At 35.7% G+C, this 72089-nt stretch overlaps 2 protein-coding genes across 2 annotated transcripts in view; both read left to right on the top strand.

Moving 5' to 3' along the window:
• LOC135732788 (carbonic anhydrase 4-like) overlaps window positions 1–6389 on the top strand; it is a 13533-nt gene extending 7144 nt beyond the window's left edge. Inside the window, exons 2-8 of the mRNA XM_065251100.2 lie at window positions 285–329; window positions 406–570; window positions 644–789; window positions 915–1007; window positions 1104–1170; window positions 2740–2903; window positions 3187–6389. Coding sequence (XP_065107172.1) covers window positions 285–329; window positions 406–570; window positions 644–789; window positions 915–1007; window positions 1104–1170; window positions 2740–2903; window positions 3187–3357 — 851 coding nt within the window. The 3' untranslated portion in view covers window positions 3358–6389. The remainder of the gene's footprint in view (window positions 1–284; window positions 330–405; window positions 571–643; window positions 790–914; window positions 1008–1103; window positions 1171–2739; window positions 2904–3186) is intronic.
• A 41946-nt stretch (window positions 6390–48335) lies between these two features.
• Window positions 48336–67784, top strand: LOC135732790 (carbonic anhydrase 4-like). The gene is made up of 8 exons (XM_065251102.1): window positions 48336–48413; window positions 49178–49222; window positions 49330–49494; window positions 50810–50961; window positions 51136–51228; window positions 51322–51388; window positions 64632–64795; window positions 65820–67784. The coding sequence occupies exons 1-8, from the start codon at window positions 48353–48355 to the stop codon at window positions 66000–66002; spliced, it is 930 nt and encodes a 309-aa protein (XP_065107174.1). The 5' UTR covers window positions 48336–48352; the 3' UTR covers window positions 66003–67784.
• Window positions 67785–72089: the final 4305 nt, after the last annotated feature.

The raw sequence follows: 72089 nt of genomic DNA, 5'->3' as shown, positions 1-72089 counted from the left end.
AAAAACTCTGTGTATGTTTTGAAGTGAAAATAGGATAAACTGTTTTTTGTGTGGGGGGGTATTTGTTTGAAAGCAGAGGGTCTGTACTTTTTTTTTTTTTGTTTTGTTTTGTCTTTGTTATGAAATATTATATTACAAGAAGCAGGGAGATCAAATCAATTCATGAATGAACTATTATAAGAATGCCTCTCTGGTCACCATACATAAAAGTAAAAAAAAAGTAGATTTAAATAAGAGCTCATATAAGTCAGTGTTAACCGTGACTCTTCTGTGCTTCTGTTCAGATTGGTGCTACCAGACACAAGTGAGTTGTGATGGACATTGTAAAGGTAAATCAAACGCTTGATGTGAAAACTCAAAGAGTCTTAACCAAGTCTTAAGTAAACATCTCCATGTTGCTTGAAGGTCCAGAGCTTTGGAAGGAAGAAAACCAAGAGTGTGGAAAAAACAGACAGTCACCGATCAACATCGTGACAAAGAAAACCAAACTTGACGAGCGTCTGACGCCTCTTAAATTTAACGGTTATGAGACCAAATTCGACAGCATCATAAAAAACAACGGTCACTCCGGTAAGACTACGGACTGAAGACCAGCAGAAACCAAAGTGTCTTACAGAAGTTAAAACTGTTCAGTCTGTTTCAGTTCAGGTGAATATACCCAACACACCTACAGTGTCTGGAGGAAACCTGGGAGAGACATATAAAGCCATTCAGTTTCATCTTCACTGGGGAAGAGACGGAGGACCCGGATCTGAACACACCATTGATGGAGAACAGTATCCTATGGAGGTACCAATAACACGTGACATAGATATAGAGAATAATGCATGAACCAGCAAGAGAAAAATTATATTCAATAAATGCAAGCAAATGCAGAAAATAATTGATGGTTTTTATTATAAATCAATTTTAAGCTGCATATCGTCCATATGAAACAAAGATACAACAAGATAGATGATGCACTGAAAGATCCATCTGGCATCGCAGTTCTGGGATTCTTCTACGAGGTCTGACGTTCACTTTTAAATGAATAAACATGAGATTTATTCAGACGTGAAGATTTTGAATACATTATGATTAAATGGTTATTTTTTTCCTGACAGGAGTCAAACAGCGCAAACAAAGGCTATGACCAGCTTATAGATGCCTTAAAGAAAATACAGAACAAGAGTAAGTGTTGTTATTACTCCAAACAACTTGCCTTTACTTATCACATGTACAAAATATTAACACCAGTTCAACTTGAATTAACATTTTAATATATATGAAATTTTACTTGAATCCTTCAATAAAGGCGTAAAGGCATAAGTAAATCGGGTAAAAACATACAAATTAGCCACCTTGTAAAATATGTACAAATTGCCATTGAGATTGTGTTAAAGTGTTTGTTATTGGAGCTGTAAGTCAAATTTTATTAGGTGAAACATCTTTTTATAACAAATCGATTTTGTGTTAACTTCACTGTAATTCCTTATTATTATACCCATCAATCGTTTCATGTACCCATGCGCTCAGTTGAATCTACCGATAGGTCTACGCAGCCCCGCGTAAAGTCAACACATAACCGACAGAACCGAGAGAAAATGAGCCTGCGCGGGTTTAATTAGACATTGCAGAGATGAGAGATAGAGGGAACAGGAGAACTTTAGTCTACATTAACCCCAAAAACATTATAGATGAAAATAAAGGTCTTTGACATTAGGTGCACAGTTAAGAAAAAATGGATAGAAGATTAAAAACGTGTAAAAGATACAAGTATGTACACTCACCTAAAGGATTATTAGGAACACCTGCTCAATTTCTCATTAATGCAATGGTGTAATGGTGTGGGGGATGTTTTCTTGGCACACTTTAAGCCCCTTAGTGCGAATTGGGCATCATTTAAATGCCACGGCCTACCTGAGCATTGTTTCTGACCATGTTCATCCCTTTATGACCACCATGTACCCATCCTCTGATGGCTACTTCCAGCAGGATAATGCACCATGTCACAAAGCTTGAATCATTTCAAATTGGTTTCTTGAACATGACAATGAGTTCACTGTACTAAAATAGAGCATCTTTGGGATGTGGTGGAACGGGAGCTTCGTGCCCTGGATGTGCATCCCACAAATCTCCATCAACTGCAAGATGCTATCCTATTAATATGGGCCAACATTTTTAAAGAATGCTTTCAGCACCTTGTTGAATCAATGTCACGTAGAATTAAGGGTCAAACACAGTATTAGTATGATGTTCCTAATAATCCTTTAGGTGAGTGTATATTGCCATGCCACTTATCTCATTACATTATGCTATCTGGATATAAATTATATGTATGCATATTATGCCTAGAATTACAGTAGTTAAAGGGGTTGCATATGATTATTTGGTTCATAACTACCTATTCTGAAAGTTTCATCAATTGTGCATAATGACATGTACAGCAACTGCATAGAGTTAAGTCTATTTAATATTTTTCAGTAATGCAGTTCTTTAGGGGAAAATGAGAATAATTGCATTGGAGGTTGATTTTAGGTGTGCCCTTAATTTTTTTGCTTGTGCTCCTAAACTTTTCAAGTCAGAGGCTACAGTGCACCATACAGGAAAAAACGTCTGGAGCCCTGAATGACTAGACTTTTCATTTTTTTTGGGGGGGGGGTCTTCAAATGTGGTAACCCTTAGGGCACTACACTGTGTTAAGTCTAATCCTGGCCTGACTACCAGCAGATTAACTTTTCTGTGTGTGTCGTTCTGCAGATGGAAACATGACTCTTCGAAAGATCTCGCTTAACCAGTTGATTCTGTCAGAGGAGAGAATGACTAATTATTACCGTTACAATGGATCTTTAACCACACCAGGCTGCAATGAAGTCGTTGTCTGGACTGTCTTTGAAAATCCCATTCCTCTCAGCAAAGAACAGGTATGACTGAATCACATTAGCTTAGTTTAGGATTTGTAGATTCTCTTAACATAGCTTTTCTTGTAATGGTTCGGCTATGATCTTAAAGAAAATAAATCATGGTTTTACTACAGTTAAAACCAAACAACCATGGTTACTGTAGTTACACCATGGTAACTACAAAATAACCATGGTCGACTGTTTGGGTACATTTGCGTGCACGTAAAAAAACTGAATATATTCTGTTCTTTTTGCTTTGAATATGATACAATGATTTCATAAAAAATCCTCTTTTTCCAAACAGCTTCAAGCATTTTCATCCCTGTACTTCCATGATGGGAAGAGAATGGTGCAAACATTTCGACCTGTACAGTCTCGTAATGGACGTGTAGTGTATCGGTCAAGTGGTCAGGTGTTCGTAGCCAGCGCTCTGCTTCTCTTTACCTCCATCACTACAGCGTTCAGTCTCATCTGAACTAAAGGCGACCCGATCCAAACGACCACAATGAGTTCTCATCAAAGCAACGGACCAACAAGAGAAAACCCAAACTACAGAATTACAGCACATCAAATGACAAATAACATAATATCTACAGGAAACTACTGTAGTTAGTTAGTTAGTGTAGAAATAAGTCTTGATCTGATGGTTGACTGCATGACTTGTGCTCTCAGTAGTGTTGGACTAAAATCTGTTAGCAGCTCTGTGAAGGGCTGGCAACAAAGAAATGCATGACCTTTCTGTATCATGACACACACACACACACACACACACACACACACACACACACACACACACACACACACACACACACAGGTTATATTTACAGCATGATGCTGGAAAGCTTTTGATCCAAGTTTCTGGATATGTCCCATATAAAAACACAAAGCAATACAACTACACACACAACCTCACAAACCTGAGCTCCATTACAACATACCAGTGGCTAGTGGCATAAACTTCTAATGTTGCATTCACACCAGACGTGGAAGAAGAGGCAAGCGTGAGGAATTTACATGTTTACATATAAAAGTCAGTGCAAAGACGCGAATTGGCATCCTGCGGCGCGGTACGCACAAATGGCATGGTGCGAATGGCCTAATGTTGCGTTCAGACCAGCCACGGTAGAGGCGTCAAACGCGAGTGATTTCAATGTTAAGTCAATGTAAAGACGCGTTGACGCACGTCTGGAGGTTTAGCGCGGCGCGATAGATGCGATTCCACCTCATTTGCACGTCTAGTTTGCGCGAATTGAGCGTTGCCGCAGAAAACACGCAAGTTTAAAAATTTTAACTTTGGCGGAAAAATGCACTGCGTTAACCGATCAGGGGCTTGCTCTACTAGTGACGTGATTACAGGAAGCGAGTGGAGTCGCAGAAGCCCATGGAAGGCCCTCCCATAACGCACATTTTAGCGTGAATGTCTCAATGACTAGAATTTCATGCACAGCTTTCACGCGCGAATGAAGCTAGTAACCTCAAAATGTTCAAGCGGCAAACTAAATGCGGTAGACACGAATTTGAACCCTCAAACGCGGATGATGTGAACATACGGTAATGTGCGGCACGGATGGTGCATTCTACGTGAATTGAGCATTGCAGCGGGAGACATTCAAGTTGAAAAATCTGAACTTTGGCGGATATTCGCGTTTCGTTAACTAATCAGGAGCTTGCTCTAGTAGGGACGTGATAACAGGGAGCGAGCGGAATTCCACGTGAATGTATCGAGTGACTAGATATTCACACGCGAATGTAGCAAGTAAACTCAAAATGTTCAAGCGTCCAACTATGTGCGAATAGCACGTTTTTGCTGCCGCTTCCGCGGCTGGTGTGAATGAACGGTAAGACTAGTCTTAAAGGGTGTGTACACTAAAGCGTTTAAACGTGGCTGAAAATGGCATGTGGACACAGACTGTAGACACTTTCCAGCTTTTTTCAGCTGAGCGCTTTGGTTGCTATGATACTTCTGATTTAGTTGTTGAACGATGCACCGGTTGGTTGTTGGGATATTAGTCCCACCCGTCCTCCGCTCTAAAAGGACGACCAAGTGAGAAGTGACATTGATGAGTTGAGCTTTTCACTAAAAGTTGAACATTTCTCAACTCTCTGCATTCAACGTGGAATAAACGTTGAGTGCTGGCGCTCAGCGCGGACAAAACCCATCAGCTTCTGTCAAATGGAAAAGCGACGCACTTCCATTGGAAACAATTGAAAACATAAGCCAGGTGTGCACATCCCCTTAAAATTTGTCATTAGTCAGTACTTTTTTCTTCAAGACTGATCATAACTGTTTTAAGTATGTTACATAGAAAGATAGGTCGAATTTAAATCCAAATAGTAAAACTGATAAGCCCTCACTAAGTGCTAGTCGGTCAGACCAGCCTGATCTCAAGAGAATTTGTACGTATTTTATGAGTTGGCTAATTCATATGTGAATCGTACAAAAAACATACCATTTTCATAAAAAACACTAACGAAACCCCACCTCTAACGTTTCAAATCTACTTGACTTTCAATACGATATGGATGATGATGCTTCATGATATTCTGTTCACCATCATTTTTGCCCCCTGCAACATGAGAGTGAGAAAATGACAACAAAATGTGACCTGTTCCCAGTCCAAGACTGTGTATAGCGAATCAAACTGAATCAAATTTCACCTAATAAATTTAATTGAGTAGGCTATATGGCACTTCTGAGTTTACAAGGCCATGAACTTGTTAAGATTCTTTGTAGATTGATGTTAAACAGTCTTAATAAAAGCTGCTGGACATGTTCATGACACACCTACACATGATACACTTAAAATCTGGATTCTCTATTTTGTTATATAAAAACATTTCAGGTCTTTTGTGAGGACACATTACTTGTGTTATGTTTTAGATTTTGTGGGTCTTATATAATAATATGGATTATATATTCCTATATAATAATATGGAAGCCCATTTCCACCATATAAGAAAAAAATCATGCTCTGGTAAATCATAGTTGAGATAAAAAGTAGAAATTATTCCTTTTTATCTGATAATTATGACTTTTAAAGTCAAACTTATGATTTTTCCCCTCATAATTATGATTTACCAGAACAAGATTTTTCTTGTATGTGGCGGAAATAAGCTTCCGTACTATATGCACTGAACAATGAACAAAATGACACTGTATTAGAATAGGAATGAAACTATTTTCTAAAAAAGGCAGATGTATTCTTATGACACATTATGTTAACTTCACTTTTTACACATGTATGTTTTGATGTTATTCCCATGGCTGCTGTTTTTAGTATTTGTGTTTTTTGTACATGAATGCATGGGAATGGATCTGATGTTTCTTTCAGACTTTACATTTAAATTAAAAGCAGAGCACTTCCATTGACTGCAGTATTGTACCTTTGCACATTAACAACATAACTGTGTCATGCATTTGATGTTATGATATTATGATTGCCAATTAAAATGTGAATGCTGATGATGAATTTCAGTATAGAAATAAACTACTGTATTTCCTTTTTACATCGCAGATCTGTTTTTTTTTAAACTGGGAAAGATTATTTTTCCCTCTCAGGTGCAAGTGAAGTTTCATTAACCACTGGTATCATAGTTGGATGCTTTAAGGTTTTAATATGCACACTTTAGTATTAATATGTACTGTACCTCTAAGGTACTAATGTGACCTATTAAGGTGCAAAGGTTTTCATTTTGAAAGAGTACCGTCTATGTTTCCATTACCTTTGAAATTGTTCAATTTAAAATAGCAAATAACAAGATTGATTCAGGAGTCAACTGGTCTGTATGTAGGTTTTTGGAATAGTTTATCGTTAAACAACAAAATTACACTTTAATCGCATAACATCTGGTAATGGAAACGCTGTCATTTTGCAAAAGTTTTTGTAAAAAAAAAATACTATAAAGTTTTGTGCAAATTTTTAATGGAAATACCTTTTTTTTTTAACAGTAAGCATATTTTGACTGAGTATAGTCTTATAGGGCTACACCAAAGAACAAATCATTAAACACATGAACATAAAAAGCCAAATATTTCAATGTAAGTAAAAAAATCTAGATGGATGGTCGTACCTGAGATTCTCTTATACAATCTGTTTGTAATGGTTTCTTATTGTCACAAGAAACTTTCAATGCAAAGAACGTTGTTATTGGATTTCAGGTGCACCCATTAACCTGGATTTAATACAGGCATTATAATCTGACAGTATGTGCAGACTGCACTCTGATACTTTGACATTCATCTACACAAACCCGGTGAGATGAGGTCAGAATAACCGACTGTGAATGTTAATCGTGTGTGTCAGTCTCACATTTCTACATAATAGTCTGATCCATCAGTCGACAGCAAATATAAAGATCTAATCCTTTTCTAATTGACTCATTTTGAGTGCTGCTATCTGTACACGTGTGTTTAACACCCTCTTCAGAAAATCTCTGAGCCGTTCAAATACACTGAATTAAAACCACGAGGAGGAGAAAATAATACATTAAAATGAATTTACGAGTTCGCCTCACTGACAATAAAGTGGGACTGCTAATATGCGTGAGTGGCGTGCTGTCCCGGGGCGAAGGTTCCGAGCTCCGGAAATTCCCCCCGACTTCGGAACGTTCGTCCCTTGACCGGGGAAGGAGCCGGTGCTGAGCTAAATGTACGTAGTGAGGCGAAGGGGTGGAGGTGGGTTTGCAATAATTCCGGAGAATGAGGGTAAGGAGTCTTGATTATTTATAGAGCTGCTACTAAGTTTGTTGTGTTTATTAGTGATTGATAAACAGCTGTGTTCATTGCTTAATGATCCAGAGCCAGCCGTGTTCATTGACTGATCAGCTCCTCCCAAACCTTGTTTATATAAAACATCATATGCCGGAAATTTTGTAAATACGATTTCCTACGTAAAAATTGAATCGTGATGTTGTGTTTACCTCTAAGAAGTTTGAAAATTATTTAGATACCCGAATTCCTGAGATGGATGAGCCTCAAACTTGAGAGAAATGGAGGATGGTGGAAAGATTTCTGCTGTGGTAGGTATGCTTTATTAGTTTTCATCCGCAACAGCTTCATTGCCTTGTCTTGCCATTAAAGTAGCAAATACTGTGTTTAAATAACATTTCCCAAAGCACATGCAAGTATGAACCTGGCGTCCTCCATTCTGTCTGACAATGAAGCACCTGAACACAACAAACTCGTAATGACGACTTCATAAGTGGGAATTATGAATTTCAATAGCATGTGAAAGCTATAAATGATCATCTTTAAAACCTACAGTGTAAATTCTTGAAATCTTTTTCAATATTACTGCAATATTGAAAGAGACGAACCAGGATTGCATTTAACTGGAAACATAAATGACCCTAATTGAAGTATTTTGGGTGTCAAAAATCCAAAGTGGCCATTAACCCAAAATATAAAGCCCAAATTAAGAAGGTAAACAAGATTCTGTTACACATGTCTACACTTAATAGTTTGCGCTGTGATGGTGAAGCTGAAATCTGTTTAAACAAACAGGACACTTCAAGGATTCCCATCAGAGGTTTCCTTATTTCCCAGGTTTCTCCTGAGGTAGATCATCATATCTCCAGAGACCTTCTGCTTTCTCAGTCCTCTAAACTGAAGTCAGAGCAGAATCTAAAGAGGTTTTGTCATGGATAAGACAAGAAGAACTTCAGAGGACAAAAGCTTGTAGTGAAACAGAGATGACCTTTTACACACACACACACACACACACACACACACACACACACACACACACACACGGTCCTCTGAGGTTTTTGGGATGCTGATGCTGAATGATGGACAGTAAACACATATAAAGTTGTGTTCATTTGTTAAAGTTCATCTCTCCTGTTATCTGTGACTCATTCAAACAAAGATGTCTATTATACATCCTTAGAAAAACAAAATACCTCAATTTGCATCAATTACAATTTGGAGGGTTTAGGGATGGGAAGGTGTTGATCTCCAGATAATTTTGAAAAAATATATGTTCGTCAAAGCTCAGAGATGTCCCAGATAGCAGACGGCTCCGGGACAGACCCGCACCCGAGCCAGTAGCTCCGGTACAGATCTGGCCAGTAGTCGTCTGCTGTCTGGGGTGTTTTAAATCAATCACTTAATTTAAAAAAATCTTGCACTGACGTATCTTAAATATATCAGTGCCATTGTTTTGTCTCAAAATGTATTTTTATTTTATTGCTTATTTTGATAGGGACCATGCATATTCATGAACATTGTTGTATAAAATACACCATGTAAATACGCCAGTATTAGTTACAAGAACTACTTTTCATCTGTAGTCCTTAGACAGGTAACATAAGACGATAAAGACTACAATCATACAACATTCATTCACTGTAAATGAAGAAGTAAAAATACACATCAGTAATGATTTATTTCTAAGGTATGTTTGTAAAATTTCAATGTCCTAAAATAACTAAGGCCTAGTTGTTGATTAATCTGAACCCTGTTTGGAAACCGCCCCATACTGTATGGTTTAAATTTAGTAAAGATTATTCCTTTATGCAGTTCTAAAAGTTAATCATTCAAGACAAATGAATGTTTTTTTCTCATTGTCATTGTTTGATTAACAGTAGAAACAGCATTCTTGCACTTTTGAGAGGAAGTGCACGGATCCAACAGGCTACTATCCAAAACATCTATTATGTTTCATTTCTCAACCGCTTACATTCAACAAGGAAACAATACATAAAATGACACAAAAACGTCATGCCACAGAGACAAAAAACTATTTATAGAAATTGACCTAAAAAAGACATTCTTGCTTAAGGCACAAAAAAGCTGAATTTTGTGCCATGGACACAAATAAATTAATCAAATTTTTCATGACTATACTATAACTTTACTTTCCGTGAGGTCATGTTGATCTGTTACGTTCTGCTCAAGCCGCGCTGGTTAAAGTTGATCAATAAGCTTGGTCATCTGCATTTTCTGGATCATATTCGGCAGTAAAGATGATATTAACTCGATCCTGTCAGCATTGCATTGTGAGCTAATCTTCAAAACATGGTAAGAAGCAGTGGCAGCGCCAGGGAGGAGCTAGGTGGTGCTGTAGCTCCCCCTATAATATCCATAGCACCCGCCCAGCACCCCCAAGAAATGTCTGTAATATTTTATATGTTTATATTTTAATGTCATGTTTGAATAGTCTTTTTCATGTTGTTAAAAAAGGAATTAAATAATAATTAAAAAATATATATATTTTAGGTGATCTTCTTTGGCCAATGGGCGCAGCGCCCGGTGAACGTTTGACCTTAACGCACGGCAGTTTGTTTTTGATAGCAAGTTTGGAAATTTAGCAAAGTAGGACTCTTAATTGCGACAACATCATTGATGCCTTCGCACTCAATCACAACAACAGACGTATTGTTTTGTTGTGAAGACATCTATGGTAAGTGCTTGATTTTCCCCTCTGTTGGCTATTACAAATTGAATTAATTTGGTGGTTAAAGCAGCAGAAATCTTGGCTCTTCATAGTTACATCTATAATGCTCCAACAATAGGAATACTGCTGATTCATCATTAGACTAGTGTTGGTAAGTTAACTGGCTGTGTGATTTTGTGATCTGAGCATAAGCGTGCACAGTTTCTGTTGGATTGTGTTGTTTGTTGCTCCATTGTATTCAGGGCTTGACTGTGACAGAATTGTGAAATATTATTTTCAGAGGTTTACATTGGTAGGCTTATGTATATTGTATCTATAGCCCTTGTGTTGAATACTTTCACATAGTAGCGGAAGTAGTATAGGCCAGTTAATGCGGGCGTGTATGTAGACTCTTTTACTGTTTGTACACAATTATGACATGTCAACGAATGCACGCGCATTTTGGCAACGGAAGTATGGCGAGAATCAGCATTGAAGCAACACAGACAGAGAAGGTTATTTTAAAAAGTTGACTTTATCAACATTTTCAACACAGCTACCAGATCCGTGTATTATAGTGGAGTGGATAGAAGACGTTAGCAGATGGCCAAATTTAAAGTTGCCAGATACATATATACGTATATTATATTAGTGCACCAACCAGATATTTTGATGCTGGGAAACCGTTTTAATAAACTTTCTGAGTTGCTAACACGTTAGAACTAATGGGCAATAACACCACTTCTGTTGCCAAAATGCACGCGCAGGCTATTTGGTCACGGGGGCTGTAAAAGCGTCCAAGGGTGGTCCAATGCGACATCCATAAAAAACGCCCCCAAAATTCAAAGCACCTTCTCTTAAGTGTTGAGCATCAGAAAATCTCTGGAGCCGCCATTGGTCAAAAGCATCACATTTCCGACTGACGTCAGAGGTATTCAGGCCAATCACAACATACTGATAAGCTGGCCAATGAGGGACATACTGTAGTGCTTTTCAGATCGATGAGCTTTGTACAAAATCAGAGTGTTCGAGGAAAGCAATGAAATGTACTGTATATGGAAAATAATGTGTTCTTGACCATAAACCACGCAAACACATAATAGCAAATACACAAAATAGAAATAATGTTTTAAGATGCAGGTTTCAAGCACGCACTTCGAGTGGGAGCACACACAACAATTTCAGACAGCAATTGAGTAAATCTGTTTTGTAATTTTTGTGCTTAAATGCTTAATTTGGGAATTCCAAAAGCATGTGAAATAGTCCTTTGTGATGACGCGGCACTGACTTTCCCATTTCACTTTTCTTATTCCCTCAAATGTAAGTAACAAACAAAAATACATGGCAGAAATGGAAGTGACGAGTTGAAAAGTGCAGTGAACGTCCCATATGTCACCCCGTGTGTTACCTGCAAGGTACGTAGTAAACTTCACAAGATTTTGAAACAGAGCCATAGTGTGCAAGGTCAAGTGAGTGACTGTGGCATTTGCTTGAGCTCCAGGTTTTGGAGATGTGCCTGATCTTCACATCAGCAGCACATAGAGAGATCAGAAACTTTAGATGCTCGGTGTTAAAACAGATTACATGAACAAATCTGATCGGTATGATAACACGCCGGCTGTCACGTCCAGAGTCAATGGAAAATGACTCTCTTGGACACACAGTTCAATGCCCTTGTGTTTGTTTGTGATGTCAGAGAGCTTTGGACATGTCAAAGGTCACATTTTTGAAACTAAGCTAACAGTAACATATTACTCATACTATTACACAAGATGAAACACCTACAGTACTGTGATATATTTTTGTAATGTGCAGTATATTGTGGTACACTGGTTACTCTATCATGCTCATATTTACTTTCTATTTCCAGCGTCAATTGACAGTGTCATACAAAATCAGATAAATGCATGCTACAGTCATCCCTAAACTGTATTTTATGTACCTTATTATTATCATCTATGCGTCTTATGAAACTACAGTTTAATTCATTTGTCACACCACAGGACTACAGTATACAGTATAAAAGAAAACAAGAAGATGAAACAACAGGATTTTTTATATGACCTTTAAGATATAAACTCCTTATATACATTCACATCAGTATGCGGTGAGCAACTATTTCATCTCATACAATATGAATAACTTAGTGGATAACTGGATTTGGGATAAAGTTAGTTGTCTATCAGTAAAACAAAAAGCAGAGAGTCAGAGACTCCTCTCCCTAACGTAGAGAGATACCGCGGTAAATGTAATCCAAATAATGGTGTTGTGATCAATGACCTGCAGACATCGCAGTACGTGTCATCAATGTCGATCTTATACTTTGACCTTCATCCTCTCAGGACAACATTATTTGCTTTTAGGTTGGTAAAATAAACTTCACAAAAGCTGAACTGGCACAGTCATTTCAATGTCCTCAATATTCATCCATAAAAAATTTTTACATAATAAATTTAATGAGTTGCATTTGTAGATGATAAAATGCTTGTGCTTCAATAGTTCATTGTAAAATGTGGAGTGACAAATCAATCAACAATGTCTCCATTAATATGAGATTATAAATTGACATAAAAAAATACATATGTACACATTATTTTAGATTTAGAGTATTTTACAGTATAACATATCACACATGGACTTAACATTTTGTCACAAGGGTTTTGCTTTTGCATTTGGTTTGTATCAGAATATTACTAGGCCAGCTGGTCCAGGATCAGTTTGTATAGGAATCTTTTACGCAGAGTGTATTTAGGGCACAAATGTGTGAAGTAAAGTAGCTCAACTGCAAACGTCTGGCATTCTGAATTACGCTGTGCTAGCAGAAGATCTCATATCAACGCTGTCCCATATCAATGAAATTTAATCAAGCTTTCAACACAATGCAAGGTGAGACCCTGCTGAAAAAAACTGTAGAAACCATCGAAGAATTTCTAATGGTTTCCATTAAAATACCATTAGCTTTTACCATTTAAACCACTAAAAATAATTCCTCTTTGTAGGTTTGTTTTGGGACATATTGCAGGACAAGATACATGTTTTTAAACTCAAGTTTAGATGTTTGCCCAAAGCTAACTTTGCCTCTCAATCACCATCTCTGTTTGAACAAAAAAAACTGCAGTGATTTGAAGAGAAATTGGAATTATTAGATTTTTTTTGTATGTTTATTTTGTCTCCGCTACTTTGTGCAGATGAATCTGATGTCTATTATAACTGCATCAGGGTGGATCGGTCATTTACCGAGCCCCTAAGGTGACACTGGAGTAAAAAAATCTAAAGTTAGTTTCATGTGCTCACGCAAAACCTTCATGTGCAGATTTTTTTTTAAAGTTTAGTTTCCCGTGCGCACAAGAAAGGCCCTGTCCCAAATGGCGCACTTTATGTGGACTTTCGGTCTCGTGGCCTTAAACTGCGCGTGCTCGCTTAGTCTACGAGTCCGTAGGGTGTCCCATCTGTCATTTTTACGCTTTGAAGTGTGCTCATCAGCGCCTCCTTTGCCCCCTTGATGCGGTCTTCAGCGAAGCACCCACCGCAGCAGGCTTTGCGAAAGAGCAATCAGACCAATCAGACGATGGAAGGGAGGAGTTCACACTGACGGACAATTTCTCTTCCTATTTCAGGCGTGTCTGTCCCAAAATACGACTCTGGTGCACCCACGTGGACTCGCATCAAGGGTCCCTAAAGTCTGCACTACATGATATCATCAAAGTGTGGACTCTGAAGAGGACCTCAAGTCCGGTGTGTGCCATTTGGGACAGGGCCAAACTAAACTTTATTTAATTTTTGATCCATGTCCCCTTAGGGGCTCCGTAGTCATTTATACATCTACATGACAAAAGTATCAGAAAAATGTAAATATTTCAACATAAACCACGTTGCTTATATTTGACCTGTTTAAAATTCATCTCTGCTCCTGCTGATATTAACTCTTACTTTAGCTTGGTCACGTTCCCTTTATGACTCGACACTTCAGTTTCAGCTTTCATTATTTTAACAACAGACGTCATAAAATGACATGTTTACATGATATTCCCCAGATGATCTTTGCTTAAAACAGATTAAACCTTACGTTTTGTAGTTTTAAATCACAGATATAAACAAGAAGAATAGTGATGCATGACAACACTCATAAAAATGACAGAGAGATCTATGATGTGAACGCCCATAGAGTGTCTCCAAAATAATTCACATTAACACTTTAGGCACGTACACACACACACACACACACACACACACACACACACACACACACACACACACACACACACACAGTAAAGGTGACCTGAAACACATGCTGTTCTGGTCTTTGACGTCTATGCCAAGACAGACTTATAAATAAACAACATCAATATACAGATCTGAAGTGTGCTTTATTATATTCCTAACAATACATGGTGAGGTTCAGCCGGTTTTAAATCAAACTGATATCTGGAATGAGCTTGAAGAATAACGGATATGCTGTAACACATTATATTATTAACAGGAAGCTGCTGTTTGTTGGCTGTTGTCCGACCCACATCGAAATAAAACTCACTTACAGCATCACAATGAACTTGATGAATACAAATAAACCACTGCAGAACTGCTGTCCTTAAGGGTTCATTCAGTACAATGTGTGTTGTTTGGTTTACAGGATTTGCTTGCACAAGTGTAAATATGACAAAACACTCGGACAGTGTGTGAAATAGTATTACAATAAAGTGCCCATAGTTACCAAACTATTCATTAATAGTGTTCAAATAGACATAACTTACCGCTACGTGTTGTTTCAGGTTGGAATTTTTGTACGCTGAGATGACACAGCACAGCATGCATTGCATTATGAAAAAAAAAATTTGACCTCTTGGATTGAAACTTAGAGCAAACTTGAGGCAACGCGTGATCTGCCTAAGAAAGCTTGCACAATGCACACGCCTTCCTCTGCTCCTTTCATCTACACGCTCTAAAGGTGATGCATATCCACCTTTTGTGCCGCACACAGCCTCTCCAACATATCGTGAGACTTTCGAACAAGCCATATAACTTTTATAAAATATATATATTCGTTAATTAGTACCATTTGACAGTAGCATAGTAAAGACACCGAATGTAGCGAAGTAAAATTATTTTAGATTAATGCGCCAGCATAACAATGTAACGCAACTCCCCTCCGCGACACTAGAGTGCGTCTGCGGCCCTGACACATTTGTCACCCTAGGCAACCGCCTACTTCGCCTATAGCAATCGCCGGCCCTGGGTACATTGATCGTCCTTGCTAAAATATAAACTGTATCCTCAAAACAAGATTCCTTTACTTATTAAAATGACAATAATATAAAAATTGGAGTTTTAAAGTTTGGAGTCCGTGTCTGGTAGCTCGGAGCTCATGGTAGTTTAAAGATGCAAAAGAGGGATGTTTGTTTTATACATTTTTGCAATATTACTTGAAACTGTCTTTACTAAATGATAAAAGACTATTTATTAGGTGCACTGAAAGTAATAATATTAATATACATCATCTGTGCACAAGATAGGGCCTTAAAAACATCAGCCAATTGCTCATGCGGTCATCGCATCAGCGATTGGCCCTCTGGCTTGTCAATCACTGCCATTACGATCCTTGTGAGAGACGTGCGTGCTCCAGTAACTTTACACAGGCGACGCATGCGCATTGCTTGATGTAATGCCCATCTATGGATTTCGCCAAAGCGCGCATTTTTTTACAATTTTTATATGCTACTGTCAGCAAGTGAATGCAATGCAGCAACAAAGCGGTTGTAGTAGCGAAAACGCATTGAAAGAGACAAAAGACGAGCGTTTGTTTAGCACTGAACGTGATACTGTCCATGCAAAACAGTGTCCTCTCTCATGAACATTTAGATCAGTTGATTTTTTTTTAAAGAAAAATAAATCACTGCAGCACTTGTTTGATCGTTAGATGTTGTATGACAGATCAAATTAAGTTAAGTTTAACAGCTTTATTTTTTATATTAATTTATTTTTCAATTTAAATAAAACTACCTCAGTGATTGTCACTATTGCACATTTTGGCACAAAATGCTGAAAGAATTTGACTGTTGCCATCAAGGGATTGATTTTGTGTGACATTTTACACATCATTATTTATTTTTCTTTATTTAAAAAAAGTATATTTTTGTTAGTTTGTTGTTGTAAATGTTCCAATTGGGACAGAGATTGTTAAATTAAATGTTCATGTTATATATTTTGGTTGCATATGTAAGTAAAAATGTAACTGCTTAACTAGGCACGTATATAAAAATAGTGATAAATGAATCGGATCATATCGCAGTCACATCGAGGAAGTGTTTGATGAGTCGGCAAAAATCGTATCGCTGTTGGAGAAATCAATTTTGTTCTGAATCATAAAAACTGTCCGCTTTACACCCCTACTTAAAACCCTACGAAATTTTTAGTCAGATCTGTTGGTTTCTTACTTTCAGTCACACATTTTCTTTTTCAATGCATTTCTAAAACTGCAGTTGTTAAGCCCCTCCTGAAAAAGAGCAACTTGGATAACACTGTATTGAAAACTACAGACCAATCTCAAATCTTCCTTAGGCAAGATCATTGAAAAAGGTGTTTTCAATCAGCTAAACAAATTCTTAATTTCTAATGGTTACTTTGACATTTTTCAATCTGGTTTCCGACCGCACCACAGTACAGAGACAGCGATCATAAAGATACTAAATGATATTCGCCTCAATACAGACACAGGCAAACTATCAGTGCTGGTGCTACTCGACCTCAGTGCTGCTTTTGACACTGTCGATCACAACATACTTCTTGACAGGCTGGAAAACTGGGTCGGGCTTTCTAGGATGGTCCTGAAATGGTTCAGGTCATACTTAGAAGGGAGAGGTTATTATGTAAGTATAGGTGGCCATACATCTGAGTGGACATACATGACATGACATGCGGAGTCCCGCAAGGCTCAATTCTAGCCCCACTCCTGTTCAACCTGTATATGCTCCCACTAAGCCAAATAATGAGAGAGAACCAAATTGCCTATCACAGTTATGACACTCAGATCTACTTAGCTCTATCGCCTAATGACTACAGCCCCATTGACTCCCTGTGCAAATGCATTGATGAAGTTAACAGTTGGATGTGCCAAAACTTTCTTCAGTTAAACAAAGAGAAAACTGAAGTCATTGCGTTTGAAAAACAAAGATGAAGTGCTCAAGGTGAATGCATACCTTGACGCTAGGGGTCAAACAACTAAAAATCAAGTCAGGTATCTTGGTGTGATTCTGGAGTCTGACCTTAGTTTCAGTAGTCATGTCAAAGCAATAACTAAATCAGCATATTATCATCTCAAAAATATTGCAAGAAATAGATGCTTTGTTTCCAGATAAGACTTAGAGAAACTTGTGCATGCTTTCATCACCAGCAGGGTGGATTATTGTAATGGCCTCCTCACTGGCCTTCCCAAAAAGACCATAAGACAGCTCCAGCTCATTCAGAACGCTGCTGCCAGGATTCTGAGCAGAACCAGAAAATATGAACATATCACACCAGTCCTCAGGTCTCTACACTGGCTACCAGTTACATTTAGGATTGATTTTAAAGTATTATTAATGGTTTATAAATCACTCAGTGGACTAGGACCTCAATACATTGCTGATATGCTCATTGAATATAAACCCATCAGATCACTCAGATCATTAGGATCACATCAGCTAGAAATACCAAGGGTTCACTCAAAGCAAGGAGAGTCAGCTTTTAGCTATTATGCCAGTCGCAGCTGGAACCAGCTTCCAGAAGAGATCAGATGTGCTCCAACAGTAGTCACATTCAAATCCAGACTCAAAACACATCTGTTTAGCTATGCATTTACTGAATGAGCACTATGCTGGGTCCGAACTGATTGCTCTGTATTTTATATGCACTATTTTAATTCTTTTTATGTCTCTTGATTTTATTCTTATTTTTAACTGTTTTATACTTTTATTCCTGTTTTATTCTTTTTCACATATTTTAACAGTTTTTTACTAAAATCACATTTATTTTATTTTAATTGATATTTTAAATTCATGTATCTTTGATTTTTGTTTTCTCATTTCTATGTCCCAACCGGGTTGGCGCACCCCCAATCCCCATTTTAAAAAAAATCCAAAAAAGCTTTGTTTTCTCACCATAAATACTCATGTTTAATCATGCGCAAATACCCAAGGGCCGGTTGCACTAGCCGGACGTTAAGAAGTTGGGTGTAATAGTCCTACGTCGGGCTTAGCTACGTCCAACATTGTGAAAAATATTTACGCCTATTGCACCATCTGAAACTACGCTCAGCGTAGATGATGCGCGCCCCTGTGTATGCGTTTAACCACTGTGATATTTAGACGCCATTCGAGTTTACTATGGTAAAAAACGTACACTTACTGCCGTCAGCTAATAGATGACATATGAGAGGTTTCCTCATGTTTACCAGTGCGTCACGTGCAGACCCATCAAACACATTAACGAAAGCCTTTACTGTTCGCACAAAAGGTGTATAATAGTTTGCAGATTCATTATAACAGCTCAAGTTTCAAACAAAATTAAATGAAAGCTTTTAATAAGTTCTCTACAGTAAGTATTTATGTATTTTATTATATAATTCATTGGCGGTCTCTTTACCATGCATGAAAACACATTGCTCGCGTATCCTGTGCCCATGTCTCGTCACATTTCATTATTTCTATTTTTGCCATAAAAAAGTCTCTCTCTCTTGGTCCCTCTCCTCCTTCGTGACTAACAACTTCATCATAAGACGTCCCACACTTGACAGTTTCCCTGATTTCAGTCAGTTAAGCATATTTATAATATATATATGGAATGAATGAAACGAGTTGGCACGCATATAGCGGCTGCAGTACATAACAGAAGAGCAGTGCGTTGAAAAAGACAGCCGCTGTCTTCTACGTTTCTATCAAAAACTAATTAATTATAGTTTTTTATTTAAAATAAAAGCGATTACAAAGGAAATGTTTACTGTTCATTTTTTAATTTATTTATTGTATGGAAAAATCCCACTTAAAGAAACAGACCGCCATTACATTTTTCCTCTCGCGCACCCCCTGGTGGCAGCTCGCGTACCCCTGGGGGTGCGCGTACCACACTTTGGGAATCCCTGATGTAAAGCACTTTGAATGACCTCTGTGTATGAAATGTGCTATACAAATAAACTTGCCTTGCCTTGCCTACTCATTAAAAGTCAGAGCTCTCAGGTCACTCTGTCCCTGTATGAATCTCGGTCGCTGTGATCTTAGAAACTATTCTGAAGAAAACAATCAATAGGAAATGGTTGAGTGCCAAACGCGTTTGACTGAACATCCTAGACAATAGAACCATGATTTTGAAAACAAGTCCTCCTCTCTAATGATGTCTAACAGACACAGAATAACAAGAATAATGACATCACATAATCATGAATAAAACGCTATAATAAGTTAACAAATCTACTGGATATTTCCTGATAAATTTACTAACTCATGGAAAGTTGGACCCAAACAATACGTTTGTCATTAGTTACACTTACAATTTTCTCATTACAAATCTTGGAATTACATTTATGTATCTGGCATTAAGGCAAAACACTTTAATCAGTCTGAATGTTAAATGGGAAACAAATCCAAAACCTTTGCATTGTCAATACAACTCTCAGCAAGCAATTTTGCATTTTAATCTAATAGCCATCGTAACAGAGACCAAGCATAGGCTAAAACAAGGCACAATATGGGCTTTTAGTGAAAATTTTATAGATGTCTATAGCCCCCCAAAAATAAAAGAAATAAAATGAAATAAATGAAAGCAAACTCTTTAAAATCAATGTTGACTTTGCTAAAAAGTGAAAGTTGGATCTACTTAAAAAATTACTTAATTTGGTAACAGTAATACTTAAAAATTCAAGTTTTATCAACTTAAATTTTCTCACTTCTACGTGAAAAAAATGTAAAGCTGGAAAAGCGTAAAAAAATTACTTCAAATGGTAACACTTTAAAAAAATGTTTCACTTAAAATGAGAAAATGTAAGTCGAAAAAAGTTCACCCACCTTTCACTTTTTACAGTGCATGATTATCGGAGATCTCACATGTTATTTTGGACCAATTTTAAGTTTATTTTGGCTAGACGTGGGTTACTCATAGTTGGACTATATTGATCTATAGTAGATGCTGAAATGATGACTATTGCTTCCTGGGTGGTTTACCAAAAGTGAGCTACAGGAACATTAAAGCAGAAATTTACTGTACATGTTTCTAAACTCCTCTTTTTAACAAATAGTGACCAGGTCAGAATATAAATGTAACACTTACTATAATTAAACTCTTTCATGCTGCCGTATATTGCTCAAAATGAAGGGATGCAGTGATATAAACTGATATAAATTCAGGTCTATTTTTCTGTTGTATTTTACACAGAAGTCACATGTGCAGTGTTTGTAAATATTGCAATACTATTTGGAGTTTGGTCTCTATGATCACTGTATGTCCCGGAATGTAACATATACAGCAAAAGTCTTGTTTTAGCCAAGTTTTAATGTCCACCTTATTTTTATGAAGATACAAACAGGTCATGTCTACAAAAAAAACCCAACACAATTTTCATACGAATTCCTGTGAGATCAGGTTGGTCAAAACACAATTTTCAGACAAAAACGTCTTCTTCAAATAAAAGTCAGTATATAGTGTTGACCTCTTGGCACTAACACATCTTGAACTCTTTTGAGGAACCTGAGGTCCTGAAGTCATGAGATTATAATTAGTTATAATTTCATTTCATTTAGGTTTAAGAGATCCTGCTGTAGCCTGCTCTTGCTCAAGTGAAAGTGATCACACTAAATACTTCACAATTTAGCTTAAACTTTATACATTTTTTTAATACTGCATACAAATTTTCCATGTTTTCTGGTTGCATTCTAAAAATGAGATTGAGAAAAATTATACGTGATAATTGTACCATTGTAATAACAACACATCTATTGGTGGAATGGTGGACCAAGGGTTTTAAACAATACTGTATCTCAAGTGACCCTCAAGTATTTGAACTTCCTCTTCCAGCAAAATGTTTGGCATTCAATCAAAGTTTTTGTAATTTTACACAAGTTCTTTTGTCTTATGCACCTGCCTCTTAACATTCCCAGACCCACGCTCCGTTTACCATCGGCAGGATTTATGATCAGGATGAAAGCTGAATGAAGACGCTGGGACTCACAGTGCTGCAAGACGCCACACTAACACCAATACATCATTGAGTCTGTGATCCTCATACACACCCTGATATAAAAATATCAGTTTAGGAGAGACAACCCTTCACATATCAAACACACAGGGCTCCATTCTATACTCTATTGAGCTGTGTAAGTTTCACACGAAAACGTGTAAGTAGTATTTTTATAAAATTCTATCAACAATGTTAAGGTCACGGTTCGATTCAATTCTCAATTTTTACTTTTTGCAGTGCCATTTTTAGACTAGACTTTTATGAAATATAATATGTGACCTTGAACCCGGAGATGCCCTGCCATGTTAGTCGTGCTGCCAGTAGAAAAAATAATGGTACACGCATATACCTGATACAACGACACTTCCTGTCAGATGAACATTCCTGCGAGTACTTTGCACCTTAAAAACGTGCTTTTATTAATGTCGGATGAGATTGTGAGACTACAGTATACCCCAATAAGTCATGTTTAAAGGCTGTTTTCAGAACTCTTAAGCAACTGAAAAGAGTTGTTGTGAAACTTAAACGGATCTCAGTTCAGAGAAACAACTGGTCCTGTCACAGACGGCACTCTGATGTGCACGCGTGTTCTGATTGAGTTCGGCTGAAAGCAGGAGGCGCGTGCTGTTTTTTTTGTTTCCCATGTAAAGAGCAGCTTGCGTGGTGTCTCCTGCATCTGCCATGCTATCTTTTAACTGGCTGTAGCTAGCTAAGTTAGAGGAGGTTGACTCGCAGCACTCAACATGTGTGTTTTTTTCCGCTTGGCAGGCAGACCGGACATGACATGTGGGTGCGTAACAGCATCGACGATTCCATTTTAATACAAAGCTCGAGGTTGTGACTTAATTTTGATCAATTTCCATTTAAAATCAAAATCGTGACACCCTTAGTTAGGGGTGTCAACAATAATCGATTCGGCAATGCATCGCAATGCGCACATGCACGATTCAGCATCGATGCAGCAAATGCCATAATCGATTATGTCACTGTTTATTTTCTGGAGATGACCGTGATAGACGGGTAAATAAAAACGCACCCTTTTCCATGGAAAGTGGACATATGGGCACATTTCGGATTCTATGAAGTTAATGGGGAACAAGACTTACGCTGTGTGTAAAATTCTCATCTCGGGCAGGGCTCGCAAAATCGCTAGCCCGATGTCTCGTTTCTATTGTGAATTCCTGTAGGGCTACCAAAATGTATCTCCACCCTGCCTGTCGGGCTATCTTGGGGAGGAAATAATATTTTAATGTTTTTGCTTTGTCTCAGATTTAGTTAGGTAATTATAGTGTATGTATTTCGGTGTCCTCTTGTCAGTCATTGTGTCCTCACGTACCAAGTGAAACTGTCAGGAAATGAAGTGAAAGCATAAATAAACTCATCCTCTAATGTGCACGTCTGATATATGCGCGCGACCCGCTGCAGGCGCTTCTACCGGCTAGATTCTTCACGAGCACCTGCTTGCGCGAACTCAAGTCATTTAATAAAATAACGTCATTTCATTTTTACCTCATAGACTAACATTGTTTTATCGTATTTTTTTCTTTCTTCAGTTAGTAACTTAAATATGTGAAAAGGAAAATATGTTTGAGTGATTTACATCTAGGCTATTGAGAGTATGATGTTACAAGCTGATAGGTGACTAAACAGCAGTGGTAAGATATGTTTTCCTAAAGTGAATAGAATGTGTGTTTGTCATTTCGTTTTACCTCAGAGTCTAACATTAAGGGAACATAAAGGGAATTATGTTTATTCCTTTTTAATAAATATCTGCTTTATGTCTTCTATATTGTGTTAAAGTCACTGGTTGTTTATATATTTGATAAAATACCATGTTATCTAAATACAATGTGTGATGTGTTGAGGTATTTTTTTTTATAAAAAATAACCTGTGTTATAATACATTCATATAATATTTCAGTAATATAACAATTAAATTATTCTAACGTTAGGGGAACGTTAAAATAACCTAAAAATAACATTAGGGGAATGTTTATTTTCTTAAAGAAAACATTCCTGGCTAACCAAAAACCTTGGAAAATAGGGGAACGTTTTGGGAACCAAATTGTTAGCTGGGATGGGCAGGAATATTTGGCTTACATGGAAATCCAGGATTTATCAATATTCTACATTAAACAGTGAATTTTTTTTCTGGCTACTTATATTCATTTCGGGCTACCAAAAATTATGCTCGAAGGGCTACCAGGGATTTTAAAATTTTGCGAGCCCTGGTCAGCTTTCGTTTTTGTTGAGAATAGTTGCACTTGAGTTTACTACTTGACTTATTAAAAATTTGCCTTGTTGTGTACAGTAGAATTCTGATGCATCGCAATGCATCGTAGAATCGAATTGAATCGTTACCTGGTGAATCGTAATTGAATTGAATTGTGAGGGCAGTGCCAATGCACACCCCTACCCTTAGTACATACAGACATTGTTTGCCTGGTGGATGTGATACCAAAATTGTGTAAATACATATAAAAAACAACAAAAAGATCCAGCACACTTTAAAACTTGCAAAAGTATCAAAAAGTTTATTATTCATTAGTAACTACATTTATAAACATGAACTAACAATTAATAATATTCTTCACATTAATCTTAGTTCATGTGCAAAGCGTTCTTTTTCATTATAAAGCCTACTTAGAAAATGTAAGACTGTAATTGAGTCTTTTCTTGCTGATGAAAAATTAATGCAAAAGTTGGTTATTGTTATATATTAGGCTGCTGATGGATCAGTATAGAGGACAGGTGAGGTCATGATCTTTTAAAAATGCATCGTTTGATATTGAATCCAGATGGCACAGCAGACACAAGCTGAGAGAACAACACATCTCTCAAACATAAACGTTCATTTATGACAGACAACAAAGCAGGACGGAATGAGGAAATGTGAAAGTGTTTCCTGTTTCTGGAAACCTTTTGTTTCCATACTTTCCTAATCTCAATATAATGACATAAACTGACCACAGGTTACAAGGGCAAAAGTTTACACGAGTCAGAGGTGTGGAGAGTTTACACAGGGATATGAAAAGATTATGCAAGTTGATGCTTCACATTAATTAAGTTCAACACCAACTTCAATTTCTGATGCATCTTCAATTTAATGTTTACTGCATAGTTTACAGCCTATATTGTGTATACAGTGTACTTTTTAATACTTAAAGTTAGATAATCCATTGCATGCCAACCATTTATTATAGAGATGATTTTTATTACCAATGTGATTTCATGAGAATAAATGTGTGTTTTTACTTAAAGTGTGGTTGTACATTTACTTAGGTTTTCATACATGTACCTATTAACCGAACTATTACAGTAGGTTAAATTACAGACATAGATTTGTATGTATTCTTATGTTAAAATTACGGGTGGCATTGGCGTTTCTTCCTCATATTAATGACATGTTTTCAGTCATATTTTCTGACTATATATTTAATACAGTTTACTAATTAACCTAATGAAATATTCATGACTTTCAGAGAATTACACAATATTAAACAAGACTACACTTCAAATTAATAACATTTCAATCATTTTACTATATTTAGTTTGTTTTCCCTAACACACAAAAAAAGGTGATTTCTCTTATGCAACAATTACACCAAAACACAACATAAATTCACAAAAGATGTTATTTTATTCATCTGATTTAAAATTCATATGATTGTGAGGAACAGATCCAAATTCAGTCCTTTAGCAATCTTGATCCAATTCTCATCACTGACTGTTAACATTAAATCTTGCGCTTACAGTATTATGAATTTAATTTCAAATATTGCGCCTCAAGAAACTTTAGGACGTCAGGGATATCAAACCAACCCAGTCTCGCGGTAAGTCGTGTTATAGTAAAGAAGATTTTGATTAATTTATTTGTGTTTTGATGACTCAAATTTCTGCTGTTTTTCGTGTCTCTGGAGACGACTTTCGTCCTTCTCAGCATGAATTTCTATCAATGGCTTTTCGTGTCTGTGGCACGACTTTCTTTATCGTGTCATTTTACTTTTTGTTTTCTCATCGTTGTTTTCTATTTTTTGACCATTGTCGCTTGGGGTTTGGGTTAGAATTACTTTCTGCGACTTCCTAACCCAAACCCCAACTCTAACCCCAACTCCATTTCCTATACATTTCTATTGCATAAAATGGATGGGGTAGGGTAAGGGTGGTAACATTATCAAGAAATGGTTAAATAGAAATGATACAGCAATATTTATGGTATGAAGGATTTGTAAATGTTTTACGGTTTGCAGCTGTAAAATCGTAATAATGCTACGATTAAATATTGCAAATATGTCTATTGTATGCTTCAGTATCTATTTAAATGTAAAAAAATATGTTTTATGTTTTTGAAAGTTACGTATTTATACTACATATTAACAGTGGGACCAGGCTGTCATTACATATTAAAAAAAGCATTTTTATATCCATTTTCCAGTTTTTATGTTCACTTTTTAATTTACCAATAATTAAGAATCAGCAGGTGTCCAAATATTATTATATATAATAATATAAAAATACTAATATAATATAATGTAGAGCAGTCAATGTTACAGAACATACTGTACTGCTGAACCTATGACATTTTATTATATTGGTCACAAGAGAAAAATTTTTTTTTTCTCTGGCTGTTGATCTCATTTTAATCTTAAAGGTCTCAGGTGGTCTTAAGTGAGTTGGCTGATGTGAATCTTTGATCTGCTGTCAGGTTCGATCAATGTAAAATTCAATCAGATCTACATTTTTCTAAATAAAACCATACATTTTAACATATGTCTCAAATTGTGAATGTTACAGTATTTCAAGTTTACATAACACAAAAACCTCTGAGTCTTGCTGACCAATAGAATGACAGAGTTTACATTTCAAACGATAAAGATGTTTCCCTCACCACTGGTTTTCATTTTTTTCTGGTGTGTTGACAGCTGCAAGGGTCATGGTCAGAGATAGAGAGATAGAGATAGAGAGAGAGAGATAGACCTGAATGTACTCTTGTTTATCTCCCTCCTGTAGGGTCTGCTAAGTCTACAGGAGGGAAACAAAACATACATTTAAAGGACCACTTTCATTATTTAATCCACATTTTAGCACTGGAAACAAAAATGGAGAACTTAAATAATTTTTTAATGCAATTTTTCATATACAAAAGCTAATTCATAATAACCACATTCTTTTATGTATTAAAATAAAATTATTATTAAAAGGGGATTCATACCATATTTCAGGTAATTTCTTCACTGTGTGGAAGATCTGTAAAGATTTTGTTAAACGACAAGAAAAGAGGAGAAAGAGGAGAAGTCTCCCATCTGAACTCAGCAGCATCTTTGCCGAGGACTCATGTAAGTCTTTCTAACGCTTGAATATTTCATGACAGGCTCAAATATTGCCCCCAACAGAAAGTTTGGATACACAAGCACAAAAAGCTGATGTTCATGCAGAAATCTAAAAAGTTCAAAGTTTTACAGAAACTACAAGAGAAACTTCTAGAAGAAGACTCACAAAAACAACACTTAGGCTACATAGCATACACTCCCAAAATCAGTTTGAGCACTTAAGTCCCATTTAAAGTCCATGTAAAGTCATTTACTCAGAGAATTGTTTCTAAACACATTATAAATGCTATAAATGTGTTGCTGAAACACTTTACAAAGACTGTGAATTGTGGAGTTACAACAGTTTTTCCAAATTTCTGTGTTTAGAATTATTTGGGTGGAGCTAAAAGATAGCTCGATGACGTACTGGAGCCACCAACCATGCCCCGCCCCTAACTATATTATATATTATCACGAATTTCTGCGTTTTTCTGTTATCGTATAACGAATTCCTTTTTTCGTGTGATTATCACGTATTGGTTACTCAACTGCTTTTTCCTATTTTCAAACCATTGTCACTTCGGGTTAGGGTTAGATTTACATAAAATGACATGCCTACCCAAACCCAACTCTAACCCTAATGCCAAGCAACGTATAAAAAATAAAAATAGTATAAACCAATACATAAAGTGACATTTCAATGCAAGCACCAAATCTAGCCCTAAACCGAAGCAGCAATGGTTTGAAAATAGGAAAAAGCAGTTGAGTAACCAATACGTGATAATCACACGAAAACAAGAATTCGTAATATGAAATTCCAGATAATATCACAAAAAAGAATCAAACATTTACGTGAATATATCACAAAACCTCTTGAGACTGGGTAGGTTTTCTGGCTGCACTTTTAGGAAAGTTTTAATATGTATACAGTCATTGCAGCACATTTCTCTGAAAGCTATAGTATTTGACAACGTGTTTTATTTAAGACATGAAACTTTTCAGTGGAGCACTCGGAGCAGAAACTGCAAGAATAAGGCCAAAAAGCACTTTGTCACAATGATATACAAATATAAATAGACAAAGTGCATTAAAGATATATGAGCGCATATATGAGAGTTTCCCGACAGGCACAGCCTAGACACAGCAATGACAACAACTGACAATAAAATGTACAAATGTTAGTTTATAACATTTAAGCCCAAAACACACAAAGCTTTTTATATGTGCAGGCTCAATTATATACAATCAGAAATATCAAAGAATGCATTTAATCACTTCACACACTGGGATTTATGGTCAATTCATAAAAACAGCAGTGGTCTCCAACATGATGCCCGTGGGCACCAGGTTGCCCACAGTCTGTGAGTTGCCCGCCAAAACACATTCCATTAATAGCCTTAATTTAATATTTATTTATGTCTTTTTATATTAGCTTGGCTTCTTTTATACATGTTAAAGTTTTAAACAATGACAAAACATATCAAAAAAGTAAAAGAAAAAAGTTTTGAGTAGACTAAATCAAAAAAGTAGCTCTCCAGATTGTCCTGTTATTTCCTTTGTGGTTGCCCTTGCTCACAAAAGGTTGAAGGCCCCTGATCTACAGCTTTGACCATTCAGTGTGTCATTTTAACAAAACAAAAAAAAAAGATTTTCAACATATGCTAGTATTTCAGTTATACAGTTACAGCAGGTGAACTGCAGAAGAAGCAACTAAATGTACCAAATTCACAAGCACCTTTGTCATAAGTTAAACAAGCAAAAGTGCAGGGTGAGCCAGACGCAGCCAAACAAAACAGAAGTGACACGCTCTGCTGACTCCAAAATAACTCGAAGACGCAGTCAGTCACGAATCTGCAAGATCAGACGTAAAGAGGGACTGGATGAGTACACGTCTATCTGACGCAGATCCACGCTGGACACTTTAGAGACTTGACAGAGAAAGATGCTGATTTGAGAGGTTTGCAAGTGCTACCTAAAAATGCTTTGGATAGGAAGTCTGGTCATGCATTCAGAATACCTGTGCACCAATTTACCCTGTCAGAAAAAATTACGAAAATATGTACCCTAGTTGTCACTGGGGTGGTTCTCTTTCAAAAAGTACAGCTACAAAGAGTTCATATTAGTGTCTCAAAGGGATGTACAGCTGTACTTTATTTTGACCAGTGTATGTCCAGTACAAAAAACTGATAAAGATGAATAAAGATTGCATAAAAAAACTCTAGCCTGCAGTGTATTTTAGAGCTGTATTTACTCGTTACAGAAATACTTACTATGGTTTGTAAACTTGACTGGTCCTGTAAATGGTATTCAACAAAATGATTGTAAATGTATTCTTGAGCTTTATGTTTTTTCTTATCATGTTAGAATCAGATCAAAGAATTTTTGGACACGAGACTTTAAACACGTATCTGCTTTGTGGCGACTATTGTTTTATAGACTGTGTCTGAAGAGAAAACCATAACAGAGGTTCTTGCATAACTCTTCAACAACAATTTTGTACCCAAGGTGACCAAACATACAGAGAAAGATCTTCCTTCCTTACAGTATCATATCATGATTCATGTCCAAGTTTCTTTATCTTGAGCTCACAGCTTCATATCAGACATCTCATACACACACACACACACACACACACGACAATGATTTTGTCTTGAAGGACTCTCTTCCCACCATTGTGACAGCATTGTTTGATCTGAGCTCTTTATGTTTAAACAATTTCATCCTGACCCTAAACAAAGAGCTTTTGCACGTAAACACTTAAGTTAAATGAACAGAACAATCAAAAAAATATTTAATTTACTCCCCAGTTTTGACTTTTATCTGTAATTTTTTTTACAAAATGTCTAAAGTTAATACATTAACTAATGAACCTTATTGTAAAGTGTTACCATTACAATCAAAACTTTGGTAGAAATCAAAAAAAGTTTGGAAAGTAAACAATGTCAGGTGAAAAGTCAGGAGATCAAGCACATCTCATTATTGAAGTCAAACCTGGCATGACATCATTGCCGTACCCATCACTGAGGTAGAGGTCTTCTAGGGTCAAAAAAAATTTACCCGACCTGAAATTATCCAAATCACTTTTTATCTGAACCCTATGGAGCCCCTAAGGGACATGGAGCAAAAATTAAATAAAGTTTAGTTTCATGTGCTCACGTGAAACCTTCATATGCAGAATTTTTTTTTTAAGTTTAGTTTCGCGTGTGAAAGTTTCACATACGCGCGCGATAGCTTCATGTGAGCACGCGAAACTAAACTTTAACAAAATTCTGCACATGAAGGTTTCGCGTGAGCACATGAAAGTCTGACCCAACCCAGTGGCAAATTTGTTGAACCCGACGGGACCAGCCAGAAAGAAAGAAACCCTTGCATTCAATTTGGCCCCCTGCTCCATGTATTTTTAATTGTTATCTGATGATGACATCAAGGTAACTGCTAAAATGTGCATTCAACATTGATTGACAGGTCTGGCTCAATGAAAATGAACCTAGCACCAGCCACACAATGTCTAAAGCACTCTTGGCAAACAAAAGGGGGGTTGGAAAAGGACTGGATGCACACACGCCAGATAGTTCAGGTCGTCTCGGGTCTGTTCTGTAAAAACACATTCATTTTAAATTACTTTGACGTGAAACGGGTCAGACCTCAGGTTTTCGGATCTAAGTGGATCCGTGTAGACCTCTACATTGAGGTCCCCAAGGTCCAAACTAGAGATGCACCGATATATCGCCCAATAAAGTCGATAAAAGCTATTTTTCACACTATCGGACGATAATTTAAAAACAACCAATATGGCCGATATATCCTGTCAAACAAAAGAGAACCAGAAAATGCAATGAATTTGAGCTCTGTGTAAATGTTAAAAAACATCACAAGTTTAATGTTCAAAAATAATGCTCATGAATTTAAAATGTAATATTTAAAATTTAGTTAATGCAAGTTAATATAACCACCAAACTATCAGCATCGGCCGATATCAGTTCGAATAACCGGTATCGGTGGAAACATTTCATATCAGTGCATCTCAAGTCCAGTGGCCGGTTGCATAAACTTCTAAGACTAGTCTTAATGATTTTTTTTCTTCAAGACTGATCATAACTATTAAAAGTATGTTACATAGAAAGGTAGATTGGTTTAATTTAAATCCAAATAATAAGACTGATTAGCCATTACTAATTGCTGGTTAGTCAGACTCATTCTTAAGACACAGTATTAACTTCACGGCTATGTTTATGCAACCGGCCACATACCTCTTTCATTTTCTAATGTTCGTCTTATTTGGCCACTTTCGGCCGCATCTGTCCTGAATACTGTGAGACGGTGGTCCGTGAGACGGTGGGCGAGTCTCTCTGCTGTCATTCAAACCCGAGCAGGAGTAATTATGAGTTTATATAGACGCAAACTATATTATGTCGGAGTCCGCTGCTTGTTTAGCAAGTATACATGCTGCATAGTGTTTTGTACGTTTATATGTTGTAGCTTTCTCAGAATTTTCAGCGCAATTGATGAAATAGGATCGCGCAACTTTCACACGTTTCAAAGCGAAACTACGGAGATCAGCCGCTTTAGTTGTATCAATGAAAGGCTAAAAATAGCGCTGTTCACCGTATGTTTACGCCAGAAGTCAAAAAAGACGTAAAACTTGTGTTAAATACCTCAGATTAGATAAATGGGCGGAGAGAAGGCGGTCGCATGTGGCTGTTCGAACGCAATCAACCACATATGCGTTCCGCAACTCCAAAGCGATCCGATCGAAAGTGGTTTCGACTACCTCTGGATGTGGTTGAAAGTGGTCGAAAGTGGACGAGCTCAAAACGTTTTGAACACCGTTTACACCTGGCATTAACATCATCCACTTGTGATCCGATCGACGAAAACGCATGTTAATGCCAAGTGTAAACAGCCTCTTTGTATGCTTTCAAATGAATCTCACAGTAGTGTGATGTCACGCCCTGATACGTCTGCACTGTGCTGCTTTAGGTCAAACAAGCCTAATGTCGAAAAAATTATTTACTAATCGAATCAAATCAGGCGAGGCAGTTAAGAGAAGCACCGAGCACGATGAGCACAGATAGTTAACAGTAATGTGAGATGAGATGTACAAAACCAAACGTTAAATATTATACAGCTGTTTAATAATGAGAAATATTAAACAACCTAATGTAATTATCAGGGATGCAAAATAACTTCAACCCTAGCAAAATAAATATACGGACCTCTGTATTTATAAACTCCTCTTATAAACGGCCCTGCGTGACACATCTTGATGTGAAACATTTATATGAAACATGAACACAGAATGAGATTTAAAGGCTGCTGTGGTGGTGGTTGGGTAAGTTTGGTCTGAGGAAGCGTTGTGGGGGTTTTCAACACTGTAAGGGTAAATTAAATTTTTTGGTGAACTTACCTTTTAAGGAGATGCCAAAGTATACAGTGTATGAGTTAGAGTTACTGTTGAAAACAAAAAGCATATTTCATCCGATACTAAAGGTCCACAAGGACACTGGAGTGTTTCAAAGTGTCCAGCTCTTCTGGGAGTATGGATGTGTTTCTCTTCAAGTGCCAGATAAGCTTGCAACAAATATTAAAGATGTCTTCTCACATGTCTCTGTTTATCTTCACAGAGTTTAGAAGAAAAGAGATAGTTCACCCAAAAATAAAAATATTAAACCTCATGTTTGAGCTTCTTTATTCTGATGAACACAAAAGAAAATATTTTGATAAATGATATAGCACACAGTTGTTTATTGTACTATGGAGGTCAATGGGTAAAATCCACTTGCTTACCATCATTTATCAAAAAATCTTCAAGTTCAACAGAATAAAGAAACTCATACAGATTTAAAACACTTTTGTGTGAACTATCCATTTAAATAAATCAGGTTATTTTATGCATCAACATATGTTGAAAATAGATATCAGCTTATTAAAAAATTTTAAAATAAAAATAACCCTATTTCATAGACCACTACTCTAAAGTCTTTAGGTAGGTAAACACAAAGTTGCACAGGTTTTGAGCATCGTCCAACTTCACTAGTCACTGCCTCCTTTTTCCAGCCGAATCAGCATTGGGACTCCTCTAAGAGCCAGATCGTTCTGATTGACTGTTTGACTTAGCCAACCATTGGACAGCAGTGACAAAGTAAGTCAAAGAAGAAACACACTGAATGCTAATCCCCTTTTTTTCATCTGGTAAATACTTAAATAGTCTAAAACCCCATTCACACAGACCTTTGGTCCTAAAAAATACCCGTAAAATTACCAGACAAGCTTCTGTGTGAACGCAAACACGTCCCGTAAATCTTCTAGGATTGTGCCGGAAAGAAGACCTAGTAAGATACCCGATTGACGTACTTATATGTCAAAATTATTTCATATGAACCAAGAGAAATCATTACCGTCTACAGCCGTGAGAGTCGGCTCTATGCTGCTCCTGTATTTATGTAATTCAATGGATTCAGTGATGTGAAATGACTTTGGGACCTTTCTGAACTTGATTTAGGCTATGTCCACACGAAGCCGGTGCATTCCCTATCCGATAATTTTTTTTGCTTGCTCTAAAAAAATAATCCGTAAACACGAAACCACTGAAACCGACTGAAAGCGGTGTAGTATATATGCCGGACCAGTATGGGGCGCTGTAATTCTGCCACAGATATACACTATACACGGAGAAGAAGACTTTGAGCATGCGCATAACCAACGTATGGTGTTGTCCATTATCGCTTGTTGGTCACCACAATTGCATAAAAGCAATAGATTTTGCTGTAATAAAGCTAGTAGGCTTTAGTAGCTTCTGTAGCACGAACACAATCACGTAATCCGCCGTTATTGTTGTTGCTGTTACGTGTGACGCTTCCGACACGTGATGTGATGACGTTTTCGCTTCACAAAATATACGGATTGGCTGTACAGACGAAACCGCAAGGGTGTCGGTTTCAGATTTATCCACTTTAGGACCCGGTTTCAAAAAATAGCGGATTCAGTCTCCCAAAACGCCGGATCCGTGTGGATGAAACGCCAATACGATAACAAATTTATACGTATACAGTGATACGTGTCTCCGTGTGGACAGCCCCTTAGCTTGTCGTGTTAATTTAGCATATTCAGCCTTCCAGGTATGTTCTGTATGCTATTGTGTGTCGTGTAAATAACTGTTTATGTTACGTTAACACGTACAGACACCTATTCAGCCTGCTGTTCTGTCTGCTATTGTTTAGTTGAATAACTTGCCTTTCCAAATTAAATGTCTGTTCTTTGGCTTGGATTCTGTGAAATCGTTTTCTAAATAAACGCGACATATACCACTGCAACTTTTTTTTCCTCTTCAAAACGCATTTTTGACTGATGCGACTTATACTCTGGAGCGACTTATAGTCTGGAAAATACGGTATGTGTGACCTGTTCTGGCACAATGCGTCTAAATTTGAGCTACAGGTGAAAAAAAGTATAAATATAGATTTTGGTCGAAATTGAGATTTTCATAAAAAAGGACATTAAGCCTTCGTCTAACGATCTCAATGCTCTAAATATAAATTTTAAACATCTAAAATGATCTTTATTTGTATGTTTTCTGAGAGGTGTACAGTCTTAAATGCTTAATCTAATACAAAGATGCATCTCTGTCCACATGCGCCTATGATATTTCGGTTTCAGTTTGAAAACTTACAGAAATTAGAAAATAGAATACAGGACTTGCTTGGTGTTAAAATGATTATAAAGGGAGATAAAGTTTAGGACTTGATTGATGTTTAAAGAGTTTTAAGAGCGATAAGACATAAAAAAAAAACTATCTTGCTCGATCAGAAGCATGCACACAGATGTGCGAGCCCGATATATAGACATCTACACAGAATTACAGTTTTAAAAATATCTGTTTGGACAAGAATTCATGCAAATATGATCTGTTATGTCTTAAGTGAATGTTTGGTTAACTGTTGGGGGAAAAATATTTGATGTGTAAAATTATATTAGATCCTTCCATTACAGTAGATCTTAAAACTGTCTGTCTCAATGTCAATCAAACAATAAAAGAAAGAAAAAAGTTAAACACATATTGATATTGTTTTTGACTTTGTGTGTGCTATATCTTTTAGTTTTACCGTGATTTTAAGGTATGGATGCGGTGATTTTGCTTTTGAACCCTCAAAAATCTATTTTTCTCAAAATTGACTTTGCTGACTCTGTCAACTTTAAACAGGTGTAGCTCTGCCATTTTTTGTCAGATTTCAACAAATCATACATCATTTTGAAGTTTTTTAATAGTGTCAAAATATAAATAACTTATTTTTGAAAATGTTTTCATTCCGACTCATTTCACGCAGGTGGAGAACGAGCATGCAACTTGGCCATCTTTGGACCCAGATGCAGCCAAAACACAGCCAATGTGAGCTGACCCCACTGTCTGCTTTTCCTGGTGTTACTTTTTGGTGTCAATTTGGTATCTCTTTACCTTAGTGCTTAACACCCTGGGGTAACCACTCAGACACCCAAAATCAATCTTGAAACTTTAAAACAATTTTAAACCTACCAGCATTAAAGTTCGACGTTTAATTTTTTGGATGCTTTCACTGTTTTCTTTTAAGCATTGTGTTTAGAGACATGACAGAACACAAGGATGGATCAGCAAGACACAAACAATAAACCTCACACGCTCAACTACAAACATCACGCCAACCAAAGGGGATGTAGACACCTCGTCCGTGCATTTAACAATAGACGCCGTTCCCGGCAATGCTGCGTCACTTTGTGTCTGTGTATTCTGCAGTGGGAGGAACCACCAAAAAAAAAAACACAAACAAAAGTGTAGACTGCGTATGAATGAATGAGTGTGTCCCTCATTATGTGACTATACAATTCGTATCATGAAGGTCAGAGTCAGTTCATGGGGAACCAAATCACTTGATGTCCTTCTGGATCATTTGATTACTCTCAGAGGAGTTAAGGGCTTTTAATAAAAGATCTCCTGTTTTCTGTTGTCAACCAAGACCCAGTTCCCCAGATGTGTGCTTTTTGTTTGGACCAGAATGAAATCAAGACATTGATTTCCCACCAAACAAATATCAAACATGCATTTCTGATAAGCTTGATAATCAAGACACAATTAATGTTCTTTAGGTGACAATTACAACAAATACAGAAATGGAAATTAGTGTGGAAAAATGACTATGATATAATCTAACCATTCACAATGTAGTCCATTATTAACTTCTGCTGCTCGAGAGTCTATTTGGGTCACTTTTTAATAAAAGAAACATCATATAATTTGTTTTAATCAATAAATAAATATTCTGGATGGGCAAAAAAGGCAAGTTTTTGCCAAGTTCCTATGAAAGTCTATAGCACTTATTTGGTTCAGCTATCGTATCATTGTCCAGGTAAAAAAAAATCTGATTACTTACAGATCAATCTATTCAGCTAAAGATTATTTTTTGTTTAAAGGCTCATTAATTTGTTTAGCTGTCTTGTAAATTAGATATTTTAATAAAATACTCTGTTTTGAGAAATCTCTAATAACTCAAAGTCGAAATAGTCCTGGAAGATATCAATAAGTTTAGCTGACAAAAGCAACTTTATTTCTACATTGGGTTTATGAAGACAGATAAAATGTTGGCTAGACTGATATAATGCGTAATTTATTAAAGATTAGAAAAAACATTGTCAACTTTAAACAAAAGCTGAATTGTGCTAAGATAACAGTATCTATAGTAGGACAGGTGCAGTATTTTCTCTTACAGGTATCTCATGTGAACCGATCTCAGCGGGCTCAAAAACATGAGCCAAACCCAACAGAACTACAGAGATTTTACTCTCCGATATAAACCTTAAGGTACACAACCCTCAAACAAGTCATGTTCAGATCTGATAATTATGCCATTAAAAGACTCCAAATATTATTATAGGTTATATTAACATTACATTATATTTTATGCATTCACTTATTTTAACTCAACATACTTATTTTAACCCATTGTAAAGTCAAATATAGACATTGTCTGGGTATATTTAATCTAACATGGGTTTGTCCTTTTTTTTACAAAATGCTGGGTTGAAATAGTTTCATATATGCATTTAATGAATTACGTAAACATTGATTATGAAATTTACACTGTAAAAAAATTTACACAAATTATGTTAAACAATTTCAAATTGATTTTATAAGTTTTGTAAACTTTAAGTCAAAATAATATCATAGGTTGATTCAATTGACTTGCAAAACCAAGTTCTTTTAACTTCATGCTGCATTTTTTTTACAGTAATAAAAACAGACCAAAGCAGGTAAACCAAGAATTAAAAATGATCCCATAACTCAGTACTCATGACTACTATAGTAATAAAAATCAAAATTTTTCTCCTCAACTTTCATTTTATGTCTGTTATTCTATCCTCAGGCCACGTTCCAGACTCATTTTCTGAGGTTTATTTATTCATTGTTTGTTTCATTCTGTTCCTCTCTATGTGATGAGCAAATCTCCCAGCCTGCCGATTAACCCCTGACCCACTGAACCCTGCCCACCATCACCTAACGGCTCTCTCTTCACCTGCCAGGTCATCAGCAGGAAGAGGAAGAGGAAGTTGAATTGTACAGACCTGCTTTACTCGTATCATCATCATCCACGAGTATACACAGAGATTCTGTTCACAGGTCACAGATCCAGAGTTTACTGATGATCTCATTATACAAGACAATACCGCCACCAGATTTTGTGTATTGTAAATTCCAGCACGTGACATTGTTCAGGTTTTTGCTGAGATTGTTGTGAGTTAGATACAGCTGGTATATAAAGGTCTGGGAACATCAGCGATAGGTCATTTGTGCAGCTGAGAAAATGATGTGCCAGAAATAAATCGTGTTTCATTCTCAGGATCCTGAAGGGTTTGTATAGGGATATACATTTCAATAGGAACCAAAACTTTAAAAATGACAGAAAAAAATGTAAAAATCTATTTATATGTCTACATTGACATACAGTATGGTGCCTAAAGATGCATCAACTATCTTGGAAGAAACATCAATCCATTCTCCAAACTCTCTCTCTCTCTCTCTCTCTCTCTCTCTCTCTCTCTCTCTGCGTCATTTTGCTACAGGTAAACAAGAATAAACAGGTTAACAAACACACTCAATGGTTTAACAATAGGGGTTAAAGTCCATGTTTCACATTTTGTTATTATTATGGCCATTGTAGTGCAAAAATGTTTATTTTCAACGGCGCCTGTCGTGAGCAAATTTCCCCATGTTTTGACGCTTTCCGCAAGTCTCCTATTGTAAAATGAACTAGACACTTGCGACTGCCATGTACCGTGTGAAACGCCTATTACACATTTGCATATGTGGCCTGTGCTGGCAAAATGGGTCGAAATTAGCAAATTTTCAAAAATTAGTTATTTATATTTTGACATTCTTTATTTAAAAAAACTTTAAAACGCTGTATGATTTGTTAGAATCTGACAAAAAAATAGCAAAGCTACATCTGTTTGAAGTTGACAAAGTCAGCAAAATGAATTTTGAGAAAAATCTAGTTAAATATTTTTGAGGGTTTAAAAGCAAAATCACTACATCCATACCTTAAAAAATGCTTTTTCTTTCTTGTATTCTTTGATTGACGTTGAGACAGACAGCTTTTAGATCTCCTGTAATGCAAGGATCTAATATCATGTTGCACATCAGATATTTATATTAAAGAATCCCTTTAAATATATCATGTAATCTATGTCTTGAGGTGTGGTAACCGTAGTATAAGCGGAATAATTTACTCCGGGCCGGTGAATTATTGAAAAATAATCGGGTGTGCATTATTTTTCTAATAATTCAACGGCCCATCGTCAATTATTCCTTACATATAGGAATTTACTAAAATTTCAGACAAACTGGTCAAACTTAACTTACACTTCTTATATAACTTCATCTGATCAAAAGGAGAGACAAGACAAAGAAAAATCTTATGGATCTTAAGTTGCACTTTTAAAGTGCATGAAACTAAATGAAGATCTTAATTATGTTGTATTCAAGCATCAACTCTTCTTCCTTCATGATGAATTACATTTGAAGGAGTACACGCTAAAAAAATGCTGGGTTATTTTCGACCAGTGATTGGGAAAAAAGGGGAAAAAGTCATCCGTTGGGTTAAACAACCCAGCGTAGGTTAAATTACAACCCAATTGTTGGGTTCGTTCTTTTTTGACAAAATGAGCGTGAATTATTCAAGCTTTTTCTCAGTAGATTTCAGCAGATGTTTAACATTATCTCTCAATTTAATCTTGGAGAAAAAAGAAACAATAGAGATCTCATTTATTTATTTCCTCTATAATTTCTCAATAAAGTTTCCTCCAGTAGAACATCTAAGGTTAAGAAGTATTTTCCTCCCTCAGCATTATAAAGACAGAATGAAGGGATGTCCTTTCCTGCAGATGTGGCCCACATCAAAGTCAAGAGTGTCAAATAGTGTTGACAGGCCTTTTCATGAACTTGATACGGCTCTTGACGCTTCTGTCAGTTTCACTTTTCGTTTTTCAGCGAGTCTCTGTTTGAGAAACGGGGAGGTTTTGTTTGGTTCGTTCTAAAGCTGGCGGTGAGAGATGAATTTGTTCGAGTCTCTCTCTTAATTAGCATACTTCTGTTTAATCACACCGTCTTATTCATTATTCATCACCACAGTGATATGAATTATTCAACAGTCAGAGAAAGAAGAGGAATGTGAGGGTTTCTCTCATCCTCAGCATGAAGCTTCAGCTCGCCTTTCAATGTCAAACCATCATTATTAATCCTCTTATATTCTTCATGCTTTTGCTCTCTTTCGCTTTGAAGAACCAAATTTGCAATAAGACATGCTGAAATGTATGTAGTTTTACATTAATACGTTTATGAAAATAATGCATATCAATTTTAAATAATAAATGCATTAATAATGCACTCATGTCTAACGTCTAAACGTCTGATAAAATGTTAAATTTTAAACAAAAATTTAGACATAGATTTTTTTCTAAAAGCATGAATCCTTAAATTTTTTTAGAAAACACGTTGAAATTGAAAAATGAGCTTAATTTGACTACGCAACTGAAACTTTTCTGCTATGGTGCCACAAGAAGAGATGCAAGTAAATGTTGCCCAACATCACCAGAGACCTCCAGCACTTCACAAAGTACTACGGTTATACCCTATTAGTTGTGCTTTTCATCAACTGGGATGCATTTGCATAAGCCACCCACACACAGACACATACACACATTGATGTGAAGTTAATGATGTAAGGTTGAAGCTGGTAGGAGGCGACGTCCCACTATAAACTCATGCTGTTTCAGTGCACTACAGCTGGGATGAGACACAGAGTCGTTTACATGAACTGGTTTAAACCTTTTTTGGTTGTACACTAATTTATGCTATTTATACACATACAAGGAAGAATGCAATGAAACCAAACAAAAAAAACTTTTCTTCTGTATTTTTGTTGCTTTTGTAAACTTTTTCATTGAAGCATTTCACCAGCATCTGACCTCGATACAAACCGGCAGATATAAATGACTTCACGGGTGGTGTGAATCAGTATTCAGAAATCGCTCGTTTTACTTTTCTAAACATTTGTTTTGGGAAACCTTGTGGAGTCATTTTCTGCCTGCGTAATGCAATCTCTCCAGTTGTGGATCATTCAGTCCCTCTGGATAGAAAACATAAACATGGTGGATGATGGTGGATGCAAAATGAGTACAAAAAGGCGAGATGGAGAAAAATGATCATTCAGATTGTTCACTCGTACACACACACACAAGGAAACCCACATGCATGCCCACACACACACGCACACACTGCATTTGACAGCATCCCTACAGTTTTATCATGCAGCTGTAATGAGCTTCAAAACCAAAATAAAAACCATCTCAGATGCCTCATGTAAGCACGGCGTGTGTATCAAATCTCATAGTTTTTTCTGTGTGTGGGATTTGTTTCAGGGTTTATTAATATAAGCGAGGACAGATAAGAGGTTAGCCGTGAATTAAATGGCTCATGTTTTATTTATCAGACATTTTCTAGCTGGATTTTAAACATCAAAATACTTTTTATTAAACTAGAATACATTTTCACAGTTTAATTTCCTTTCTATTCTTGTAGGGAAAAATTCAAATAGCTTTCATTATAGGTATAATATCAGTCAAAATCTGTGATTTGGGTTTCACTTTCACCCTTAACCGCCATCAGAGGAACATGTTGTTATGTCTTACACGTTTTCTCTTTGCATTTGTAAAATAATGCAGTTTGAGTTTAGTCTTATACAAAAAATGGAATATATGCAAAAAGTATTATATTATTTAAAGGGGCCATGGCATGAAAATCTGACTTTTTCCATGTCTATGTGCTATAATTGGGTTCCCAGTGCTTCTATCAACTTAGAAATTGTGAAAAAGATCAACCCAGTAACTTAGTTTTGGTAAACCATTCTCTGCAAGCACGTGAAAGAGTAGGTCATGGAAATTTTTCTCTCCTTATGATGTCATAAGGAGCTCTTATTATAATACCGCCCCTTAATCTGCACTATCCAATCATGGCACTGCCATTTAGTGCAGAAAGAAAGAAAAAGAAAATAATTCACAGCACAATTGAGTTTCAATTGCAACAAACCACAATCATTATGATCAGTGTTTGAATTTCATCAGCTCATTTGCATTTTAAAGGACACACCAAAAACGGCACATTTTTGCACACACCTACAACGTGGCAATTTTAACACGCTTTATTACACGGCTCTCTGGAATGCTTGATTCTGATTGGTCAGTTGATACATTTGCAGGTTCGTTCTTTTCAAATAATAACCGCTCCAAAATAATAACGCATAGCCGGACTACTTGCACGAGTAAAATCGCTCCGCGCCAATAAAGATCAATAAAGATTACTGTCTGTTTGGCGCCATCTTGTGACAAACACTCGACAACCACGACAAGACACAGACAGCTTACTGAGACTGAACTTGACAAAATAGAGCATGACAGCTACGAAGCCAACTAACATACAAAAAAATACAGAATGGGCATTAAAACTTCTCAAAGACTGGTTAAAGAGAAAAAAATGGAGACAGACAAGTATGAAGCAGAGGATCTTAATAAGGTATTACGATCATTTTATGCATCTGTGCAAAGTTTCGCGGAAGGATAAAAATGTTAATTTAAAACAAATATGCCAATAAAATGTTTCAAATTCATATTCATGTCCAGTTTTTTTTCTTATGTGGCAAGTAGCCGTGTAATAAGCGGGATAATGTAGAGGCAGCCGGTAGTTATTGGGAAATAAGCCCCTTCAGTGTGATACAAGACCCTCCGCTTCGCGTCGGGTCCTGATCACACTGTCGGTGCTTATTTCCCAATAACTACCGGCTGCCTCTACATTATCCCTTATATAATAAATGATCTATGGGGTATTTTGAGCTAAAACTTCGCATGTGTTCTCTGGGGACACCAAATATTTATTTGACATCTTAAAAAAATATTTTGATATGTCCCCTTTAAAAAATGTACTGTACAGCTTGCTGTGTGTAGATTTTTAGCGGCCTCTAGTGGTGAAATTGTGAATTGCAACCAGCGGCTCAGTCCACAGCTCAACCCCCCCTCGAAATGCATAGAGAAGCTACAGTAGCCGTCACAGGACAAACATGTCGTCGTCTAAGACAGCGTAGTGCACGAAACATGACGATGACTTCCATTTAGGACCCACGGTGTATGTAGATAAACGACTGATTCTAAGGTAATAAAAACAATACAGCTCATTTGTGTATCATATTACATTTCTGTCAAGATATTCTTCTAACAGTCCCACATTGCACATTTAAAATATACATTACAAAATGTAAAAAAAATTAGAGTCAATGTTCACTAGCATACACTGTAAATAATTTTCATTGTTTTCACAGTTTTTTACTGTTTAAGTTGTTTACAGCTTGTTACTGTAGATTTGTTGTTTCCACAGTATTTTAATGTATTTTCAACAGTTTTTTTTACTGCATAAGCTTTGTACAGTAGGCTACTGTAGTTTTCCAATGCATTATGGGAAATATTACTCTAAATACAGTATTACCAACCAACTGCAAAACACAATGACAAACGGCCATTTATATCTTAAATGCTTTATTTTTTGTGAGATATTTGGTTTAATGTCCGTTTTCACATCAGATGCTCGGTGTGTTCCTTTAACATAATACATAGACTACAGACATGGACTGAAAGCTGAAAGTCTTTTTAAATGGATGGGGTATTAAAAGAGTGGCATGATTGCAGAGAATGAAGATATGGATGAGTTGTTGGCACAGTACAGGTGGCACTATGATGTCTTTAGTAGATTTTGTTTCCTGCACCTACACACACAATCTGCCACCAGCTGGAGGTTTTGTCTCCTGCTGATACACTTGGCTGGATTTTCACTGAGCAAACATTTCATCAGTATATTACAGTACAGGTATAAAGAAAAATCTTCCAGCTCAGACTGAGATATCCTGGATTACCAGACTGAGGAGGAATCAGCTTGTTTGCAACGCTATCTCATGGCAATTCTTAAGCATTTTATGAGGTGACTAATTTGTGTTAAAAATTCCTTTTATAAATTAATAAAGTTTGAAAAGCTTAAAATTAAAATATTAAGGGACTGTAAGAAAAGTCTGAGGAGGTTTTACGTTATTAACTCGGAGTGTTATGTAAAATATAAATCTCATAAGACAGATAAGATCGTTTTAAATGTCAATTATTATAGTCAAAAATAAATGTTTATTTATATTTTGTAAAGATCAAGTATAAAACATAGTCAATCTCTGTAAGTTAAACATATTTTAATGTTTTACAGGTGAGTTTTGACAATTATAACCTGATGGGACCATCAGAAATGAAATAACCCTGCATTATCTCTCTCCACCACAAAAATCAATAATCATTTAAGACCGGGAGAAAATTAAAATCTTGTAGGTTTTAAATGAAGCTGTTGATATCTGCTGACCATAAACAGATGGTAGACATAAAACCTTTAGCATAAAACTTTTAAATCATTCCTTTTCTTGCGAGACAGGATGCAGTGTATGATATGTACATTTGTAAATCAAAGCGCCATTGTTTGGTGAAGTTAGCCGTATTACAGAAACTTTTCTGTGAATTTTGACATCGTCTCTGCCCCTCTCAAATGCACAAACATGCATTTACACATGTTTACACATTTCTGTCAAACCGACTGAATTCAATTCGATTGCAGGTTACGACAATACAGTTTACATGCACCCTAAACATTGCAATCTGATTAAAATGTTTGTTTGCATGTAAATTACATATAATCCGAACATCTGCGCCAGTGCATAGCCAGGGTTGCCAGATTTCCAAATCAAAATGACCCCAATGGACATTCAATACTAGCCCAAAAGAATCTCAATGATTATTCACAGCCCAAATACCAATAACTAATCAATGAAATCCTTCAATCTTTAACCCACAGAAAGAAAATCATTTCGCTGAAACTGTTTAAAACTGTGTTTCCCAACCCATTCCTACGTGACACCCAAATCTGAACTTCGCTAAAAAGCAGAGGACTTGGCAACGCAGTGCACAGCATCTCTTGTTGACGTCACGCTTTATCTCTGGATATATGAACAAATTCAAAATTAAGTTGGAGAAAGTTGTTCTTAAGAAGTTTTCAGATATAAGCAATGCCATTAAAAACAGATTATTTGGTCGCATGTAAACGTACCTAATGAGATTTTCTTTTCAAACTTTTTTGTGTTCTTTGCTTTTTTGTAAAAGTTGAAAATAAAATCACAAAGCAGTAAGAGCATAAAGTAAGGCCATAAAAGCATACAGTGCAGGGGACAAGATTTGTGCTGACTCCCGCGTGAATGTGTTGGAATGCAAATTAAATGAGGTTTTATATGGATTACTTCCATTGGCACTAGAACACATTTATATGTAAATGAGAAAATAAAGAATCTGCAATGTGTCTTCAGCATTGCTCATAAACAAACGATAATTTACACAACCAAGATCCTTTACTTTGATTATGAAAGCATTTGAATAAATAACATTTAGCAGAGAAGAAGAATTATTTAAAGTAACATTCACATTATAAGGGCTGTAGATATAATGGTGAAGAAGAGTGTGGGATTCATTTTAGGAGCCCAAAACTATTTAATTAAAATTGACATAAAGAGCCAAGAGCAACAGAGATTCAGGAGGTCCAGAATTCCTATATAAGACTCTTCATAATGAAAGAGAGTCTGCTGGGAAACAGACAGGATATTAATTTTGTATTTGTGTAACATGATGACTGATGATTTTAACTGTTTATTTAGTTATTCAATAGATGTGACCTCACCGAGGACACAAGCACAGAGAGACTCGGTAATTGCTTTAATTGTCCAACAGGGGACGATCTACTTTATTAAATAAATAATACACTCAAATATATATATAACACTGCACACTACATGTTGTGTTCAGTCCATAATGTATTGAACATTGCATAAACTACTGAAACTTACCTTCAATTTGACATTCAGGCTCAGTCTGTCTGCAGTACCAACATATAACCACCAGGAGCGCTGAAGAGGGCGCTCATAATCACACAGAACGATAATGTTGTGTAGTTTGTCTGTCAAAAAATAATAATAAACAAAACGTTACTTAAACATTCAATGCATGGACACTGCTATATATTTTAAGAAAAAGCTTTTGATAAGACCTGATAAAGTGTGGCCAAATCTTTCATATTTAATACTTGTGATATGGCAAAACACAAGTTGTGTTCGAGTTACGTTAGTTCATAGCAGTGACGTTTTCGTTACACTGACTCGTTTGTAAAGTGGGTGCATTTGCTAAAACAGAGTTTAACAATTTATGTGTTTGTTTATGAAAGCCTTGCCAAAAGTATAGATTTACCTGTTTAAATTAGACTGATTAAGTGATAATGCCACGGACGTAATCAACTTGTGGTCAACATTTCTCTTGCGCATGCGCACAGGACGCAATATAATTTAAATGCGCAGCTAAAAGACTTTTAAGTCATATATTTATATTTACCCGTGTTTTACATATAAATATAAATGTTTTACATTAATTGTTTCTGATTTTATTACGTCATATGCGTTATATGAGTAGTAGTTGCCCATAGGGCATTTCTTTGGCCAAAAATATGTTTTGAATATAGGGATTGTGGAGTTGACGTCACGCCGTGTGGCATTATGAGTAATCCGCCATATTTGCAGGATCGCCTCCTATCCCGCTGTATTAGAGTTAGTGTGTTGGAGGTTGTTTTTGTATTTTCTGTCGAGATTTTAATAAACTTCGATATGTTTGGTCAGTACTGCTCGATCAAGAACTGCCACAGCCCCTCACACGATCGTTCAGGGAGGAAACTGAACAACGGAATACGTTTTTTCAGCTTTTATTTGGGGGAAGCCGGTGGAGGAGCTGACGAAAAGACGCCGGATCGCGTGGTTTGCCTGCCGCAATCAGGAGAAAAACTTTTTACTTTTCAAAAAAAATCCCTGCATCAGCGAGTATGTTTGCTGCATTTTCAGTCATTCAGTAATTTGTGATTAATAAAAGCAGAACCACTTAAATTGTCTTGTTTTTATGCTAACACTGTCAAACTAACTTGTAAATGTAAATTATGTAACGTTATTTATTCATTTCTGATCAACCTCACCACATGAGTTATAAAAATAAATCTTTAGACAATTTTTACGATTATAACAAATATTTTTTATTAAATGCAACTGCTCAAACCCACTGCTTGTGACTCTTTAAAATGACATAAAGTTTGCTAAATATTTAGCATTTTGTTTGTTTTAATAACTTGGCCAAGAACAGAAGTGCCATCTTATGAACATGTGTTGATTCATTGCACAGAATACAACGGATATATTTTTTAATAGAATCATTAAGATACGTAGGTATTAATACATTGTAAGTAAATGGCATATTTCTTTTAGCTGGTTTGTCAACCGTCATAAAACTCCGAAAGAAGAATGTCATCTTACTATGAGCTTGTAGGGATTTATAGCTCTTAAACTCCTGCAAAGTGCATGCACTCAATCCAAAAACAAGGTAATAATAACAGATATGTGAGCAGAGGTAGTGCGTCTGGATCCGTAATCCAGTCATGGGCTGCTAAATCATATGGATCTGTTGTTTATTTGTCCAAATGAAGTTTTTTGGCAGTAGCACTTAGTTTCTCCCGATAGGGTCCCTTCTCTTTTTCTTTCAAACTCCTCAATTTCGTCGGTTCTTCTTCAAGTTTACCTAGTTTTAGCTTAACACACCCACAATTAAATGGCATAGCGGTCGGCGGTGCCTCTAAACATGGCGCCCACGTCCCATAATGCAACACTGCGGTGACGTACATTAACATTCCCTATATGCCAAATACATTTTGTAGGAAGTAAAGCTTAATGAAATATATTTTTAAATTTGAAAATATATTTAGTTTTAACCTTCATATATTAACATATATTTTAAAATGTATTTCAGGGGCAACAAATACATCTCTAATTGTACGACCATATGGCAAAAATATATTTTTCCAGGCCAAAATATAAAAGTTTGTATAAAATAAGATGTAAATATAAATGCTTGAAAATATATTTCTTTTTAAAATATATTTCAAAATATACAAAAAATGGCCAAAAAATATATTGGTAAAAATACATTTTTGTAAACATATTTCAAAATATATTTCGGTTAACGCATTTAATTTTTATTTGTATATTATGAAATATATTTGAAATTATATTTTTTCTGTATGGGTAAAAAAAGATTTTAAAGACTTATTGATGTTTTTTATATACTATTCTTGGTTTGACTTTGATGTTTATTTTATTCATGTTTTATTTTTGTATTTTTTAAGAGAACTATATTTTTTTTAAATAAATACCAAACTTTGCAATGTCAGAATCAACCAATCAATCATTTACAATGAATTAAAATACATAATAACCACAACCCCAAACATATAAATTATTTATCATTACCATTATCATTACTGTTTGTTAGCTGTCCTTACTTCAACCACCGCTAGATGTCACTATAACACAATCTCTTTCCATCTCATGCATGTTTTCTTACATTTGTTACTGTACATTTATAGGGTTAGGGTTGTAGCCCTGGTTAGTGTCATTATTAAGTTTATAGACAGAGCAGTTTTTACTTCAAAGCACGGTAACTAAAGATCACCATTGTCTATACCTGAAATACTCAGCTTGAATCAAACCCCTAACACTAATTCAGATCATACTGAAATTATAACCACAACCACTTTATGCACCTATCAAAGACCTATAAAACTTTAAATAAGATCAACGTCAAACTGGACTGAACTTAACCTTCATGTATATGTTACATAAAGGAGATGACAGAAAAATGTTGGTCATATGATTGTCCTTTTTGTTATTTAAGCATGTGATAGATGTGTAAGTACTGATAGTTTGATGTCACCTGCTAACAGTGATGTTATCGGTGCTGTGGGCGTGGCCAACGACTTAATCCTGTTGATTGACAGATATGATAGAATAAAAGATCAAACTTTCACAAGATCACATTTTATTCTGTCATTGCTGGAGTCACAGGACGCTCACAATGAAGTGTTTGATTTCATTTTATCTTCTGACATTGATTCTGCATTTATCCAGCAGTGCAGGTGAGTCCAATGAGTTTGCATTCATTAATTCATTGTTCATTTATTCAAAAGTTTAATGTAGTGACGCTTTGGATATAACACATTAAAAGGTTATTTGGATATTTCATATAAAACAACACTGCTCACATGAAGTCGACATGAATTTATCCCAGCGTTATACTGAATATTTTGAGTATCTAGTACCCAAATAAATAATAAAATTGATCAGTATTATAATTGTAACATAATTTTTTTTTGTCAAAAATTAATGAGCAAATAAGGATAACGATGCCTTAATTTTGGAATTTGTTAAAAAAAATGCCATGAAGTTTAAAGGCCTTGCATTACACAATAAACACATTTTACTCTAAAACTAAACAGACTTATTGTTACATTTTATTTTATCATGATTATTAAATCTCGTGTATGATATTCTGAGGAGTAAGGAGATGAAATCAGTTCATGAACGAGTATGAATTATTTAAAAATGACACACCCTGTAATATACATGTAGCCTATTTTAACATATTAAGTTAAACAATTTCAACTTGTCAAGTTATGTCAACTTATCACATGTCAAAACTTTAAATAGTAGGTTGAATCAACTTAAAAACTAGTTGTTTTAACTTTATGCTGTGGTCAAATGTTATTGTTACAAAAAGAAAATTGCATTGTGACACAATACACACTGAATCAATAAGCTTCAAATCATGCAGAATTACAATTATTTACAAAAGTTCAATTAAAATGACAAAACTAAATGACTCTCATGTGCTTCTCTTCAGATTGGTGCTATCAGGAACAAGCGAACAATGATGTACATTGTATAGGTAAATCAAAATTTTAACCTTTCAAAGCAGGCACATCAAACATATACAGTATTTTTCATCACAGTATCTAAACCAAGTCTAAGTGAACATCTTTTTGTTGCTTTAAGGTCCAGAGCTCTGGAAAGAAGTAAACGCACAATGTGGAGGCACCAGACAGTCACCGGTCAACATAGCGACGAAGAAAACCGTACTGGACGAGCGACTGACGCCTTTTAATTTCACCGGCTACCAGAACTTATTCAACGGCACCATAAAGAACAACGGCCACACCGGTAAGACTACAGACTGAAGAAAACCCATGTTTGTTCAAACCTAAATAAATAAGTACACTTATCCTAAACCCTGAAAATTTTCCCCCTTTATTGCATAATATCTCTCATTCAACAAGAAATTTTGAGTTGAATCAATTTGAGTTGAAACATTTAATAACACATTAAATTAATTACATTGTTGTAACAATGCAAAAAACAATCTTGTCACTGCTGAGTTAGAGCTATATGCTAGTTAGTGATGTAGTACTCGAGTCCGGTCTTGGATTTCTGCTTTCTCTGACTCGTCTCTGACTCGTTCCTTCAAAGACACGGTCTTGAATCGTTCTCGGACCACAGTGAGAGGAGAAGGATTCGTAATTTCAGATCGAGTCCTCGAGACCAATGCTTTTTTATGTTCATATAAAAAACACATAACAATAATAACTATTTGAAAATTACATCCCATGGTGAATGCAAAGATAGTGCCATCAGAGCCGTTTATTTATCTCTAAAAAAAATAGGCAGAATATGATGCATGTGGTAGGGATTTTTTTAATGATAGTAAAAGCATAGTCCATATAAAGACGTTCAGACTGCTCCTCTAATCAATTCCCAATCTACCTTAGTCTGTAGGATTATTAACTGGGGTGATATTAAATTATGAATGAAAACTGATATGTTTTTATGGTATTGGTCTTGACTCGGTCTTGACTAAGACTTGCTTCCTCAAAGACTCGGCCTTGACTCGGACTCAACTGTATTTGAAAACCAACGGACTCGGTCTTGACTCAGACTGGGCATAGGTGGTCTCGTCCCCATTGCTAGTTAATGCTATATGCTAGCGTTTAGTCTGAAGTTCTACTATTGAGGTTACAGTTATGTTCTGCAGGTCCGTACTGAAAAAAACACAAACTTATCACTCAGAAACATCTGTCCATTAACAATCTCCAAACAATTGATTATTCCTCAAAATCTGATACAGACTCAAACATAAGATGTTTACACACACACAGAGCTACTGAAGGAAAACAGCCAATCAGAGCAGAGCTCAACATTATTATTCATGACCTTTTCAAATAAGGTAATAATAGACCAATTTCATTTGTAAATTTCATCTGGATAATTTTTGCACTTAATAAAGAGAGCCAAACCATCAGAGAGCAAATTAACAGATTGTTTCAATCCATTCTTTGGCACCCTTTAAGTAGATTTGCAAAATTTTAATTTTTAGGGCAGTGAGTTATTCTATGTTTTTAAGTTGAATCAACTTGTCTGGGCTTACAGAAAACCTTTGCAAAAATGGTTGACATGGTGCAATGTATTTTTTCTTTCTCAGTTGAGGTGGACGTATCACAAAATATCATGGCTGCAGTGTCTGGGGGAAACCTGGGAGACACATATAAACCCCTTCAATTTCATTTCCACTGGGGAACAGATGCAGGAGCGGGATCTGAACACACCATTGATGGAGAACAGTATCCTATGGAGGTATAACATGTGAAATACAGTAGATTCTTACTGGCATTAATCTTTTGTTTGCGGTAAAAGTGGTATATGAGTCTTGGATAAGCATTTCCTACTATTTAAGTCACTTAAGATAAAAGTATAATTTATAGTGATTCTTGTGAATAAATATTATTATTGTGTTAACTTTCTCATCAGCTGCATCTGGTTCATATTAAACAAAGATACAACAGTCTAGAAGATGCATTAAATGATCCATCTGGTGTTGCAGCTCTTGGATTCTTTATTGAGGTCTGACACAATCATTTGTGCACTTTTAAATGAAGAAACATTACATTTATTTAGACATGAAGGTTGTGAACACATATGATTTCTTTCTGACAGGAGTCAAACAGCACAAACACAAATTATGACCAGCTCATACAAGCCCTGAAGAGCATACAGAATGCAGGTCAGTCTATAAGTATTACAATCTGCTTTCACTTGCAATGTTTGTACACCATTTTGAAACAAATGTTTGCATAGAATTTTACATTTTATATGTAAGCAACCTTTATCATAATTTGAATTGGTATGACCGTTTAGAGGAAAATGCATTCTGCTAAGCCCGAGAGTACCCTTATCCAATCTTTTTTTATATCCATATACACGGCATAGTCTCAAAAAAGCCGTTTGCACCCGGTATTACGATGCATTTTCTTGATCGGATCCTAAGTGGACGACATTAAAGACAGGTGTACATGGGGTGTAAAACGTTTTGAGCTCGTCCACTTTCAACTACATTCAGAGGTAGTCGAAAACGCATTCGACCGGATTGCTTTGTGGTGTAGACGCTCATGTGTTTGAGCACTAGCAATAAAGACCGCCTACTCTCCGCCTGCTGATCTAATTTGATGTACGAGCACAATGTTTTTTCATCGGACATGACTTTTAGTGCGAACCCACAGTGTTCAGCGAGATCTTTTGGCTTTCCTTAATAAAACTGAAGCGGCTGTAGAAAGTGTTTCTGTGCCTTAGTAGATTTAACTAAATAAAATAAGTCAACTGTGTTACAATTTTTAATTTGTATTTTTTTTTATCAAAATATGTTTTAAAATTACAGAATCTAAATGAACACATCATTGAGTAAATTCAACTTCATTTTATCATGTTTAATCCACTTAAATTTGTAAGAAGGAACTTAACTTAATAATATGGTGTGGAAACTACGTGATTTTATTACTAAACATAACTAACTAGGCAGTGGACTCGTAGTACCCAGCATGCTTTGCACGGGACTTCATTTGGAGAGTATAATTTGAAATTAAACTCTATTTTATGTAAAAAGAAAGACTTGTTAGTGTTTAATGTTCATTAATCTTCGAGATATGGAAGAGTTTCTGTTTCTTCTTTTGAGTTTTGTAGTTACCATTGTTCAGAAGTATTGCGCTTTAAAGCTGCCCAAACGAAACCGAATGGGTGCGTTGATTGAATAAACGTTTCGTGCCCTCATCTCACGGAATAAAAGAACAACAACAAACCATAAATAATATAATAATAAAATGTATTAATAAATCAGAAGACATTAACTAGTATTTTTTCATTTAAAATTTACCTATTTTAATTAAGTCTGTGTATAATATGGTGATATTATTGGCATTGGTTGTACTTAATTTATTAGCTTTTTCCTAAAATGCTACTTAATATTTTTGCATTCATTGACATCCATATTAATACATATTATTAAGTTGTCCTTACTCAAAATATCAGTTAGTTCAATAAACTTACAAAAATTAGTTGGAAAATGTTGCCTTAATTGTATTGAGTTAGATCTAAGTAACAGTTTTTACAGTGTGCTCTCCGCCTCTTTCATTTTGCGAGCGTTTGAAAGTTGCGCAAACTTATTTCATCAACTGCTCTGAAATACCACTTTTGAAGAGCTACAAAAAGACCTGCAATAAGCGGATAGCAGTGATGTGCGGGTTGATCCAAAATGAGCGGGTGCCTGCGGTCACCCGCGGTTACGAGTCATCCAAAAATATTTTTTATGATATTCGGGTTGCGGTCGGTCGGGTCGTTTGAAATAAAGATGCCAATTAACTATTTTAAACAATTCATACTTTTAAAAAATGCGGGCCAGAGGGCATATTACAGAAACTTTCTATCTTAGGTCTTAAAGGGATAGTAAGTAGGATTTTAAGTGTTTTATTAATCAAAATCAATGTATTTATTCATAAATATGTTCTCATTGGTGCCAAATGACCTCTGCCAGTGATCTGACTTTTCAAGCTTAGAATTTCTTCTCTTTACTTACATTGAACGGGTAAGTCCGGGGAGGCATTCATGTCGTTCCGCCGTATTGATAAATTATAATAGCAGAGAGGGACAAAAAGCACTAACCTACCAACGCGTTTCCACAACGTGTTTTCATTCAGAACACGTGAACCAGTAGCAACGGACAAGGAGATCAGTGAGTACATAACGGCTACCGTAGTTGCAACACGCATTTGGAAAGGCGAGGCGCTAGAGAGCACTATTCGTTTGAATGCAAAATACAATTTTACCACTAGATGGGGGTAAATACTACTTATTGCCCCTTTAACTTAAGATATGATGGGTTAAATTAAAATTTTTCACAAATTCATATTACAGAAGCAAATCTTAAGTTGACTTATCTCACCAAATCTTATCTCATCTCTAGTTAGGAAATCCCAAATCGCTTAATCATGTTCGGCTATCAACTCTCAGGTCTGTTACCAAGCAACCAGCAATGCGTGAGCTGCTGCTACAGTAAACAAAATAATTGTCCTTTTAATTTCAATGGGCAGAAAAATAAATTTGATTAAATTCATTGTAATCATAGTCTGTGTTTTTTTATTAGTGTTTTAGCACGTCATCTGTGAGTTACCATTAAATTTAAACATTTAGCAAATGTGACTTTTCTTCCTTAAAGGAATAGTCCAGATTATTTACTCACCACCATGTCTTCCAAAATGTTGATGTCTTTCTTTGTTCAGTCGAGAAGAAATTATGTTTTTTGAGGAAATCATTCCAGGATTTTTCTCATTTTAATGGACTTTAATAGAGCCCAACATTTAACACTTAACTCAACAATTAACAGTTTTTTTCAACGGAGTTTCAAAGGACTATAAACGATCCCAAACGAGGCATAAGGGTCTTATCTAGCGAAACGATTTTCATTTTTGACAATAAAAATAACAAATATACACTTTTAAACCACAATTTCTAGTCTAGATCCGGTACTATGGGGGTAATTTTAGGCCAATATTATTGAAAATGGACAGAGTAAAAGTCATAAATAAATATTACAACTTGTAAACACAAAACGCAATCTACAAATAGATTAAAAATCCACAAACACAGTCCTTGTGATCCGCAAATGTAAAACAAGATCTACGAATCGTCTTTGTGATCCACAAATATAAAGCATGATTTACAAAAAGAAATCAGTGACTTGTACTTGAAAACCAGAATTTGAATGAATGTAAAGTGACTTCTTTGCAGATGAATATCATTTTCTATTTGTAAATTGTGTCACATTTGTTTTCAGAATTCTGACACTATTGTTTCGCTTTGGTGACAAAATAATGCCATAATCGTTGAAAATGAAGAGACTGCAATTTGTAAACACGAAACAAATCTGCAAATAGGTTCCAAATCTGCAAACAAACTCCTCATGATCCGCAAATGTAAAACGAGATCTACAAATATATAAAAATCCACGAACAGACTCTTCATGACATACAAATATAAAATGCGATTTACAAATAGATTTAAAATCCGCAAACCAACTCTTTATGATTCACAAATAGAAATCATCGACTTGTACTTGACAAACAGAATTTAAATGAATGCAAAGTGATTTGTCTGCGCATGAGGGTCATTATTTGTTTGTAGATTGTGTTGCATTTGTTTTCAGAATTTTGGCACAACTGTTTCGCTGTTTTCCATTAAAAAAATCTACAAATGCCCTCCTCACAATTTGCAAACAAACACAGTCTAACTTGTATTTTCCAACCATTGTAAAAAGACATTCTTACACATTCTGTGCAAAGTTCAGCATGCAAGTGTTGAATCTGTGTTTGCAGATCACAGGGCATTCACGAATCCTTCTGCACAAGTCTACAGATCTTTTTGGCACTATCTTTCCGCAGAGTTTGTCACTACGATCCACGCGTGTAGTCAGCCAATCAGGGGTATTGCTTCAAAGTAATGCCACGCCCCCTCAATAAGCTCTTTTCAAAATAAAAGCTGGGCTCACTGCCATTTACCGTTGCCGGTGTTACAGCGCTGAAAGGCGGCCAGACCGCGTTATCGATATTATATTAATGATATTAAAGCATTTATGTATAGCATGGCAAATATGTAGCATTAACGTGAACTAGAACAACCCCTCGTTTAAGTTATTATCAGTGCCTGACAATTCAGCCGAGGTCATTAAATCATTAAAAACACTGCATGAAGCGGTTTTATCCTTAAAACATCAGTGTCTCTTCAACGAACATTTGCCGAGCGTCAGCGAGCCAGCTGGATGGAGTGGAGCTGCTAAGGTGACGCAGCTAAAATAAAGCAAGCGGGTGCAACGATAATATTGGATGTAACTTGCCGTAATTAACAAAAACATGAGCCTTATTTGACAGCAGCACTAATTGAACTATTTGACCATATGCATTTGATATACATACCGTGACCGGAATGCACTTACAAATCGCGCTGTTATTAGAAACATTTAACTGTTTCCAGACTGAGCATGGAGACAAACAAGCGCAAGCCGTTTATAGAAGCAGCTGCCTGTCAGCGTGTACGGAATGAAGTCAAAACGGTCTCGGTTTTTAGACCGGCAGTCTGCCTGTGCCATTCCACCCTAATCCGGACTGCAAATTACATGTTAATATTATATCCACCACTTACAATCCTTCCTTTAAGGTCTGTTCTGCTTTTAACAGCTCAAAGCTATTACTCTCTGTAGCTTTCGAGTCCGTTGTAGGCTACAGGTAAATTTTGCAGTTGTTTTAGTTAACTTTGCAGAGCATTTTATTGTCGGAAATGGTCCTGGGCTGGGTTTTCCTATAACGATTGAACTTAGCACTCAAGAGTGCTTTCTACAAGGTAAAACGATCGCTCGCAGCTGGGTTTTAAGTGCTACTAACGAGTCGCTATCCCTTTGTCAAGTGCTGAAATGTCACTTACTGAATGACTCGTAATTGTAGCAGAAGCTTGTTTAGGCTAATGATCTTCAGCCGATGTGCACTAATATTTTTTAAAATATTATTAATTATTTTTCAATGACTTATTAAATGTTTTAATAATTTGTGCATCATGAAATATTCTTTTTTCATATTTAGTTAGGACTCGTCCCACTGCGCAATGCCTTCTGCATTTTATAATATAGTTTAGATTTTTCTTTTTATTTGTTGTTTATTATCTATGTTTATTTATTATTAAGGATTATTGCATTGTACCGTAAATATTTATTTGGTTTCTTTAATCAGATGCCATACCCTTCAAAAAAATATTTTTTTACTGTAGCCTAGATGAATTATAGCAGCAATTGGTAGGAACCATTTATCAATTTGCTAGTACCAACTTTTACCAAAATTGTACCAAATACGTTTTCCTTCTTAATTAATTTATGTTTAGTCATTTAAATTTCATTTCTCGTTTGAATTTTAAATATATTATATTAAAGTAATTTAAACAAATAAACAAAGAAAAAAAACCCCAATAAATAAATATAGCCTACATTTAAAACATTACATTATCGTTATTGCAGGAGTGCAATTTGCTGGTTGTCCTGCAGGTGACCTTGTAACACTGCTGTCTTACGATGCACTTATAAATTAACGATTACTCCAGAGCACTCGTAGATCTACGATGATTTTCGAGTGCTACTTAAGCTACAAAGCTTTTGGGAAACGGCCCATAATTCTAAGATGAATTTTAAGATTGTTTTTACGATCTACTTAGCGATGCTTTTGGGAAACCCAGCCCTGCTCGTTTGGAATTTGCCTGGCGCACAGCTCTAGTCAGAAAGATTAAAAGGCGGGCTTTGTTTTTAAAAAATGTAATGCATTTCTTGATACTACAATAATGAACAAGTCACCCATTTATCAAGTATCGATTCATTATTTTCACTTAATCCTTTTTGCTTTTTACAAAAAGTAGAATAGGCACGCATATTCTGCATTTATCCAAAATTATGACTGTGGCATGAAGAAACTTTCCTATTTTAGTGAAAAATAAATAAGTTCTTTTGCTATTATTACGTAGCATATATTGATGATTTTTAATAACAAATATGACCGTTTTAAACAAACTAAGTACACTGATAAATATAATATGAAAAAAATTATACGCTGGATTTACTAAAAAAAAAAAATACAGTGCATCATTTTTACATACACTTTTTAAAAGTAAGTTTTACATTGAATTTAAGCCTTTGCAATTTAAGCAATTGCAATGTTTAAGTAAGTTTTACATGGAGAAGCAATTAGGCCTACTAAAAATTCCATGTAAAATTTACTTTAAAAAGTGGATGCAAAAATGATGCACTATATTTTTAAGTTAATACAGCCTATTATTTTTTTATAATTATTTAATTTCCTTCTCACAAATTTTACATGATAAAATTTAGGAATTAACTAAATAATGTGTTAATCTAGAATTACTCACATTTTTGCATTATTTTCTACTCAAAAATAGTTTTTCTTTTAACCTATTTTTTATATAATTGACTAATTTTATTTAGTTAAATTTACTAAGCCACAAAACATTTTTTACAGTGTAAAATAAGAAAAACGAAGTAGATAAAACCGCATACCCAGCTAGACACTCAAATCGAGCTAGGCACTCAAATCGAGTCAAAACAGTCTTGGCTTTTAGACCCGCAGTCTGCAATCCACCCTCACCCGGACTGCAGGTGACATGTTAAAATTATTCCACCCGTTACATCAAATTATTCCCCCCCTCCCCTTCATTGTCCCCCAACCCTACCACCAGTGAATAAATAAATACATTAAATAAAAACAAGCACTTTAAACAAAAAGCACACAGAATTCTTTTTTTGGTTTTTAACTGAATTCTAAACACTAAAGTTAATTCCTTAAAGTTAATTAAGGGTTAATCCCTAGTCCTCCCCTCGCGAGTTGTTTTTTGTTCAGGGCCTAAATGTGCATTGAAATATAGTTGATGTATTTCATAAAATTAATAAAAGATATACAATTATAAATTATTGTTGAATTATCCCTTTTTCCAAGTATGTCATTATGCACAATGTATCAAACTTTGAAAATGAAACAAAAACAATAACTTAAAAGTCCTTTTAAAAGCAGTAGTTATTAATGACATAACTGCATATACTGTACATTGTATATTTTGCACGTTTCTCATCCTCTTTTTAATCCTGCTTGACTGAAGGCTTCCGTTAGAACGTTTCTCGTTTGTCGTAAGGTTTTTGTACATTAAAGCTGTTGAGTTTCTCCCGCGGACTTTTCCCCCTCGCGCTCGGGCACGCTGTCTGCACGCTGTATGAACTTGAACGCACCGCCTAAAGTCGAGGGCAGGGCGAACACTTCTAGTTCTAAACAGGTTAACTGAAAGCACAATGACATTAAATGAGCTGACGCCTATTTCGTTTTTTTTTTTTTCGCAGACGCGCACAGCTCCAGTCAGGACATATTAGCCAGTTTTGTATATCAGTAGGTTCCAAACTATTGCAACCCCATACGTATTTACAAGACCTACATTTTTTTATAGAAATATAGGGGAAAACACATTTGTTCCCTTTTAGTAGTTTTTTAACAAGTTTACTTAAATAATATTAAAATATAGGGTTGCACAATTATGGCAAAATCATAATTGTTTAGGCTACTGTATTTGCACTCAATTGGAAATGATATATTAGAAAAATACAATGAATTTTCAAGGCTGCAGAGAACATTATAGCAGATATGGCTACTGAGGATTTAATTATATTATTTTAATAGTCAGCGAGTCCCACTCCGGCCCTCATTTTGAGTGTCTAGCTGGGTGCACATTTTTACCGACTTTCTTTTTCTTATTTTGGTAAAAAATTAACAAGTTCTATTATTATGTAGCATACATTGATTTTTTTTATAACAAATATGACTGACTTATTCATTGGCAAATGCAGAACAATGAGGAGAAAGCAAAGGTAGGCTACACGCCTTTCTCCCTTATATGATTAAAGGCTTAACTGTAATTTTTAAAACGAAAGCACATGCTTGTCAAATTTATGCTGGGCTGGATAAATGCAGAATCAACAATATCTTAATTTTTTTTCGATTTATTTGTTCGTATTCATTGACCCTTTTTTTTCTTGTGCCAATAGCACGGTTGTCTTTTTCCTGTCACTCCGCACGAATTTCTATAGCCTATATTGTTTTCCATGAACACAAATACATATATCAAATACTGCCTGACGAAATTTTTTGACCGAGCCAGCATAAATTTGACAAGCATAAACAATCCGCTTTCGGTTTAAATTTGTTTTTAAATTAAATACATTTTAGAATTACATTTAGCTTATGTTCCCCATGATTAATCTTCTCATCGCAAGGTAGAGGCGTGTCGCCTATGTTCTACATGTTCCTTGTTGTTCTGCATTTGCCAATAAATAAATAAATAAATAGGCTACTTAGTTTGTTTAAAACTGTCATATTTGCTAGATAATAATAGCAAAATAACTTATTTATTTATCACTAAAGGAAGGTTCCTTCAACGCCACAGTCATAATTTTGATTAAATTCAGAATATGCCTGCCTATTCTACTTTTTGTAAAATGCAAAAGGGATTAAGTGAAAATAATTAATCAATACTTGATAAATGGATAGCCTAATCAGTCCTGACTAGAGCTGTGTGCCAGTCACATTCCAAACGAACAGGGCTGGGTTTCCCGATAACGATTAAACTTAGCACTTAAGAGCGCTTTCTACGAGCTACTTAACGAACATTCGTTGTTCATTTACGTGCGTTTCCCAAAGATGCACGTATGACGATCGCTCGCAACTGGGTAATGCAATAATCCTTAATAATAAATAAACATAGATAATAAACAACAAATAAAAAGAAAAATCTAAACTATATTATAAAATGCAGAAGGCATTGCGCAGTGGGACGAGTCCTAACTAAATATGAAAAAAGAATATTTCATGATGCACAAATTATTAAAACATTTAATAAGTCATTGAAAAATAATTAATAATATTTTAAAAAATATTAGTGCACATCGTCTGAAGATCATTAGCCTAAACAAGCTTCTGCTACAATTACGAGTCATTCAGTAAGTGACATTTCAGCACTTGACAAAGGGATAGCGACTCGTTAGTAGCACTTAAAACCCAGCTGCGAGCGATCGTTTTACCTTGTAGAAAGCACTCTTGAGTGCTAAGTTCAATCGTTATAGGAAAACCCAGCCCAGGACCATTTCCGACAATAAAATGCTCTGCAAAGTTAACTAAAACAACTGCAAAATTTACCTGTAGCCTACAACGGACTCGAAAGCTACAGAGAGTAATAGCTTTGAGCTGTTAAAAGCAGAACAGACCTTAAAGGAAGGATTGTAAATGGTGGATATAATATTAACATGTAATTTGCAGTCCGGATTAGGTTGGAATGGCACAGGCAGACTGCCGGTCTAAAAACCGAGACCGTTTTGACTTCATTCCGTACACGCTGACAGGCAGCTGCTTCTATAAACGGCTTGCGCTTGTTTGTCTCCATGCTCAGTCTGGAAACAGTTAAATGTTTCTAATAACAGCGCGATTTGTAAGTGCATTCCGGTCACGGTATGTATATCAAATGCATATGGTCAAATAGTTCAATTAGTGCTGCTGTCAAATAAGGCTCATGTTTTTGTTAATTACGGCAAGTTACATCCAATATTATCGTTGCACCCGCTTGCTTTATTTTAGCTGCGTCACCTTAGCAGCTCCACTCCATCCAGCTGGCTCGCTGACGCTCGGCAAATGTTCGTTGAAGAGACACTGATGTTTTAAGGATAAAACCGCTTCATGCAGTGTTTTTAACGATTTAATGACCTCGGCTGAATTGTCAGGCACTGATAATAACTTAAACGAGGGGTTGTTCTAGTTCACGTTAATGCTACATATTTGCCATGCTATACATAAATGCTTTAATATCATTAATATAATATCGATAACGCGGTCTGGCCGCCTTTCAGCGCTGTAACACCGGCAACGGTAAATGGCAGTGAGCCCAGCTTTTATTTTGAAAAGAGCTTATTGAGGGGGCGTGGCATTACTTTGAAGCAATACCCCTGATTGGCTGACTACACGCGTGGATCGTAGTGACAAACTCTGCGGAAAGATAGTGCCAAAAAGATCTGTAGACTTGTGCAGAAGGATTCGTGAATGCCCTGTGATCTGCAAACACAGATTCAACACTTGCATGCTGAACTTTGCACAGAATGTGTAAGAATGTCTTTTTACAATGGTTGGAAAATACAAGTTAGACTGTGTTTGTTTGCAAATTGTGAGGAGGGCATTTGTAGATTTTTTTAATGGAAAACAGCGAAACAGTTGTGCCAAAATTCTGAAAACAAATGCAACACAATCTACAAACAAATAATGACCCTCATGCGCAGACAAATCACTTTGCATTCATTTAAATTCTGTTTGTCAAGTACAAGTCGATGATTTCTATTTGTGAATCATAAAGAGTTGGTTTGCGGATTTTAAATCTATTTGTAAATCGCATTTTATATTTGTATGTCATGAAGAGTCTGTTCGTGGATTTTTATATATTTGTAGATCTCGTTTTACATTTGCGGATCATGAGGAGTTTGTTTGCAGATTTGGAACCTATTTGCAGATTTGTTTCGTGTTTACAAATTGCAGTCTCTTCATTTTCAACGATTATGGCATTATTTTGTCACCAAAGCGAAACAATAGTGTCAGAATTCTGAAAACAAATGTGACACAATTTACAAATAGAAAATGATATTCATCTGCAAAGAAGTCACTTTACATTCATTCAAATTCTGGTTTTCAAGTACAAGTCACTGATTTCTTTTTGTAAATCATGCTTTATATTTGTGGATCACAAAGACGATTCGTAGATCTTGTTTTACATTTGCGGATCACAAGGACTGTGTTTGTGGATTTTTAATCTATTTGTAGATTGCGTTTTGTGTTTACAAGTTGTAATATCTATTTGTGACTTTTACTCTGTCCATTTTCAATAATATTGGCATCATATTACCCCCATACTGTCCAGCGTGACCTAACGTAAATGCGTAGTGACGTAGGAAGGTCACGTGTTACATATATAAAACGCACATTTGTGGACCATTGTAAACAATAAACTGACACAAATACATTAATTAGTATCAGTTGACATACAACCACGTCTGAATGCTCCTCTTCCAACACACTTTGGAATTGAATTGGAGTTTCGCGTTCGTCCTCTGTGACCTCTTGACGTCATGACGTCTTGCGTGACCCTTTCAGGACCGGACCTAGACGTGGAATTGTGCTTTAAAAGTGTATATTTGTTATTTTTCTTGTCAAAAATGACAATCGTTTCGCTAGATAAGACCCTTATGACTCGTTTGGGTTACGTGTTGAGTTAAGTATTAAATGTTGGGCTCTATTAAAGTCCATTAAAATGAGAAAAATCCTGTAATGTTTTCCTCAAAAAACATAATTTCTTCTCGACTGAACAAAGAAAGACATCAACATTTTGGATGACATGGTGGTGAGTAAATTATCTGGATTTTTCTTTTAAGAAAATGGACTATTCCTTTAAGTGCTGGGATACTACTGTTCATTTCAACATTTAATAGAGACATGAGAAGAAATAGATGCTGAGTCAATGTTTACTGTATTTATTAAGATCTCATTAAGTGTTTACAGATAAGATAACTTAACTGTTTTTTAATAGTAAGGGATGAGAGAAATTGATTTTTCTGTAATATGCCCCCAGGAAGCGTGTCAGGTCCAATTTTTTTTTATGGTCCAAGTTGTGGGCAGGTTAGTTGAAAACGTTGGTCGGGTGCGGGTTGTTTATACATTGACCCGCACATCACTGGCAATTTTAATTTGCACTGACAAGGGACAGGATAAGTTTTTTAATTACTGATAGTTTCCAGCTGTTTCCTGCGCTTTCCATGCTTTTTTGCACCTCCCTTTCTTCATGTGTTCAATACTTTTTCATTTCAAATTATTACATATAACTTAATTTCTGAACTTATTTGATTTGATTTCTTTGTATGCATGGATTACTTGGGTTGTTACCAACATCTGGTGAAAATTTCATGTCAATAGCACCTTTGGAAATATGGTGACGTGTTCAATCAGACTGATCTCACGGAAAGTTGTGTTATAGTCACGAAAAATTGTATTAATTTATTTGTGTCCATGGCACGAAATTCAGCTTTTTGTGTCTTGAGCTCAAATGTCTTTTTCGTGTCACCCTGCATGAATTTTTATAAACAGTTTTTTGTGTCCGTAGCACTCATTTTTTTGTGTGTGTGTGTCAGTTTGTGTAATGTTTTCTGATTGTTTTTTTTCTATTTTCTTAACGTTTTCTTAACAGAATCACTTTTTGTAACATTTTTAGACATCCTAAGCCAAAACCCAACACCAGATGAGAATAGTTTTAAAAGCAGAAGAAAAACAGATAAAAACATACCAATACATACAAGTACATCCTAACCCACACCCCAAATCTAACCCCAACCCCAAGTGACAATGATTTAAAAATAGAAAAAAATGAAGAGAAAACAAAACACAAAAATGACACAAAAAAGAAAGTCGTGCCATGGACACGAAAACCTATTTATAGTGACACGAAAAAGACATTTGTGCTCAAGGCACGAAAAAGCTGAATTTTGTGCCATGGACACGAATAAATTAATAACAATTTTTGTGACTATAACTCAACTTTCCGTGAGATCATGTTGTTTTCAATAATTATTTCACCCGCTGAAAACATGTACAAAACACTGCAGCTTGTTTACTAATAACACAAGCAGTGGACTCTGACCTAATATAATTTTGCGTCTTTATAAAATTGTAATTTCTTGTGCTCGTGTTTAAACGACAGCAGACAGACTCGCCCATAGACCACCACCCCCTCAGTAATCAGGACAGAAGTGGTGGAAAGTGCGTGGACAAAAGAGACGGATTAAAATACCATGTGTAAACGTGAATGTGTCTCTCTCGTCCACTTGTCATCCGATCGACCAAAACGCATCTTGATACCAGGTGTAAACAGCCTCCTAAGTAGTGTGTCCTGTATAAACAAAAGGCAGAAACAATGCCGGGCGTGTTGTAATAACAAGTTATTGTTCAGCTTTTTGACATGAGGGTTATAAATACAGATCAACATTGACAATAAGAAAAGTTATGGAATAAGGCAAAGATCAGGAATCTCTTCACTATTTGCTGAAACTGTGATTATTTGCCAGTGTAATATAACTGCAGATAAGAAATAAATGCCTGTGCGTGGTTTCTCCAGAGAGATAACGTCTGGATCCGTCTGGACGATACAAAAGTTTTACAGCTAAATGTGTCTCCGTGTGAAAGGGCTCTTAGCTTTGTGTTACTATAATTCCTTATCTGTAATACATAAAACGTTATGTCATATGTCATCATATGTATTGAGTATTTTTGTCCCATCCTCATTCCATATGATTTTATGTCTTTCTGCAGATAATATCACCGCCATTCGTAACATCTCGCTCAGCCAGTTTATTCTGTCAGAGGACAAATTGACTAAATATTACAGATACAACGGATCTCTGACCACACCAAACTGCAGTGAAGCTGTGGTCTGGACTGTCTTTGAAAATCCCATTCCTCTCAGCAGAGAACAGGTACGACCGAATACATTTACAAATTGCAAACTTTAAAAGATAAGTCAATTTTCTTAAACAAAAATCCAGATCATTTACTCACCACCATGTCATCCAAAATGTTGATGTCTTTCTTTGTTCAGTCGAGAAGAAATTATGTTTTTATTGAGGAAACATTCCAGGATTTTTCTCATTTTAATGGACTTTAATGGACCCCAACACTTAACAGTTTTAATGCAGTTTAAAATGTGAGTTTCAAAGGACTCTAAACGATCTCAACCGAGGCATAAGGGTCTTATCTAGCGAAACAATTGTCATTTCTGGCAAGAAAAAAAAATGCACTTTTAAACCACAACTTCTCGTCTATCTCCGGTCCTGTGATGCGCCAGCACAACCTCACGTAATACGTCATCACGTCAAGAGGTCACAGATGACGAATGCGTAACTACGCCCCAGTGTTTATAAGTGTGGAGAAAGAGGAGCGTTCAGACGTTGTTTTATGTCGAATGATACTAATTAATGTCTTTGTGTCAGTTTATTGTTTAAAATTGTCCACAAATGTGCATTTCATAAATGTAACACGTGACCTTTTCGACTGCATTACGCAATCACGTGAGGTCGCGCTGGTGCGTCACAGGACCAGAGGAAGACGAGAAGTTGTGGTTTTAAAGGGCATATTTTTTTTCCTTGCCAAAAATGTCAATTGTTTCGCTAGATAAGACCCTTATCGTTTTGGATCATTTTGAGTCCTTTGAAACTGCAAATTTAAACTGCATTAAAACTGTTGTTAAGTGTTGGGGTCCATTAAAGTCCATTAAAATCAGAAAAATCCTGGAATGTTTTCCTCAAAAAACATAATTTCTTCTCGACTGAACAAAGAAAGACATCAACATTTGGATGACATGGTGGTGAGTAAATTATCTGGATTTTTTTAAGAAAATTGACTACTCCTTTAAATGAAGACTCAACCAAGCATTTTATTACAATTCATTGTTATTTAACATTGATTATGATCATAACAAATATTCCTGTGTTTTCCAAACAGCTTCTGGCATTTTCTTCCCAACTAAAGTTGTCTGATGGCAATCCGATGGTGGGAGTATTTCGACCTGTACAGTCTCGTAATGGACGTTTAGTGTATCGGTCAAGCGGTCCGGCGGTCCTGGCCAGCGCTCTGCTTCTCTTAACCTCCATCATTACAGCGTTCAGTCTGTCTCATCTAAACTAAAGGCCAACAAGAGAGAAACCCAACCTACAAACTACAGAATAACAGCACATCAGATGTGACTTTTTCAAAATAATCCAAATTCAAGCCCATTTACTCCCTTTTTCAAGGTGCAATTACATTTTACAAGGTGGCTCATCCGTATAAATTCATACGACCACATTTTTTCTTTTTTTACAATTTGATCTTGTCCCGTGATGTTGGGGTGGGTGGGGTTTCATTCAGTGTTCGAATTATGTCAAAGCTTATGGGGGTCCCCTAGCTAAGCCCCACCCCCCTCATTATAGAGTCGCTGTGATTTGACAAAGTAAGATGTGATCCTGGATCAACAATCATCTTATCCTGGTTTTAATCAAAGAAACCCCAAATTACCCTTAACTCAAACCCTAAATGTTTTTACCCCTCAAATTAGTGTGAAACACTGCAAGGCCAGAAATTAGGGGTGAAATAGGGTGGACCTCAATGCCTACTTTCAAATTATATAATTTTACTATATAGTAGTGGTTAAATGGATTACATTGCGTTTTTTAAATCATAGATTGAATAATTTTCAGATCAGCAAAACTGGGGTTGGGAAAATAAAATAAGAACAAATTAAGAAATGATGAGCATATAAAAATAGAAAATAACAAAGTTACAAATAAAGTTAGATCTAACAGTAGTATTTAGGTATAAATAGAATCAAATGATTAATAACACTGTCTTCTTTATTATATAAATTAAATATAATTAATCTTTTAAAGATACAGAGGTGATTTGCCTTTGTTTTCTGCTGTTTAATTAATGTAAATGACAGAAACACAAGCAGATAAGAACTGTTACTTTCAGACCAACACAAAGATCTGACTTCTTTCTGAACTCTTTGCGCTCACTTTAAGACAAAACTGAATGTTTTTATGAGAATAGGTGCCAAGACTGTGGTATTTCAAAATAATTTTGTGTTTACATGCTTCAGAATCGCGCGTCTCTGTGCGTCCGCGTATGTGTGTGCGTCGTTGTCCGTCCGCACACACAACAGCTCACTTTAACATCTTGTGCTCAAATTGTTTAAAATCGCTTGCATGTAAACATTTGCAAGGTTTAAAACCACACATGCAAAAGTTAACTTTCTATAAATAGTTATTTATTTCTGAATGATGCATATTGATTGATTAGTATTAAAGAGACTATAATTTATTATGATTTATGCGTGATTTCTTCTGCTTTCCCAATAAAATATTTTGTGTTTCTTTTGACTTGGAGGACCAGCTGTCAATTTGAGTGTGTAGCCTCGCCACTGGTATGAAATAATAGTTTGAGAAGAATAAAAAACCCTAAACCTAAAGATTACTAAATATTCTTACCATCACTGAGGTGAAAATAATCCAAACGCAGACAGAGACATATACTCGTCTGTCAATTCCTCCAGAAAAACAGCATCAGGCACGAGTTTATATTTATTTCAGACAGAATCATTTGAATTAGTTTATTGCGAAATTGGGACAAATAACGGACAGTAGCCTATCGCTTTGTGACAGCGCAACATGAGAATTTAAAATTCATGTAGTATTTAAATTTTTAATAAAAACCCCCCTAATTTATATGTTTGTGCTTTATGGGGGGTCCCTCAAGGCTTATAGCAGGTATGGGACCCCCCAGACCCCCTCAATTCAAACACTGCTTTCATTATTTTTTTACTTTGTATGACACTGAACGTTTAGCGTACTTGTAAATCATCAGGCTGATAAAACTGGATTTTGACACTACTTATTAAGTAAAAGTGATGCTTGTGTGTCAGCTAAATTACACTAATATTCTGTACTAATATTCTGTATAGATTAAACAGGGTCATTTTGTACATATTGGTCACGCAATTTTACACATGAAAAAGAGTGAAAATGTTTCAGGTCTTTTATTATATGCATTGAACACTGACAGAAATCACACTGTATTAGACTATGAATGACATTTTATGCAAAATCTAAATACCAGTGGCGACAGGTGACTTTTTTTTGAGGGCACTCGATGCGAAGTTCGTCACAACATGTATGTAGCCCATCATGTGTGTGGTTCGTAATTTCAAAATATGTGTTCTGCGCGTCGAGTGATCCTGTGTGCATCACGTGTCTTGTCAAAATAAGTGCCTGCTGCAGACGCATCTAAAGTGTTTATAATAAAAGAGACGCTCAGGTTTGCCAGATAATCGCATAATCTCATGCGTAATCAGAGTTTAGTGTTAAGGGAGTGTCTTGCGTGTATTTTGTGAACGTGAGCGTCTCTTTTATCATAAACAGTTTTGAGGTGTGTGCAGCTGGCACTTATTTTGACAAAACACATGATGCACATGGTTCACATGACGCAACAAAAACATATTTTGAAAACACGAGCAAGACACATGACACTCCGAACACTTATATTAAATTTGCGCCCCTCGGAAGAGCAGTCACCAGCCGCCACTAATAAATACAGGGAGATGTGCAACTTTTATTTGTATGACGCACAACATCTAGAAGACTTTCCATCCTACCTTTGCACATTGAAAATGTTGGGTTATTTTAAAATGCACTTATAAAATTATGATTGCACATTTAAATGTGACTTCTGATTATGTATAATGAATTACTTTTCTCTTTCTGTTTAAAATTCATTTATCTTTCAGCTTCAAACAAATATTTATGTTACAAGTTAACTTCTGTGCAAAGCAAGTATTTCATTTATTTACAAATTGTCAGAGATTTTTTTCTTATTGTGAAATTATTTATTTTCTGTAAAAATGTATATCTGCCTCAGATGTTGATGCTGTATAAGCACGAAAACATAATCACAGAAAAACAACACAATTTGGTAGAAAACATACTTTGAAGAAACTTTATGTGACTTAAAATGCACAAACCAGAAGCAGTAACACTTAACAAACGCAGACGGGATGGCTCTTCAAAGGAACATTTCATGTTTACTTTAATTTTTGGTGCACATATATGAGGAAGAAACATTATAGACATTACAATTCTGAAATTTGCAATTTCTTCACTATGAAACATGCTTAAAAACTTTAAAAATAGAAATAGAAATATCTTCCAATATTGTAAGAGGCTACATGTATGATTTACTGTATAGGCATTAATCTATGGGGAAATAATTTATTATAAATATATTTACTGTGCATTCGCTACTTACCTGATAAAAATGCATTGTATTTGTCTTTGCCAGATCAGCAAATAATGATAATTCCTGTTATATAGTGACATTTCTGTCTCTATGATTTACATGCTCATATTTTCTCTAAAATAAAAAATTGCTTTAATGATATATTTAGGTATTTTTATTACTTAAAAGAGATAATAGACATTACAAAATATTATTTTGTATTTTACACACCTTATTATTGATATTTGCATTCAATTGTATTATGTCCTTAGTGCAAGGTCAACCTTATATAGAAATATAAACCATGAAATGATAAAAACCTCAAAATGTTTTTAAATTTTCTTAAAGATTATGCTAAACTGCATTTAATTAAACATATAAATCATGTGTATCTTTATTTCTTTTACTTATTCTCAAGCCATCTTCCATCCTGTTAATAAGTAATTTTATTCAATAGTAACAAATATAAGATACAATAACAAATAAATAGTTGATCAAGTGACAAAACAATGTGTGGATCAATAATTTACATAAGATATCATACATAAGAAACCATATAAAAACCAAATCATATAAAAGCACATAGAATTTAAATTGAGATCAAAGAGAAGAAAAAAAGGGGAGGGAATAAAATAAAATGATAAAAGTTATGTTTATCTGTAGAAGGTTAGCCAGCTAAATGTTGATTACTCAAAGAGCTACGGATAATTTAGCTCAAAATGTTCCATCCTTTTGGATTTGTAATGTAATACATACCAAATAATAACATGAAGTTGTTTTTAAATTTATTTGGCAATGATTACTTTATAAAATGATCATCATGTCTGTCCTCTCTAATTTGTTGTTATTTCTCTGTCCAGAACAGAGAGTTGTTTTGCAACTTGTCATCATGATTCCGATAAGGAAACACTTAACTATTTTCTGTTCCTTCCCCAAAGAAAATCTGGGGAAAATGTGCATAATTTTAAAACAATATTAAATAGGTGCAGTTCCACACATCACAGATGACAAATCATGCAGGACAATGACGGAGAGCTCATCCACTGTTAAAACCTGTCAACACTGATGTTCCACCCTGTTGTGCTCCGTTCCACCCTGTTAGACAAGTTTTCTTAAATAATCATTTCACACATAACGTTACATGTTTGCCATACTTTTGATTTATTTTATAAGGGGGTTAGGAGCATTAACAGCATATATGTGTTTTTGAGCAAAAAAAAATTATTTTTTCCAAAAATGGACACATAAAAGTTCCGGGCATAATCTATATTCATCAATAGTTGTTTTGTTACTGTTTAAATAATTTTAAAAAACTATTAAGGCATAAGGCACATATAATATCAAAGAAGAGCTCATTATTGTTTACCATTTACATTATTAACATTTTGTGATAATCATGTGTCTCTAACACATGTACGTTAAAAAATAAAATGAAGCCAAAATGCTACTGGATACAGGGACTGACCCATATATATATATATATATATATATACTATAAGCACTATAAGTTACGATTAAAACACAACTAAAATTTATCACTATTCTTCAAGCAAAACTATTAATGTACTCTGTTAATTCTCATAAACTTCTAGGGACGGTTTCCAGACAGGCTTATCTTTGTCACAAATTAAAATGCATGTTTAAGATGCCAACTGACAAACATCTTGCACTGACATATCTTAACATACATCAGTGCCATTGTTTTGTCTCAAGATGCACACTAGTGTTGTATTTTGTATGTAAAAACTACTTAAATGTCCTAGTCCTGGATTAATCTAAACCCTGTATGGACGGGAAACATAAAAAAATAAAGTCAAAAGTTTTCGGAGTTGTTTAGTCCTCCTCTGTAAGAGATAGAGGGCCCTATTTTAACGATCTGAAACGCAAGTGCGAAGCGCAAAGCGCAAGTGAGTTTGTGGGCGGATCTTGGGCGCTGTTGCTATTTTCCCGGCGTGAGAAATAACTCTTGCGCCAGGCGCAAATCAATAAGGGGTTGGTCTGAAGTAGGTTCATTATTCATAGGTGTGGTTTGGGCGTAACGTCAAATAAACCAATCAGAACGCTATCCAACATTCCCTTTAAACGCAAGGGCGCAAGTTCAATGGCGGGTTGCTATTTTTATGACGGATTTACCAGGCGCACGCCAGGAGCGGTTCACAGCTGAGGAGACCCACGTTCTTGTAAGAGAGTCAAAGACAGAGAAGTTGTTTTGTATGGGGATAGGAGAAACCCACCCAAATCAGCATCGGTTAAACAGGCGTGAGAGGAAATAGCCACAATTGTCTCATCAGCTGGCATCCCCATCGTTGCGCTGCAAGCTCTACAATGATGTCAGGAGAGGGGGGAATCCCAAGCTTGCCAGCATAAAAATTAATTAATTATTATTTTTATTATAATTATTATTATTTACTTTTTCTTTTCCCCTTTTTTTTAATTATGTATTTTTTCTATTATTTTTTATGTCTGTTTTTTTTTCTCCCTTTATATGTGTTAATGTGTATGTTTGTTTTTGTTAAAAACTAATAAACATTAAGTAAAAAAAAGAAGTACATTCTGGGACCAAAGAGAGCTTATTAGTACCTCAAAAATACATATTAGCATCTCAAAGGTACATGTTGGTACTAAATGTTTACATATCTGTACCTAATGGTCCATACAGTTACCTTTTTAAGGGTGCTCCCCACTGACAGCTAGGGTACATATTTTGACTTTTTTCTAACAATGTAGGTCCTTAAGGTACGTTAATCTACCCAAAATTTTATTCTGATTTGTATTCCTTTAAAGGTATCAAACGGAAACTTAGGGTACAGTTTTGTACCTTTATTTCTGACAGTGTACTTAAATATTTCTTAAAAATATATGTTAAGCATTTTTCTAATGTATTGTTTTTCAGTTTGTGTTGATTGATTTTTAAAGTCCCAAAAGATGTCAGCTGTCACAGCTGAGAAAAGCAATTCATAAGAT

Source organism: Paramisgurnus dabryanus, chromosome 5 (assembly GCF_030506205.2).
Source record: "Paramisgurnus dabryanus chromosome 5, PD_genome_1.1, whole genome shotgun sequence".
NCBI lineage: Eukaryota > Metazoa > Chordata > Actinopteri > Cypriniformes > Cobitidae > Paramisgurnus > Paramisgurnus dabryanus.
This window is presented reverse-complemented; position numbering and strand designations above follow the sequence as displayed.

What these genes read in the sequence shown, in the direction of transcription:
- LOC135732790 (XM_065251102.1), top strand. Translation starts at nt 48,353, where the DNA reads ATGAAGTGTTTGATTTCATTTTATCTTCTGACATTGATTCTGCATTTA. An exon ending in CTCTTGGATTCTTTATTGAG is followed by an intron (nt 51,229 to 51,321) that starts GTCTGACACAAT and finishes TCTTTCTGACAG; the next exon opens with GAGTCAAACAGCACAAACAC. An exon ending in TTCCTCTCAGCAGAGAACAG is followed by an intron (nt 64,796 to 65,819) that starts GTACGACCGAAT and finishes TTTTCCAAACAG; the next exon opens with CTTCTGGCATTTTCTTCCCA.